Genomic DNA, 60,574 nt, shown 5'->3' with positions numbered 1-60,574 from the left:
TTATTAGCGTTCATTGGCTACAAGTTGATTAATCCGCATGCTCAGTCTTTCCTTTTGGATCCATCAGTGGTCACGGTCTGCCCCTGCCCTAGTTACCTTTAACCCAGTTGGAGCTGATTTTAGAGCAGTTGCTGAATTGGCTTCATTAGTGTCTTCCTTATCTTGAACTTCTGTCAGATGGCCTTGTGACCCATGAATTCTACATTCTTTGTGTCCACTATTACTGGTACGTTCTTCTTACCAAGCTTTAACTTCCCCAAAACTTCAAAGAATATCCTCCCCTCAGAAAATTTTACGTATTCCACATTTTGCAATAAAACCTCGATTTTTACATTTAAAGGGAGAAAGGATTAAAATGTACACTTGTCTGTGTGAAATGCTGCAAAAGATACTCCTTGGGGAAAAATGTAATTTCACTCATATAGATGGGGAATTGGACACAGTTGCACACTTTTCACTCTTGATTTTGTAACTTCAATAAAGCTCAGGCTCCAAAACTCACTTTGATTACAATTGTGCTTATGTTGAAACAGAGAAAACCTACAATGTAATAATTTATTAGAACCGTAGACTATCCTGAGTTGGAAGAGACACACAAAAACCAGAAGTCTTTAAGTCCTGATTCTATTCAGAATATCATGGCCAGCTGCATTTCATCAAGAACCGCAGTGGCCTCACAAATACATGTGAGGCCAATTTTTAGAAACCCAAAGTTAAAAAAAAAAAAAAAAAAAAAATTAGAGAAGTCCAAGGCATAAATAAGATGTGTTAGCTGCAGAGGAAAGTCAGTGCACTGAGCATCCAAAAGGTTTTGTAAGGAAGTGGAAAAAAGTTTTAAGGAGAGTTAGTGCTGAGGGATTTGTAGTTATGTCAGCATAAGCTTCTCTAAGGAGAGACAGGTAAGGTGATTATTAGACTGGTTTGGAAGCTGACTGATGATTATTAATCCCTGCTAGGATTTCCCAGCAGAGTTTTCATTTCAAACCAGTTACAAATTACCAGCATGTTACAAGCGAGAAGGCCTAAAGTGAAACAAAACTCACATTATAAACAAAAAAACTCTTTCTGCTTTGCTGACAGGATGACATGGGTTCAGACCAGTAACTCAGGAGTGCATTTCCCAAATAAAAGGAAGTTAGGCTGTAATAGGAAAAGAATTGGGAAGACAATGAGGCAGGGAAGGAGCCAGGGTGCTGATGACTAAGGTGACATGTTTAGTCAGCAAAGGTAGATCTCTGACTTGGCTTTATCACAAAGATGTAGGGGTTTTGTTGTTGAAAGTGTGTGTTCAGGTGGCATCACTGGGGGTGCAGATTGCATCACCATTACATTAAAGTGGCGTAAGTCTCTTACCTAATGTGTATAAGATGAATTTAATACCTGTTTCACTGCGGGATTCCTTAATGGCAGGCATCCCCCGTTCACTGCTGCTGTGCGATTCCTTGTTTTGCATGTTCCCTCTCTGTTGGTGTGTAATTCCTGGGTTTGAGCACTTCCTAGGTGCAAATTTTTTCCATTAAAAGCATATTACTAAGTTTTCCTAGACCATAAATCACAGTGCAGCTTGATCTACCAAACCCTGAGGTATTTCCCCTCCATATAATTTAATTTATTGCAGCTCTGTAGCTGCAGAACAAAATCTGAGTTCCTGCTTGCCCATAATTGTGGTGTTCTGTAATTTTTCACAATAATCTGGTTTTTTACCTCTTGGTGTTCCTGGGTGAAGTATTAAAACTGCACAGTTTTACAGCTGGAGAAAGAGACTGACTATGCTAATAGCAGGTCTTCCAACATTATCCTGAGCTTTTGCCACCAGAAGTCTCATGAATAGACTCCTAAAAGATGTAATCAAATTACTTGACAGAATCCTGCAATTCGGTAGAATTATTCCTAGGTAGTATTTTTTGTTTGTTTGTTTGTTTTTCCCCTTGTGTTTTCATTTCTTAATCTCAGTAAACACTGTATCTATCTGGAATCCACTGAAACCTGTGTTATCAACCCATGGGGAAAAATGTGCAGGATCAGGGTAATCAAAGAGCCAAACCTTTCACCTCCAGCTGTCTAAAGGCTCTTCAGGTGCCCAGGTCAGGAGTCTCTGAATGGTGTTGGGGGTGTTCTGTACCCCTTGGGATCCCTCAGTGACCGCCAGGTGTGGATATTTCTGGGTGCCAATGTCCCAAAAAGCAACAGAAGGAATTCAGCACCTAAGTGGAGGTTAACTCTTGGTAGCTATTTGTAGCAGCTTGGATCCTGCAGTGGTTTTTGAGTAGCCTTATCATTGAGGAAGGATGTTTCCCGTGGAGGCTCCAGGTGTTGGATGGGCAGATTCAGAGAACATTCCACTCTTAGCACTCAGTAACTTGGAGCCAGAGGAAGGCACTACAGCAGCAATTTGCCGAACAGTGTTAGTAGAACAGAAAAACAAACCCAGTCCCAGTGGAATGCGCACAGGTGGGGAGCACAGCTGCTGTGAGCAGGTGGCTGTGAAGCAGCAGCTTGGCTCCTCTGCCATATTCCTCCAGTGCCCGTCCACCCTCAGGAATCATGGCTAAAGCTGCCGTTCCCGGGATCAGCCCGGGTTTGCGAGCGGAGAAACGGGAGCGAACCTGAGGGAGCCCCGAGGGACACGGGGAGTGAGCGCAGAAGGGGCACAGGCGCCGCGCTGTGTGAGGAGTGGGCGCCATAGCGCTGAGGGAGCCGTGAGGAGGAGCCGCCGTGGCGCTGAGGGCCCCGTGTGAGGAGGAATCGCCATGGCGCTGAGAGCCCCGGGTAAGGGGCGGCTGCCATGGCGCTGAGGGCCCCGTGTGAGGAGGAATCGCCATGGCGCTGAGAGCCCCGGGTAAGGAGCGGCTGCCCTGGCGCCGAGGGGCGGGGCCGCTGCTCTCCCGCCCAGCGCCCGCCGGGTCCTCCGGGAGCCGCGCGCCAAGGGCGGCGCTCTGGCCTCGCCGCCGCCATCTCGGTGTCGATGGTGGGGAGGGGCGGGGCGACCCCGCCCAGCGCCGCCGCGGAGAGAGAAGGAAATGGCGGCGCGGCGCGGCTGAGACCCTCGGCGGCTGCGGCGAGAGCCCCCCTTCCCTGCTCGCGGTGAGTCCGGGAGGCGGGTGGGGGAGCACCGGGGCGGGGGGAGAGTGCGAGCGGGGCCGCCGTTGCGGCAGGGAGGTCGCGGGAAAGGCGGCTCGGCCGCCTTTGGGCTCGTTATAAAATGGAGGCGGGCGGGCGGCTGGAGCGGCTCGGGAGTTGGGGGGGGGGGGTTCCCCGGGGGCAGCGGGGCGCGGGCACGGCCTGGCTCGGCCCGGTCCGGAGAAGGCGGGCGGCGGCTCCGTGCGCTGCCCCGGAGGAAGCCTTTGGCTCACGCTGCGGCGGGGCCGGAGCGGAACGGCCGCTCCCCGGGCGGAGCGGGCTGAAGGCGGCTCCTCCATCTTGTGGGGAAGGCGAGGCGAGGAGAGGCCGGGTGTGCTCGGAGCCCGTCGCCGTCATGGCCAAGCTGACGCCGGGAACTGCTTCGTGACGGCACCACCGACTGCACCCACCGGCCCCGGGCCCGAGCCGGGGGAGGCTGGGGCGGGCGAGCGTCCTTGGGGACCCAGAAACTCAACCGAAATCGTTCCGGGGCTTCGGCGGGTGGGACTGAAACTTCCCTGCCTTGCAGAGACGTTGATTTTCTGTGGGCAGAGGAGGTGGTCTCCTTATTGGTGAGTTAAACACGGGGAGTTGAACTTTATCATGTTTTGCTGACTGCTTTTTAGGGAGGAAAAACACGAATATTTAGACAGTAGGAATTGTTGGCCGGTTTTAAATATTTAATAAATTCCTTGCCAATTCCCTATCCTTGGACGGATGTACTTAAATGGTACTAATGTACTTAAATGCTGTTTCTTGGAGGTAGTGATAATTTAGAGCTGTTTGTTTGGCTTGAAGAAACCATTATTTAGTGAGGACCAAATTTTATTTCATACAGGTAAATAGTTTATACCTCCAAGCAACAGCTTATGTTTTAGTTGTGGTTATGAAAATCTTGCTATCTTGGCTTGTTGTTTTTAACTTGGAAAGAATGTTACAATCTCGCAATGTGTTATAAAATGAATGTGCATTATGCTCTCCCCGCAGTCTTTAGCTCCACTAATTTGAAACAGTGTAACGTGCTCTTTTTCTTGCATGGTCTTCCATGGGTTTTCCTTCCAGGAACTTCGGGGTGAAAAAAAAAATGCTGATTCCTTTTCTTTAACTCAGAACAATATATATAGTATTCCTAAGTTCCCTGGGGTTTTTATTTGGTTGGTTTTTCCCTGGATGGTAGAGTTCAGATTTTTTTTCAGAAATAGCTCTTTTGAATACTTAGTAATCACAGTTGTATTTAACTAAATTCTTTGGCAAGTGATATTAAACTATATTTTGCCATATTTTATGATAGCTTCTTCCACTGTTTGCTCTTTTTTTGTGTATTTTCCTCATTTTTCTTTTAAGGGATAATTTGAATTAGTTAAGCTTTAACATTCTCGATATTACTTCTACAAACAAAATTTGCCAGCTGTTAAGCAATTTAATTGCTGGTCAATGAAAAATGATGTGTAGTTATCGTCTAAGTGTACCATGTACTGTGTTAATTGTAGTAGATATTCTGGGTTGTGCTCCACTTTTATATGTGCCAGCTGCTTATTATCATTCCTTGACATTTAGAACTTTCTATAGGAATAAATATAGAAGTAAACTCAAAATAGCTCTTCAGTTAGGCCTTCAGTTTTTTTCCCTTGACAGTTCCAGAAGCATGTCACACATAAAGGTGTTTTAATGCACTGGGGTGAAAGACTAAAGGCTCATGTTGGCCTTTCAGCCTCCATTGAGACTGCTTGACTCCAGTGATTAGAAAATCAAAATAATCAGTGTTTTCAAGACCACCATTTAAATTTTTTGTGTTGTTTGTTTCTTTAAGGGGTATTTTCTGTTGGTAAGCAAATGAAGGTTTTGCTGTGTTGCATCCGTATGTGCAGTGCAAAAACACGTGCAGTTTTTGAAACTGTTGAAATTATAATATAAACTAATACCTATTAACACAGTGCTTCAGAGGGTGTTTTCATATAATTAAGAGATGGATTTTGAATTAAAAAGCAAATAACACCAAAACCCTGAAACTCCCCAAAGCAATGGAAATAGAGTCAAATCTAGGTTAGTAGATAAAATTGAATAATAATATTTTCAGTGCCTAGTGGACTTCCAGAAGCCAGTGTTTGTTCTGCTTAATCCAGCTTCACTACTAAGATTTTTCTGGGAGTTGATCACATTATTTGTTTCTTGTTTGAGATAGTAATTGTCTTTATAGTTGTAATTTAATGATAGTAGGATTTAAATTCTGTGCAGCCTGAAACTTTAAGCTGGAGGTATTAGCTGGAAGAGGAAGGATTAAACGGGTCGGGCTGAGAGTTACAAAACCTAACTTATAGAAGTAGGAGCAGGGCAGGAGTGACATTAGATGGCTTTAGTTGGCAGAACTGGTGTCTCTGCACCAGTTATATTCTCTGGTGCACTTTCTGCCTAGTGTCTCGTGTGCCACAAGTAGTAGGGCAGTGATAGGAGATAGAAAGAGAGGCTTTAATACGAGTAAGATTTCCCTAGTTAATGCAAGAGCTGGTTCCTGTTTGTGTGTGCAGTTTCAGCTCTCAGTTAATGCTTGGAGGATTCACTGCTGGGAAGTTTTTATCTGAGGCAGCTTCTGAAATGAGCAGATATTTGACGGGTGTTACTGATGTTACAGAGCCCTGATAGACTTTGGGGTTAAAAATACTGAATTTCCAGTTAGGCAGCTCAAACCCACAAATTAACTTTATGCATGTTCTCACAGTAAATTCTAATCAAAACTGGAAACTCAACTGTGTTTACTGCATCCTCAATAAGATAATCAGTGTGCTTCAGTTACTGTGTTTCACCATATTTGGAAGAAGTTCCTTTCTGTTTACTTCATTTAACAAAGCTGTTTTGATGAAATAAGAATAAAAATGATAGTTAGTTCCAGAGGTTATATTTTAGCTCGCTTTTTCTGAACAAAACAACGGAAAAATTGCATTACCACATGTTTTGTTTTCTTCCACAGCTCTACTGTTAGGGTCAAAAATAATAGATTATTTAAAAATAAACACACTGTGGGATTGTGAAAAGTTAAACTTTAAGAGTCTCTGATTTAGCTGTTGGATTTATAGCTGAACGTTCTTAATGGCCCTGATAAAGAACTAATTTCCCTGGTGTCCTGTTGGAGGAATGCCAGAGAGTGTGAATGGCCTTCCCCAAGGAGTGTTTCCTGGGGAGTTGCTAAAGAGATCAAGTTCAGTAATAGAAATGGAATATTATGCAAATAAATAGTATGTATTTGCAAAATATTTTTGTTCAAGATGATGGAAAAGGAGTGCTAAAGATCCTTTGTATTGAGTGATACACCGACAGTGCTTGTAACTGATACTTCTGTTTTCTAAACTTACAGCCATGACTTGACTAAAATTGGCTTTTGCTGCAATCTCCGAAGGTTTCTTGTAAAGAAAGAGATGATCGTGTTTGGGCTTTTAATCTAAACATTTGACCACCTAAAGCTATATTAATTGTTTCTTAAGCTGAATAAAAGGGAAAAAGAAAACAGTAGAGCTCTCTACACTGCTTTGATTCTGCTTACAGCTTTCCTTAATGGGCAAAATCTGTTACCTGATTTTTGCTTATGCTGTTCAGACCCTGAAAGCAGAAGTAAACCTGACCAAAAACCTCAGTTTTTTTTGGGGGCTAAATTTTTGTTGTTAGGGCAAGTATGATTATCTTACTGAGAAGAATGTGAGTAAAGGCTTCAGAAGGTGTTGTAGGAGTAGTGAAATGCCAAATGTCAGTCTGTTACTAAGTCAGTATCTGCCTAGGCTACCCACGGAGCTCTGACTAGAAAATAAAAATTACATGTATGTAATACTTTTTTCCCTTCTTAAAATTAATCTTTTCATAAGTGCAGAAAGCACTACAGTCACTATGAATTTTGTTTCCCAAACACAATTATGGGTTTGCAGCTTGGAGGATGTGCACAGTGTAAATGCCTTGTGTTAGGGGTTACTGACGTTTGTTGGTGCTGTTGTCACGGTTCTGTCCCCAGCTGCTGACACAGAGCTGTGCTGGCAAAGCCTCTCCTGCCTACACACCTGCCTCAAAATCTCTTTGGCAATGTAACTTCTTCTTCCAAGGAATTTGATTGAATTTTCAAAGTCTTTTTCCCCCTGAGATGAAGGTTACAAGTGCAGCTGCGCTGTGAGCCCACTGCACAGGGTGGTGCTCACCTGCCTCACCCTGCAAACTGCACAGACAGGTAAAAGTACAGTTTCGTAGATCTCATTACACCACTGTGAAGCACTTGTGCTAGCATGGCTCTGTTGATTTAGGATTGTAGCCCTTAAAGTTCCTGATTTGTGCAATTGTGACAGGCAACATCTGTAGTACAGATAGGATCTGTTATTAAATTAAATCTTCGTACTTGCCAGATAGCTGATGGGCCTGCTGCTAAAGTGCCTTGAGTATTTCTATGAGAAATTGCTATTTAGTTTAATTTAACTGTGAGAACTTCAATCTGGCTCAAAGAAGCTCTTTTGCTACTTGCCCAGAATAAAATGACTGTAATGCCTGGTGCTGTTCTCATTCTGTGCATGACCTACCCAGCAGTCCATCCCTTCTTCCCCTGACTGCTCGGGTTCTGTGTGCTGCAATCTGAAGTAAGAGGGTTCTAACCTGAAGGACATCAAAATAAACTTCAGTGTGTGTGTTTTGCTTTGCATAATCCAGGGAGCTGCTCTGTGTTTTTGCTTGGTGCAGTTCTGTTGTGCTGTGGAACCCCTCGTTGTCTTTGCTCTCTAGCTGCTGCTGGGCCCAGTCGGTGTGTGCTGCTAATCTGATAATCTGCTGCTGTGCACACACATTAAATTCCTCACTTCAGGAGGTGCCACATTCCCTGCAAACATGCAGGATTGCTGTCCTGTGTGAGCACAGGTTTCCATCCTGTGAGGCACTGGCCCTTATGAGGCTTCTGTAAGGTAAGTGACAGGAGCCATGGAAAGCCTGATGATGTTTTCATTTCCGACACAGCTGAGATGGTATATAATGTGTGACTAAAGACATTTTAATTTGCAAAGGTTAACGTCTTTATTATTGCAAGTACAGAGACCAAGTGTGTGTATCTTGTTATTAAGGGAATCTACTTCTTGGAATTTATCCATTTCCTTGTATTTTAAAAAATAAGCTGTTAAGATGGCTTGCTCTGAAGTTTATTTTAAAGTTAAACTCTTCACTGTTTTCTACTTTTGAAAATTACTGATCTTGTGAAAATTGTAAATGTATTAAATCTCATTTTTAATGAAGGAAAAATCTAGAAGGAAACTGAAAACTTGTTTCTGCATCTTTGAAAATTTCAAAAAGGTAGTTAATGTTTGTTTACATTTTAACTCTCATTAGTTTACTGGTGTCAGCACTGTGTGTTGGTTTGTGGTGTCATGTGAATGTGTACTTAATGGGCTCTCCTGTACCAAGGCAGGACAAGCATTCATACCATGAACATTTGAAAGAATTTTTCAGTGTCGAACATAAAAAGGCAGAAAGTCTGCAGGCCACAAAGCTACACTGAAATGTCCTGAGAGTCCCAGTCTAGGATAGCAATGGGTGCTACTGAATAATTCATGGCACCACATCATTACACCTCAGGGTCCTACAGTACCGTCAAAGATTTCTGGAAAAAACTTCAGGCAGATTGAGGAAGGGGATCTCAACACATTCTTAGAAACGTCTGGATTAATTTTTATCTCACCTGTTCCCTCTGGTAATCTCTGCACTGGTGTGCTCAGGTGTCCTTGGGGAGCTTTGCCCTCCTGTGGTGCGGCTACCATAAACACCCTTTCTTTTCCGCCACCCTCAAGGGATGCAGATTCTTCATCCTCTGGTTCAACCATTTCTGTCTTGGGACAGTCTGATCTCCCAAACCATTACTTTTGGCAGGAACTCGATGGGGTACTACTCCCCAACACTGAAAAGTGAGGCTTTACAAGGAGTAGAACCTCTCTGTAATGGGAGATGGGGAGGTGAGGGCAGAAGCAGCAGGTCTGATTGGACTGAGGTGTGGTTTGAGACTGGACTGTAAGTGTCCCTGATGCCATCCCTGACAGATTAACACCCTGCCATGCTCAGTGTATCAGGGACTGGAATACAGTCCTGATACTAAAAGCTACCTTGAAACTAGATCTTGGTGATAGTTTGTCTTAATTTGGCTCTAAACCACTGTTCCTATTGGCCTAGAATAATTACTGCTTCCTGAGGTGTTGAAGAAGAGCACAGGTTTCTTAAATGAGGCTGGGTTGTTCCTGAGGAGCCTGGCTGTGTTACTGCTCAATCTACATCTCACAAATGTAAAAGCTTGTTAATTTTTTTTTTAAGTCGGAATAATACATTGACTCTAGAATAGGAAAAAATGAACTGCCACTTTTAAGTTGTTCATATTGTGGGTAGAGGAGATGGTGGTTTTGTTTGTAATCTTGGAATTAACTTAGTGTGTTTAATGATAGCCAGCAAAGCACTTAGAGATAAGTGTTACAAGTTTTGTAGTGTTATTTCTCTTTAGTTTTATTCTTTTGGGTCTAACTATAAGCATTGAAATACTGTGATTTTTATGCAAACTTGATTTTTAAAATGATACTTCAAATGTAAATTTCTGGCATAAAATTTTTGTATTTACCAGGAATGTATGGACTTTTGACCTTGAGCTGCAGCTTGGCTGTAGCAGTCAAGCAGTGATAATAGTAACTTATTTGCAGTGCAGGGGAGTTTTCTTGTCTCACAATACCCAGACTTAAGCTTTAGGACTGTGACCTCTCACTCTTCAGCTCTCATTGCCTCTCTTTATCACAAGGTCCATTTCACAACTGTGTGGAAGAAGCTTCCCTTCCTTCATAAGATACTTAAATTAGCAAGCAGTGGATATGTTTTACATGAAAATAAAAGACTGGCTGTGCAATCTGATTTTCAGTTGCATTCCATGGCAGTAAGGTATCTGTCCTTTCATCTTTCATGGTTGAGCAGATGGAGGGAACATCTCCAGAGCCAGGGCAGAACCTGTTCCTGCTGTTCTTGGGGGTCACTGAATTGCACTTTTGTCCCTGGTCTCACTGGAACTGCTTGTTCCTGTACAAAGTAGGTGATGCCCTACTGGCATCCGTAGGTCTGCTTTAGTAGTGCTTGTTTTGATGCAAGGGATTAATTTTACTGCTGCTTAGCAGAAAATGCAGGTTTCCCAGCTGTCATCTTTGCCAGAAAGGGATGCAGAATAATTTTCAATGGGATCAATCTTCTAGGAGTAGGAGTGCATCAGCTAAACCATGCCAGCATTTATTTGCATCAGAGATTAAATCCTTACATGAGTTCTGAGACTATTTTGTTTTTTCTCATGTGACTATATTTGCTGATCAGGAATTTTTAACACTTAAAGAAGGCTATAATAGGCAAGCCCAGTAACTCTTTTACAGAGAATAAAATGAGAAGATAGTGTTCATTTGGACTGAAGATCACTGTTACATAATTCTGGAAAGGATGTTTTCTGCTCTGTAACATCCTGCAGTTTCTTCGATGCTTAAGAAAGCTGACTGGGATATCATTGTTTCAGCCATGTGCTTTGCTTATCAAGCTAATTCTGAAGAAACCCATAGAAAAATACGTCTAAAACCCAGGTACAGGTAATTCTAACTGAAGCCGGTATCTTATATACTGGGACAGACTGGATTTTTATTAGGACATGGACATGAAATTGGTTGCTTATGAATGATACCTGCTTTGAAAACCTAGCTGGTGTAAGATCTTGCTTTGAATTTCTTAGTGCATGCAAGGAGTCTGTCTTCTCACCAGCCCTCATGTTCAGAACCTTGTATTGGCCATTGTAGTTGTTGAGATTTCCATCCTGTCCTTGGAGCATTGCCATTGCATTTCCATAATGTATCTAAACTGGAGTTGCAGTATGGAGACTTTAAAAATCTGAAAGATGTAAATGTCATCTATCACAAGTCCTAAATAGGAGCGAATCTTCCTTCCATGGGTGTTTTTGTAGGGGTGAGTATGTGCGAGATCTTTCAAAATCAGACATTCCTGTAGAGTTCTCAATTGGAGTAGCAGATAAAGAGAATGAATAGGTGTCAGGTAGTAATCATTTGGGCTAAAAAGAGGCTGGTGTAATCCCTAATGAGGTACCAGCTTTGGTGGGATTACAGCAAATTGGCTGGATGTTGAAGAGTGCTGACATCCAAGATCAAGGAATAAAATGCAGCATATTTTGCTATCTAGATGTGAGAATGAGGGAATAAAAATCGCTGGTCTTTCATACATATTCCTCAAACACTAAATAAAGTCCCCAGTAAGCTAAATCTTAAGAATTTATCCTGAATACTGAGATACTTTTTTTGTACACAAGTCCTCAGATAAACAGAAAATGAAGTTACTTTTTTGAGGGGATGGGTTTAGTTCATGTTAAAGGTGAATTTTATTACTAGGCTTCCTTTCAAGATCAGGTTTTAGAGTGAGGTCTTCCCAGTTACCTAAAGCAGGGAATCCTTAATGGATAAAACAATCCACTCCAGTAAAGACAAAACCTTGATGCAGTCAGAGCTTTTATTTCCTCTTCAGAGAAATGAGATAAAAGTGGAAATCCCGATCTGAATGAATATTGTCATAATTTATTGAATCGTCCTTTATCTAGAAATACAAACACAAAAAGGTGGGCAAATGTCGGTGTTCTTGAAAAACTTTGCTCTGTCACCTCAGATAAAGATGTTATGTTGGGCATCCTAAAAAGGACTTAATGAAGTCAGCAACAGCAGATCCAGGTGTCTTCACAGCCCACCCCGCCATGAATATCTCAGCTCCGTTTTACTGGCAGAGATAATCCCTCCTTTTTCACCTGTGATTTCTGAGTGCTTACTCATAATGGAAGGCAGTAGATAAGAGTGTCCTTCGGTGAGGTTTTGATTGAATGTGAAGTGGAGATTAGGAGTGGGTTTTTGTTTGATTAGTGAAGGTGTGTTGGAGATTAGATTTTTTATGTGTTTTGTGAGTTGCAGGATTTGAAATTCGCATCTCTTTTTTCAGTCTCTGATTAAATTGTCTGCTGGGTCTGCTCTGCAATGTTTTCAGTCTGTTTATTGAAAACCGCAAGGGTTTGCAGTAGTTGGAGGATCCCCTGGGCTGCTGAATGTGAGTGCTGGGCTCTCTGCTCTTGCAGCGTGGCAGCCCTGTGATTTCAGGTTTGTTAGTGCTTGGGAATAGTTGGCCAAATTGAAATTAAAACTCGTGACAGTTCTGTGATTTTTCTAGGGTACAGTACCTCTGGGCTTCCACTGCTTCTGGAATTTAAGTCCAGACTGAAATCAAGTGCCTAACTTGTTTCAGAACAATTGAAACATTTTACCTGAAAACTAATGGGAGAGGAAAAAACTAAATAAATGTTTCTTTGATTGGGACTTTTTCTTGAGATACTGTGCACCAGCTTTATGCTCCACTTCCAATTAGCTGACTGTTCTGTTTCACTGGAATGCTCATGCTACATCAGCAACTCCTGATATATATTTCTAAATTCATTTATAGTTGGTCTAAAAACGTTAGACTTTTTTCCCTGGAGACTGCTCACAGAAGCTGAAAACCTCAGCAGGAGCCCAGCCTTTTGGAATGTATGTTAGTTTGCCTTTTTATCCCATCATTTATAGAGATTCTTTCCTTACTTTTTTTTGGAGGAACAAAATTATTCTTTCTAATATTCTGCAGAGTATTATATATTGTTACCCAGCATAGGTAGAAGGACAGGATGATGCTGGTGGGAATTGTCTACTAGGGGAAATACAATAATTTTCAGTTTCCAGCAGGAGCTTCCAACTTCAGAAATGTGATTAATATATTGTGTTAGGAGAAATAAGTAAAATTATCATGGATGTTCAGCTCGTTTAAAACAAGATTGCCAGTTTGCTGCTTCTGTTGATATTTCTGTCAGTATCTCAGCTGCAGTTGAACACTGAATTTGAGAGCAAACAGAACAAAATAAATAAAGAGTCCCACTGGATCTGGAAGAGAAAGGTAATTGAAGATTCCAAAGTTGCCATGTGTTGTAGTAAATATTTTTGCAGGCAGTTTGTAGAACATTTGCTTAGAAGTGCCAAGTATAATTGTGAGTTGAGGCTTCATCCTTTTGTGTTTTGATAATACTTGATTTTTCAGCTTATTTTCAGGCAATTCAGTTTAGCCTCTATTAAAGATGCAATTCTGCAAGAGCAGGTCCATGTACAGTAAGTTTGAAACTTCCTCTATTTTTCATAAAAATTATTTTGAAGCACATGGGAAAGGAAAAAGTAAAGATACTGAATAATAAGAAGAAATAAGCGGCATTTTACAGCAAACATATAGGGTCTGTAACTTAAGTGTTTTAAGTGCACTATATATCTCTCAAATACAGAATTATTTTAGAATTGGAGTTGCATTTTTTTTTCCTGTAGGTAATGGAGATAATATAGGTAATAGCAATAAAAAATATCTGCTAGAGCAAAAAGAATATTTCTGGCATAAAATCTCTATTTTCGGGTATTACAGGTGTTAATGGTGTTCTCTGTTCAGTCGGAGCTGGAGCCTGTGGCCTGTGCAGCTGAACCACTGGGTGGGCAGTTAGTGACTCTGGAAGATGCACTTTGTGTGCAATCAGCTGTGTCTCCTAAGAGATGATGCTGGCTCTGGATTTGGAGTGTTGTGGTGATACTTGGTGACTCAAACATAATTTGAAGAGCAGGTTGCACACAGGGCCTTGAATGCCCAGGTGCAGCACTGTGAACACAGCCCTGCAGAGAGTTCCTTCTTCAGGGTCAGTACCCAAACAGGAGGTACTTTTTGTGTGTGCTAAAGGCTTAGCTTGTTTCATAGTTTAATAGAGTTAAACAAGAAGTAATGAGCTGATTTTTCCTCTGCCTTTAGGCACATTACTTAAAAATTGCATGATGTGTGATCAGTTGCAGATTCTGAACAGGGAGGTTGAAAGGTTCTTACAGAACTACATAATCGAAGGAGGCTCTTTAAACTCAGTGAGATACTCCCAGGATATAATCCCTCATTCAGACCATTGTCTGAAAGAGCAAAATACCTATTAGAGCAGGTATTCAGTGCCATGAGACACAGCACCACGGTCTTTATAATTAGTGTGTTCTGTTCTTTTTTGCTGTTCAGTTTTTCCTCCTGTTGGAATGGTAGTGCTTGGCTGAGGCAAAGCATGTACATAATTCCCTATAGAAAAGGCACAGGGGGAAGAAGAAATACTGATGTGAGTCCAGCTCTACACACCAATTAATACATTTAGTATTGTTTTTACTAATTCTGACTTGCAAATCATGAGATTCATAGTTCATTAAATAGTGATCCACTGATGAAAATTGCCTTGGGGGGGGGGTTGTCTTTTCGCCATTCCTTATTTATTTGGACGGTGACATTGGAGAACACCTGGAGATAATGATTGCTTAGGGAGTAAAAGGTGTTTTTTTGAACAGCACAGATGCTGTAGGAATTGGGCTTCAGAGATTTGTAAAAAATAAAAAAAAAAGGTATTGTTTAAAAATCAAAGTTAGACTATGTAATGGCATGTCTATGAGGGATTATCTAACCCATTTTCAAATATGTATGAAGTATTAGTAAAAAATTTTTGTTCCTCTCAGAGAATTATTATTGTTTCAGTTACATCCTACACTTGCTCCCCTGCATCTTTAATTGCAGAGTACTCACACACACAGGTTCATGTTCAGTTTCGTTCTTTTGTCTTCACTGATTTGTCATAGTCCAGTTTGCCTGGTCCAGCTGGTCCTCCTTTACCTCCCAAATTCTTTTCCAGTGTTGTAGTGTGGTGTAGGCTACTTTGGGTTAATGCTGGCATTGCCTACCGATGATAAAACTCAGATGCTCAAAGCTGTAGTGTCTCCTGGATTGAAATTTTATATGTCAGTAGATCTGCCCTATTGTAAGATGGGCCATTCTAATGGGGTTAAAGCATTTCTGTATTTTCATTGACAGTCTGCACTTAGTAAATTCCACTCTCAGAATGCTTGTATACTGCACATGGACTAAATTCCTCATTACAGTTTTGTGGCTGTTCTGGAAATCTTAATTGAATCTAAATGAATTAATGAGAGTGCAGTCAACTTTTGTATTTATTTCAAAGTCTCAGCTGTTGGTAACTGGGGAGGTGATATTGATTTAATTGTGACCTTTTTTCCCAGGTTCAGTGGTTTTCTGAAAGTGCAAAACTAATGGAATTTGCTTTACAATGTAATAGAAGCAAAGCAATAACAAATATCATTTAAACAACAGTAAGATAAGTTAATAAATATATCGACGCCTTATTTTGTCCCTTTCTTTTTTTCCAGGAGCCAGCAGGAAAAAGGGGATTGATAGCATTTGGACCTTCTGACAGCTCAGAGATTCAGTGTGGCACTTGTGAGTCAGGAAATTCAGCATGTGCTGGCTGGAGGATGCTGAATGACTCTGATCCTGTGCTGCCCTCCGCTGGCTCAGCTCTTCAAACAGAAACCATTCGAGTCTCTGATGCTGTGTCAGGTACAGAGGACATTGGGGGGCCTTCTTAGTTATTTATGTTTTAGATGAAATTTATATCTCAGAATTTGGGTAACCTTTGCTTATAGATTGGAACATTTCTACATGTTCCAGAGTAAACAGGGATGAAACTTTAACTGTTTTGACTAGCTCCCTTAATTATATTGCAAATATAATTCTAGTGCTTTTAAAAAGAAAAAAGAATTAAAAATTTATCATTACTGTTTTTTTAATGAGGGAACTTAAAGGAATTTCATATTGGCTTGAGACAGTTTGAGCTCTTTACCTGTGTACTGCAGGCTTAAATTTCACTTCATTCTGTCTGTAATGTTAAAAGTAATCAGTTACTATTTAATGTTCTGACGTGTGCTGCTTTTCCAGTGACATTTACAGTATTCACGGTTATAACCGAAGTGTTAATTTTTTCAACATATCTGCGTAGATTTTTATGTTTCCATAGCATTGCCCCTTAACATTTCTGTTCCAGCAGTGTTAAATGTAACACTGAAAGCAGAAGATTTGCAGAGGAGGGATTGTGTTAAGGCAGAACAGTAATGGAAGTGATGCAGAATGTGAAATAAGGAGGCATTTATTCCCAGGGAGCACTGGAAAACTGGGCAAAGCTTGCTGAAGGATGTCTTTGAAACTTGTAGCTGTTAAAAATATCTGATTTTTCAGTGCTGTTACTTAGGAAATCTGCTCATGTTCCCTTTTGGCTTACCTTTGCAATTCCTTGGCCAGGGATACGCATATCCAGAAACATCCTTGGGGAGAGTTGGGGTGTGTTCTTTGTTTTCAATTAACTTTCTATTTAGCCTCTTCTTTGAGGTGCAGTTACTTCTTCATGTTCCAGTTTCCTAAGACCAGTGTCTGTGCCCTTAGGAGCAGTTCCAGGGCATGCAACTCATTGGAAATACGTTAACTTAATACTTGTTCAAACCAGGGTATTCCCAAATTTATCAAAATACAGATCTTACATTTATTTCTGTCATTTGCTTCTGCCTTCTCAAATAACAGAGTCTTGTAGTAAGTGAGAAAACAGATCTGGTTGTCAGCATAAATTTCTTTTTTTTTTTTGTGGCTGAGTCTGTGACAGTTGGAGGTTCTTTGCCGAATCAGGGGATTTTGGGTCATTCTGATAGATCACGTAGGCTGAAAACATTTCTGTAAATAAATCATGTCAAGGACCAGCCTTTCTTACATTTAATTCCACACAAAAGCAAGTGGAACTGCTGTAGGGTTTTTTGCCAGACACCCTACAGAGTACGTTCATACCATGAAGGAGTTTTTTGTTTGGTTGGGGGTTTTTTTGAGAAATACCAGAAATCCTAAGGCTGCTCAATAAAATAATGCCAGTACAGTGTCCAAACCCACATCTTTAACTTAGTGCTTTGAAGGAACATTTGTGGCTTGAAATACAAGTTACAATTAATACTGAGATCTGAGTATTTACTAATTACTTTGGCTATGAATATTTTTGAATGAGAGTTTTGGACATTGTTTCTCTTCAGCATTTCAGACTGTGGACAGCGTTGCCTTTACTATGGAACAAGCTGGAAATTCAGTGCCATTAGAGTCTGAACCTAATACTGACAACATGGAAAACAGTTCTCCTGGTAAGAGTTCTTCCTTTGCAATTGAAAATGTGCTTACTTGCCCATCATATATGTATGTGTGTGTGTTACGCGTGTGTAAATTATTTAAAATAACTCGAGTTTGTAACGGGAGCAGCTGGAATATGTTGTCACAGGCATCAGTGATGTATTTAATTGCTACTGCTGTTGTATTACATTCACAAGAAAACATTTTATCTGTTTTGAGGCTTATCATACAAATTAGAGATACATAGATACCACAAAGAAAGTAGCATGTTGAAAAAAGCTTTTAAGAAAGCACATCATCCATTGCCACCATTTATTAACGCTTCCCTTGTTTTTAGCATCAGTGTTGGATGATAAAGGTGAGCAAAGCAATGAGGAGGAGCAGAAGTCTGTCAAGCCGACAAGTAAAGAGTTCAGGAAAACCTGGGGGTTTCGGAGAACCACAATTGCCAAGAGAGAGGGTGCAGGAGATGCTGATGTGGACTCTGGAGAGCAGCAGCCTCAGCAGCAGCAAGGCATAAACCTCAGGAGGAGTGGACGGCAGCCAAAGCGCACAGAGAGAGTGGAAGAGTTCCTGACCACGGTGAGGCGCAGGGGGAGGAGGAGTGTTCCCACGACCCTGGAGGATTCCAGTGAAGCAGCCTCTGGCCCAGCCACAGATGCTGAAACCGCTTCTGAAGACAGCGTTGAAAGCACTCCAGATATAAAACCTGTCACTCGGAGGATTTGCACCAGGAGTTGTAAGGAGCAGAAAAGCCCTAAAAGCAGACCCACAAAAGAGGAGGAAGAAGAAGAGGAGGAGGAAGAGGAAGATGCTACTTCTGATAGTGATAGCGATGGGTTAACACTAAAGGAGCTGCAGAATCGGCTAAGAAAGAAACGTGTTGAGCAGAAACCTCAGCTGGTGTTGAAGGATGTGCAGAACCACCTGAGGAAAAGGAATTCAGAAAAAGTTCCTTCCAAAACAGGTGATGTGACACCTGAAAAACAGGATGAGTCTGAGGTGCCTGTCAAACAGGAGCCTGAAACTGCGGACAGCACTGAGATCGCGAGTCAGGTGGTTGTGTGTGAGGAGGACACTGAAGATCTTGAGGCTCAGAAGGAGGAAAAGCCTGCCCTTGGTGCAAAGGGAGCCTCAGATGAGGAACCTGAAGAACACCCCAAAAGCAAACCCGAGTCTGAGATCTACGACCCTAATGCCCTGTACTGTATTTGTCGTCAGCCTCATAACAACAGGTAGGCAAAGGGCTCAGCTGCAGACGCAGTGTAAAGACAAAATTTCTGCGATGAAAAATTAAGCCAGATGCTAGAGCTTACTTTTTGAATGAGCTTTTGGGTTTGTTGAATTTTGGCAGGGAGTTTATTACAAATACTTAAAAGAGGATAAACAAATACAGAAATAACCAGTGAGGCAGAACTGTGCACTGGTGCTTTATTGAGTTGCTTAAGTTATGTTGCTTGAAATATTCATTGAAGGTAACTTGTCTTTTCATTTCACACTGTTTTACTGTTCCTTGGTGGGTTGTTTTTTTTTTTCAGGTTTATGATTTGTTGTGATAGATGTGAGGAATGGTTTCATGGTGACTGCGTGGGTATTTCTGAGGCTCGAGGGCGATTGTTGGAGAGGAATGGTGAGGACTATATCTGTCCAAACTGCACCATTCTCCAGGGACAGGATGAGCCTGTTTCAGAACTAGACCAGCAGGAAGCTAAAGTGGAGCAAGGAAACGCGGATGGCACAGAATTCACAAGCATAGGAACAATTGAACAAAAATCAGTTGAGGACCAAGGAATCAAGGGTAGGATTGAAAAAGCTGCAAATCCAAGTGGAAAGAAAAAACTAAAGATATTTCAACCTGTAAGTATTTTAATTGTTTCTTATTTTTCATGTTTTACTGAGTACATGGTGACAATGACTTGTATGGCTATAAATCTGACTTGATTTTAAAGCTACACATAAGATGAACAGCCCACTGAACAATGCTGATTAGCAGAAGTTTATCCATAGCTCTGTTAGTACAGGAATTAAAACTTAGTTTCAAGTGAGGGATTTAAAAGTTTTATATAGGTGTAGGAAATAGTTTGTGCTATTCTGCCCTTTCTAAATAATGTTTTGGAAGTCAAACAATGCTTTTAATAAAAATACTGTAATTCTGGACTGGTTTATACTATTTTTGAAATAAACACAAACATTTTGGACATTTTCAATGGTCGTGAAACTTCTATTTAACATTGACAAGTCTCTGTTGGAGTTAATTCCAGCTGTACTTTGGAACTAGTTCAAAATCTTAAAGTTAAGTTTAAATTTTGTGATATAAAGCTCCAAGCACAGTTGGAGAGGCACAGAAGCTTCTTCAGCTTAATGTACATGAATTAAAAACCCAAGTGGTTGTCTTTTTTCTGCCTGAGGTACTGCAGTAGTGCCAGTGTCTTGGACATTTCCCTTTGCATTTCAGAGCTGTCCATGGCAACACAGTGAGATTAATGTACAGATAGAACAGTTTGAGCTGAATATATAAATATTTACTATTTTAAGATAAACGTGGAAAACAGTATTCTCAAAAATATTTCCAAATACGTTTGAACTTCTTTGTACACAGAAAGTTTTTTGAGTCCAGTGCTGTTTAGTTGGCTCTGCTACTGAATATCATCAAGTGCTCTTTATCTTTACTTAAGTGTGTACATGATGGGAAAATTCCCAAATCCAGGTTTTATCAGGCTGCTGCAGATAGAACTGTGTACTGACCTCTGATTGCAGAGAAGTCAGCCACACTATGTAAATAAGATTTATATAATTGGAAATATTCCTGAAAACTTACTTTTGGTAATCACAAATGGCAAGAGGTTGTTTAGAACTATAGTAGTTGTGGGTGGTTTATATTATTTTTAGGAGTAAATCAGAAGAGAGGCTAAAAGCACAATACCCAGAGGTGATACATTGGAGCCTAAAGAGTTTTCAAGTATTTCTAGACTTCAGCTTAATGCATTCTGTTTTCAAGGAATGTGCTATTTTCTGAATCATAACGTTGGAAGAGGAAGTGCTTCATCTGTAACACCTTGATATAAATGGAGAGTGATTTTTAATTAGAGGAAAATTCAGATTGCAGAAGCAAACCTATAAATGTGTAAGGAGTAGGAGGCTATGTGAAAGTTGTGTATAAGAATGGTTTTTTTTAATGTAAGTTGGAGACTTCTAAAATTAAAATAGGTAAAACCTGTAGAGCAAGACTAATCTGTACACCTGAATATCTGAGTGCTTCCTCTTACACATGTGCCTGGCTGAGGACAGCAGCTGATGGGGATGGTTTAGAGACCTTGCTGTTGAGAACCCAGCTGTGCGTTATTGAGGACATTTCTCACATGATGTAGAGGATCAGTAAAAAGCATTTGTGTACTTAGGGGATTTGGAAATTTAGGAAACCAGCCTCCTTTGTCTCAGGACTAGCAGACCAACCACCTGAAAATGCAGCACATCCTGAAAAAAATGTGTTAGAGGAGTAAAATTGTTACCTTTGTATGGGTTGTTTGTGTTGTGTCAGGAGTTGTTGTCATGCTGGCAGTTGTGCAGGTCAGAGCTGCAGGCTGCACATGAGCTGTGTAAGCATTTCTCCCCCTTGCAGAGGCTGTTCCTGCTGTTTCCTCTTTGAAGCCTGCCCTCACTCCATTTCTCTGTATTTGAAGGTAATTGAAGCTCCTGGTGCTTCCAAGTGCATCGGCCCCGGCTGTTTCAACGTGGCCCAGCCCGACTCTGTGTACTGCAGCAACGACTGCATCCTCAAACACGCTGCAGCCACCATGAAGATCTTGAGTTCTGGCAAAGATGCAAAACCAAAACCTAAAGAGAAGATCAGACCAAAATCTGAAAAGCCTGGCATACCAAAACCTCTGCAGCAGGTAAGCTTGTGTTCATGATCCAGAGCAGTTGCCCTGGAGCACCATGTGTTATTTTTGTGCTCTCTTTTTTGACTCAAATAAAACTGCCAAGTCCTGCTTTGAAGAGGAGCTTTCTGATACTTTTTTTTTAGTTGTTATTCTCTTACCTTTTTCTGTGGTAGGGGCAATAAAATGTTTTCCTGTCATTCTTAGAAAATCTTAATAACTGCCTCTAGATGGAGATAGTTCCTTGCAAAAGTCGTCTAGATGGCAACGACTTGAATAAAAGTACTCTTTTAAGTAATTGCATCTTTTGAATTTTACTTTTAAGTCAAATTAATTTTACCTGCTTAAACTAAATCTCAAATTATTGGGTTTTGGAGTAATTAAATAATTTCAAATGATGCACTATAAAAGTAGAGGAGTTAAAACAAACTGGTGTACATGCATGTAACTCTCTCTTCTGGTTTGTAAAATGCAATATATTTGACAATTAGTAATCAAGCTACTTTTAATTATGCAGGTGGGCATCAAACCAGTTTCAAACCAAAAGAGACAGTTCCCTGAGAAAAGAGAGGTGAATGTGAAGAAGACTGTTGTGAGCACAGCCAAGACTGAGACGAACAGCCAAGCTCCTGCTCGAGAGCCAGTGGCAGAACCCGTCACACCGTCCTGGGCCAGTGATCATAATTACAATGCTGTAAAGCCTGAAAGGACTGCTGCCATTTCACCTGCACTGTTGTTCAAATGTATGTATGGCTTAGGGATATTCCTGAATAATCATATTTTCTTTGAATACCCCATTCTTGGCTCTGAAAAACTAGGGAGTTTAGAATTCGGGGGTTTTTTCTTACTATGGCACCAAGGTACTTTTCTCCACCTTCAAAGATTCACACACAGATACACACAAATGAGAGACACTTTTAGGAGTTTCATTTGTATCATATGACAGTGGTATGATTAAGAGCCTGTCGATCTACCCAGCTGATTTCTGGATGAAAACTACATGGTTAAGCTTGAAATCTTTCCCATAAAGACAGTGTCTGTTTCTAACCTAGAGGGTAAGTATTGATACATTTGTGTTAAGTTTTACAAGAAGGTTGTGCAGTGCGCAGCGTGCATCAGCAATTGCCTGTACTAATTTCAGTTGTATTTTTGTAATTTAGATTTGGCACCTGTCTCTCAGGTCTTACATTTTCAGTGCCTGGTGCTGAGAGTAAAATCTTCAACGTGGTATCCAATGATACTTGACACCTCTGCAAACAGCTTTTAACTGTCAAGTATATTCCTGCTGCTTTTCTTCCTTATGTGAAATAACTTAAGGACCATCCTTTACTTTTATATTGGGGGGGAGGGGGTGGGGGAGGCACAACTCTCTTACCTTTATTTTCTTTTTTTCCCCCTTTCTGTGTTCATATTCCACACATCATCCACACACACAAGAGCACATTTCAGCTGAATGTTGGGCAGAGGTACTGCCTTGCCCATTTTTGCAGGTTTTGAGTAGCATCCTTGTAACTCATGTAAAGGTAAGTAAATACTACTTTGAAGCCTGAACAACTCTTTCTGCTTATGACATTTTTTGACTGACTCCATTTAAGTAGTTCTATAATGCAGTTATGGAACTTGAGATGAAATCTGACATTTCAGTTACAAGCCACATGACCTTGTGTTTACTCCTTTGAAGAGTAAAGAATTCAGAAATGCAGTTCTCACAGCTTTTGTAACCACACTTCAGCCAATTTACATTTTAATTTGATAAGTAAGCCTAATTATAGAACCCTTACATGTAAAGTAACTGATAACTTTATAAATAATAGTGAGGATGAGATTTTTCTGGTTAGAATTTTCAAACACTGAGGAATCAACCAGTTACCCTAAATTGTTGTTGATGAATATAGCACATACCAGGTATATTTTAATGGTCTTTACCCACATCAAGTTAAATGGTTGCAGTTCTCAATTTTCTGCATATTGGGCCCTTTACCTTTTGTATAGCAAACTCCCATAAGGTGTATTTTTCAAGTAACTTCCATTAAGCTTCTTTAAAGAAAATTTAGCTTTTTTGTCAGAAGCAGTAGTGTTTTAAACATAACTAAAATATGAAGCTATAAAGGGCTTATTTTACATCAGATTTTTCTGACTGTGACAGTTAAAGGTGTCCATAGAACCATTTCAGTTAAAATGTCCTTATTCCTGTAGGATTTGAATTTTTTCCTAGGAGACAAGAATACAGGTTTTGAGGTAGAAAGTTTGAGGATATTTTTAAGGGAGTTTGCTCTTAAGATTTACCACACTGTAGGTTTTACAGACTTAACCACTTCAGTAGAAAACTGGCTTCCTGCAGCTAAATAGTGAAATTGATTCCAAAAGATTGTAAATACCAGACTTTAGCAACAAATAGAGAACAGCCTAGTTCGTGTGATGAAGAACTCTCATATCAAATGCAAGGAAGAACTTCACTTATTTTTTAAGGTAAGTTGCCCTGATATGTGGGAACACTGCAATTTCTAAATGCCTAGATAAATTGTTTGTGTATTTGTGCAAAAATGTGTCCTACTTTTCAGTGGCTAGGTCTGAACTGTGATCTTCTGGAGAAGCTGCCAATGCACCATCTGCAAAAACACTCTACCAGATTTCTTAAAGGAATCTTTATATGCTGTTAAAAACCTAAAAGTTAGAGCATTAGGGAAATGAGAATCGTCTCACTTCACTTCAGATATCTAAGAGTGAGAAGTCTGTAAGTCTGAGCTAATTTGTCAAGGAAAACATGTTTATTGGACCAAACATAATCTGGTTTAGATGCAAGTCTTAAAACCAGGCAACTCCCAGTTTAAAAACGTGCATTTCTGAACATTGATTGCGAAGGACTTGTAGTCCAGAAGAGGCAAAGGACTTCCAAATGCTATATTTCAGAATGCTGCCTGTGTTCTTCCAGAGCTTCCAGCCATGTTCACCATGTTCCAGCTTCAGCGCAGGAGGCCTTTTAGGGATTAAGAAAACCTGGTTAACAGAATCACTCTCTGATACTCTTTACATCAGACAGTTTATCATTTCAAACATAGATTTATTTTATATATTTACTCTGTACTTGTGAGTTACAAGATTTTGTTGTTACTACATGAGACAGTTGTTTTGTTAAGTAGTACCAAGAAAATCAAGTCACTTTTAACTTTTAAAGATGTACTGATTGGTAGGAACATATAATGTATTTGAATCTAAGCCTACCATCAGGGCCCTTCTCCCCACCTGTTCTGCATTTGTTAAAAAAAAGGGATATTTGGTGCTACTACTGTGCAGTTACACAGAATAGTGATTTTTTTTTTTACTTCTGTTACCCCATTAGTTTGTGTTTCTTCACTTCCTAACTTTCCTGTGTCTTTTGGGGATGTGATTTAGGGCTGTACTCAGAAGTGACTTTGTACACCAGAATCTGGTGTCTGGAAAATGACACTCATCCAGTGAAAATAATCCTTTTGATTCATTTAAAAACTAGAGTGGGAAATACCTTAGATTGATAAATGAATATTAAGTACAAATACTTATAAAGTTTCAGACAGCATTTGAAGAGCACATATAAAAGGAAATTAGGTCTGAGTCACATTCCCTTTCAGAAGAGTTGCTTTTACTTTTGTTAGGAAAATTGCTATTAATTCAATATGCAGTGCTCAGTTTTTATATTGCATTTCAGAAGTCATCCTGGCTTCCAAATTCATGCAATTATGTGGATTGTTGAGATTTATGAACGTTGTTCGGAGATCCATGTTACAACAGCAACACTTGTAAGAGACTTTTTTCTATATTTTTGCTATTAACCATCAAGCAGAAGTCAGCAGCAAATGCAGTTTTAAAATAGAAAATTAATCCCAAATGAGGGGAAGAGGGTAAGCCTTTGCAGTTTCCCAGTTTTTAAACTACCCAGTCCTAAGTATGCCAAATATTAATTAATGCTTCAAAACTTTGAAGTTCACCTGATTTATTAGACTTAAATACACAGAGTGATAATTTACTCAATTCGGGTATTAAAATGGCTTTAATATCTTGCCTGCTTTTACTGAGAAGAGCAACTAAGCATATATAGGAGAGTGAGGAGGGTTTATTAGATGAAAGCTCAAAAGGAAGCATTATTGTTCTTGTGGGATAACTTCAGGGTAAAAAGCACTTGTCACACCAAATCACTGAACTCGTGTTTACATTAACTGCAGGCAGATACAGTGTGGATTTATAGCAGATTGTGGTCATACATTATTTGGTACCAGTATTTTCACTCAAGTTCTTAATGAGTGGGGTTTGGAAGGGGGAGTGTTACCTTCAGAGAAAACTTCAATGTTTGTGGTCCTGCTCCTGCTTCCCAGCAGGGAATTACGAAGAGACAACGCTGCCACCTCCTGGAAGTGGGAGCCCTGGCTCTGGTGATACAACTTTCCTTTTGTTATCCCTTTTCAGTTTTTTTCATCTTTTCTGCAGCTGAACTTTTCCTCACTCAAGAGCAATTCACAAAGGGAATGGATGTGCTTGTCTAGTTAAAGATCTTGGGCTGTTTGTTCCTGTACACCTCTAACAATCAGGAGACTTTGAGAATGGAACACGGTGATAGTGGGATGCCCCACCAGCAGAAACTACTGTGTGTATCAAAATGGCAGGATTATAGCATGCATAATTTATGTGTGCCTTTCCTTGTGTCTTGATAATAATTCTTTTTCTTTATGTAATAACAGCATGAAGATGGGAAGGAAAGAAAATAAACCACTCTACAGAGAGCAGGGGGAATACAGAGTGCACTAGAGGCAGGATTTATGGCTCAGGAAGTAATAGTGGTGTAGGGAGCTGTAAGTACTGATATGAAAAGATAAGTTCTTTTCTACCCACAGGCTGGTGTCAACTTAATGCTGCTTTGCAGGCAAGATTGTACCAGCTGATACTGTTGACTGTTGAGTGCAGTGGATGTGGATGTACTGCTATTGGTTCAGCCTAACTTAAAATACATTTTACTTAAACTTTGCTTCTTAAGCCATAGGTATGTTTGCCTGCAAACATACCTATGCAGGTATTGTTGTAGGTAACCTGGATTCCTTGGGGTGTGGGTGCTCCCCACAGGAAAAGCCAGGCTGTGCCAGGTTCCATACTGTTATAACTGGAACTACTGCTGGCATCTGAATTGACTCCTAGAAAGCCAGGGTGCCTTGCTTAATGCTGTATTTTGCAGTGTAGGCTCATCCTGAGAGGCAGTAAGTATTGAGTAGTACCAGGGAAATGAAAAGAGTTACTGATTTTGGTACTGGCCTCTTTCTGGGACATCTGGCTGCCATGTATGTAGGTCTGCCTAAACATTTGAACTAGAGTAATTTTCAGAAAGGCTGCTGACAGACCAATAATGATCAGCATACCCAAGACGAGTCTGCCAGAACTTCTCAGAAATTCACCTTGGAGACCTGGCTTTGGAAGGGTTGTACAGGAGTATAACCTGGCAGCTCCAGTGCTGAACTCCTGTCATGAGACTGGCAGGGGCTGTGCTGGCCTGGGGCTTGCACAAGACCTGAGCCCTTCCTGTGGAGGGAGGCAGACCATAGTGGTGCTGAAGCCAACGTCCCCAGCCAGTTAAAAGGAGCAGTGCGATCCTTGGGGAGTCATTTTCATCTCCTGCCTGTGAACTACTGGAGCTCCCCTTCTCTGCTCTGCAAGGTATGTCACACGTGCCCTGTGGCTGGCAGCCACGTGAAGATTTTTGCCATCTCTTAAGTTAGGAAGGCTGGTCCCTGCCTCTGGCATGTGCCTCAGACACCCAGCGCGCCCGAGGCACTCGGAGACAGCAGGCCAGCACTCCTGCCCTCAGGGGTGCTTGGATTCAGTGTGAGAACCATTGCTCAGGGGAAGGGTTGGGGGGCAGAAACCTGGTAACAGCTTTGAGACACTGTGCGTATGAGGGTGGTTTATCTCATCAACACTGAAAGTGATGAAAGTTTGATTAAAAACACTCACCACCCTCTTGCTGTTTTGCTTTCTTTTACTAATTTCCAGTTCTTTGAACTTGCTCACTTGACTGCATAGCCAGTGAAAAAGTTCTTTGCTAGTCCCCAAATAAAAGGGATTTTTATGGGGTGGTCACTTGCACTTTGAGTCAAGTTTGCTGCTGATTCACTGTGTCTGATCTGTGCTGAACTTGGAACCCGAAGATGGCCTGTCCCTGCAAGGAGTGATGATGCCAATCCATGGACAGTCTGGAAAATAAGAAGCCTTTTTTTTTTTTTTGCCTCAGATAGTGCCTCTCCCTCAGGAGGGGGGGGGCAGGAGTAAAGATGCAGTTGTCTAATGTTGATCAGATAGATCACTACAGTATCATGTAGATTAAAATAAAGCTTGTGCGTCAAAACTACAGTTGTGCATTAGCACAGAGCTACAGGTTGGCTTGAACACAAACCACGGCAGAAAAGGCAGGCACTTGTCTCTGGTCTCCTGAAGTGACTTCAGAGACAGGTTTACTTTGTGTGCCTGAATGTAGAGCACAGGCAGCTTAACTGCAGTGCAGATCAGAGCTAGTGGAGGCTTTCAAAGAGCAGCAGTGGGGCAGGCAGCACATGCCAGACACTGGTGTTCAATAAAGTTTAATTTGGTCTTGAAAGTGGAAGGAGATGGGGCAGGTAACAGTGAAAACTAACACTGAAACCGACTTAAGAGCAGCTCCAACATATATGAATTAGAGCTAGCACTGAGTTATCTTTGAGGGAAGTGACAAAGAGCGCTGCAGAAGCAGGTGTGAGGAGAGAGCAGTGGAGTGGGCTCAGAGCTGCAGCGGTCGCAGAGCTCCTCATCTGCACAGCCGCGGGCACCGGTGCTCGGTGCCACCAGAGGGGGCTTCGGGCACCCAGCGGCGCTGAGCAGTGCCCGAGGCACAGATGTCAGGCGGCCCCAGCACGCACTGGGCACAGCTGGCTCGGAACTGGTAAGTAGCTCGCCGTGGTGGAGTGCTTTAGGACTGGCAGCTAAAGCACCTGCTCACCTGTGACTTTTATTCAGTTTTTTTCAGTTCCAAAGGTTTAATCTCAGCAGAACTCGTGGATTAGAGTTTGGTAGTGGCTACTGCGTTGGGAGTAGGGGGGTTGGTTAAATTCTGCTCTGTTCAGGGGAGGGGGTCATGGCACAGCTGTGTCAGACAGCTCTTGGGACAGGGGCTGAGCAGCAGTGGGAAACAGCTGAACCACGCCAGTTCTGAGGTGGGGAAATCCTGCCCGTCCTCTGCTTCCACAGTTTACCAGAGGGGAAATGAAGTTGTTGCTTCCTCAGCTGCTGGCAGAGGGGTGAGGTGTTTCCCTCGTAGGCCAGATGCCTGTGCCGCCCTGCGTGCCAGAGCAGGCTGCCCTCGCCTTGCCCTGCTCGGAGTGGAGAAGCTGCAGCGCGCTGGGACGATGGCACAGGAGCAGCCACCGCAGCCACCTGCGGCTGAGCCCGAGGAGTCGTGGGACTTTGAGGCCGAGGTCACTGCCCTAGTCTTGTGTGACTCCCAAAACGCTGGCAGGGCACGTCCTGCACGGGTGACTGGCTCTGCTGAGCTGTGCACACCTGTGTTCCTGTCAGCTGGTCTAAGGGCCAGTGCTGGTGCCTCTGGAGATCAGCTCTCGTTACAGCATGGCACTGCTCAGCTCTGCCCAGCCTTTACACTGGCTGTGTAAATATTTTCTAACAGGTGTTAATGGGTTTATCACAACTGCAGTGCTGCAGCACTGGATATTCTTCCCTCTAAAGGCATAAAAATCTGCTTTAAAGAGCGGTGAAAGTGATCCAGTTTTGAACAGGTGAATCACAAGTGGCTTAGTTTTCTGCTTAGGTTGCATTATTAATTTGTGGGGAATTTTACAGATTTATTGTTAAAGAAAAATGTTAATTACCAGCATCTTACTGTTGGTGCTACAGAAGTTCGTACACTGTGCATAAGACTGAAAGTTACGGTGCTTTGTTTTTTGCCTGAAGCTCTGTGTTGTAGTGAGAGAAGTCTGAAAAGGAGCAGTAAACCCCAGACAGGCTTGTGCTGCCTCTGTGCTGGGTTCCTGACGTCCTGCTCCCTTGGGCCTGCGCTCCCACTGCAGAAAGTTCTGTGCAAGCTGGACACAACACAGCCATCGGCTCCTCTCGCGTTGCCTGGAGGAATTTCATCCTGGGGAAAGAAAGTAGATTAATGTAGATGGAAGGGAACATGAGGGAAACATTAAGATGATACTAGACAGCAGAGACCGTAGTGCTGGTGTATGAACAGCCTTATGCCAAAATCTTAATTCTGTAGAGAAAATTACAGTACTGTACGTGGCTGCAAGATGTATTGCACAAAAGTGTTTTAATGTCATGTAAGAGGAGCTGTGATGCTTTTTTTAATTTAGAAAACCACCAAAAAAAAACGGCTTTACTGAAGTCTGTGAAATGAGCTCTTCAGGTGTAACAGCCTGTGGTTTATCTCCACAGCATTTAAAAGTTTTAACATCAGCTAGAGCCAGAAATTAAAGTTCTTTTGAAGAGCTGTGATTTGAATAATTTTAAAACTACAGAGAAAAGGAGTAGCTCATTTATTCTGTTATTTAAAAATTGAAAAAAGTAGGTAATAGTTTCAGCAAAACGGCTCATCGCAAATAAGATAATTTATATAGAAATGGGGATTAGTTTTTGAAGTAGCTTTCAAAAGCTATTACTGCAAAGGATTGGGTGGAGAGGGAAAGGGGAAAGAAATAGAATAGACTTAAATGCTCTACAGAAATATTCTTTGAAGATTGGAGAAAATCAAAGTTTGCTTTGCATAAAGTACATGCTGATGGTGTAAAACCCAACCTCTGGGTCTCGGTGAGGGACTGGGATACAAGTACAGCCTGCAAATCCTTCATGCAAAGTTAACAGCCCTACACTGTGGAAATCCTTCTTCAGTGGGACCTCCACAATGGCCCGGCAGTGCTGAGACACCACGTGGAGAGAGGTTCACAAGTACCTGGAACTGTCGGGCTCATCTGTCGCAGCAGATGCTGTAGCAGTTTTTCCTGCTCTGCATGCAGAAGCCTCGTTCATGGCTGTGTGTTGTAATGTCAAGTACAACTGCATGGGGAATTTTCCTCAGGGGAGAGCTTCTGTGTCATCGCCTTGTGGGGAGAGATTCTGGTTCTGTCTGTAGTGAGCACACCAAGTAATGCTGTTTGTTAATCCTGGGAGGAATGAATGGTTTTCTGCCAGAGGATTTGTTGGGTTTCACCCTGGGAATGTGTTGGCTCATTAGTTGCAGCTGCACCTCGGTCTCTTTAGCCCACGCCTCCCTCCAGTCAATAAGGATCCTGTTCCTGTCCTAACAAGTGGCCCATGGGACAAAATGGGGCAATTAGGAATTGCTGTTATTTTAAATTGTGTTTTTGACATCGAGCCGGGGAGGCTCACCTGGATGTTTAGAAGTGCTGAATAGAAGAACCAGCAGAAGCCATATTCTAAACTGCCAGTGGTGCAACTCCATGTTAATATCTTGAGTGGGATAGGCTGATGTTCAGTGCTTGTCTCATCCTTTTATTTTAAATTTGGGGCATTTATTATAGGTCCACCGGAGCTACTGATGAAAAGGACCAAACCCACCATAGTAGAAAACACGGTGGCCCCTGTGTGCAGTGGCATTGGCTGTGCCTTCTCCTCATGCTGCCCAGAGACTGCCCAGCCAAGCACTTAGAATTCATGGGCTGGGGGAGTACCTGGTCCGTGATCTGTCTCATCTGTTTAGTGAACAGCTCTGGCATCTGTTCAGAAGTAAAACTCCGTACGTGTTGGCATACTGCTCTCTGAAAAGAGTACGTCATTGCTGTTAGTACTCCCAAACATAACACCTGCCATGTTCCCATACCTGTCAGCAGGTGCTCTCAGCTTTGGGGTGTGCTCACGTTATGGATAGATCAATAGAGTGAGCTGCAACCCCAAGAGACAGCGCTGCTCCTTTCCCACCCTTCACTGGGCACTGCTGAGCACTGGATCTAAGACCCATATAATGCCCAGTGAGGTGCTTCAGCTGAATTATGGGGCTGCACATTGACATTGAAACCCAAAACCTGATAGGACAAAAATCCTGATTTCTCATTGTCAAAACAGAATAAGAGGGTTTTTTTGTTTGTTTGTTTTTTAGGTTAGCTTCATGTACAGCTGACCACAGGTTATTTGTACAGAGGATCTAAGTATTCTGGATTCTTTATCAAAACCTGCACATACTTGATTGCACAGTGTCAGTTTGAACAGGACCTTGTAATTCTGGAGAACTGAGTCATTTATGGCTGAGTTAGTACGTAAGAGAATCTGTACCATTTATGTCTGATCAAGTTCTGCTCAGGAGACACTTGAAATTAATATGGAGTAGCCTTGTAGCTTGAAACTCAGGTGTGCATGATACTTGGAGCTGTTTGTGTGTTTTCAGTTGGCTAAAGAAGCATAAAATTACACACCTTTACAAAAGTCATGGTATCAGCTGGCAGGTTAAAGAATGCCTCTGTGTGTCCTTGGACCTTACTGACTCTGCTGACCTTCAGCCCCAGGAATGTCAATCTAGCTTGGTACTAGTAGCTTTTCTTTATTTATTGATTTATTTTACAAGTCTGCATTCTTACTGTGATACAGCTGTTTGTAACAGAAAGGGGTTTGGTGTGGGTATAGTTCTTACATATACACAACATCTGACGGACACAAAATATTTTGGTGCTGCTATTTTTGGTTCTATCAGTGTAGTTTTGGTTAACTACTTTGAACGAATCATTAAATAGGTAGTGCTTAGAGGATTAAGAATAAATTTACAGTCATACTTCTGCTGTATGGTGATGTCTTAATACTGAGGATTGAATTTTGCTGTCACCACCTTGAATGCCAAGCTGTTCTGTCCCGCCTTGCAGTGGCAGGTCACAGAATGTGCTCCTGTCCTACTGCCTGAAAAAACACCGTTCTGTGCAGAAGGTCAAATAAAACAGGAAAAAGAGAATGGGGAGTAACTCCTGCCGTGTTATCAGTGCACATCTTTTGGATATTTGCCATCTCTCTATTCAAGACTGACCTCAAAATAGGTTGGCTGGTTATCTCTCAGGTTCTGGGAACCCTGCTTGAGCAAATCAGCCATATCAGCAATAGTCCCTTCATCCCTCCTGGAATTGCCGGAGTCCTCTTGACAGCTGGAAGAGTGTTAGGGGAGACATAAGCCCTGTGGGTCACACGGAATGTGTCCCTTTCTCAGTCAGACAGGAGTCACAGCCAGTCTAGGGAAAACTGGGAGTAGTGTGAGTGTAATAACTGCATTTCATTTATAGCAAAATCATCACAACCTATGCAGTGATTTAATGGACTGACAGCAGGTTTTGTTTTACACTTCAGGTAGTTAAATCTGGCTCAGAAAAAATCCTCAGTTGTAAAATACTTCTAGGGAGAAATTTGGGGACAAAGATGCAGTGTCTCTAGGTCTTCTGACTCCTTGTGTTCCAGCAGAAGTTGAGCATACACCCTTGCACTTCCCCTTACAGAAGGTCAGTTCCTGTGGTGTTTCTTGGCTCATCTCCCACCAGTGTCCATGGAAGCTGCCAGCACCGAGGGCCAGTTACAGGGAAGGGGGTGAGGAGGGGCATTGCTGGAAGTGCATGCTGCTTCCAGGGAAGTGCTGATCACTCTGCAAGGCCATTTCTTCACAAAATAAGGGAGTATCATTTGTCCCTTTAGAATTCCGAACCTTCAGCAGTTTGAGGGATGATTACATTGGGAGTTACATGTGGGGTGTTTTGAACCAGACTGCCCCAGGAGGGCTTGGTCCCTCTCAAGTCCATCTCAGGACAGTCTGGACCTTTTTCAGTGATTTCTGCTCTCATCAGAGCAGACCTGGAAGGTGAAGAGGAACCAGCTGGTCCTTGATAGAGTTATTGGAACTCTTACTGGATGTTGCCCAGGAAGTGTCCTGCACATTGCACTTCAGGTGTGTGGGCTGATATATCTTCAAACCTTCATCAGGGTTTGAAATAACTATTTTAGGAGTTGTGTTTTGGTAGTGTCCCTCAGAAGCCATCCTCATTTGAGCTCTCAGGATCCATGTGCTGGTGTTTGCCCACTGTAACTTTGATGTAAATGATGTCCTGTTGGAGAGGGATGTGTGTGGTTGGGGGTTGGCTTTTTTTGCTGGATTGAATTGTTCCTGTCAGTGCCAGAAGCTGGTACAGATGAAATGCAGTTTAAAAACATATTTGCTTTTAAAATCCTGTGCATGTATATCTTTTACAGGTGTGAAAACTGGAGCTTTTACTTAGACTTCATAAATTTTCTTGTATATGATGTGTATCAATTAATGTAAGATTAGAATTTTAAATGGAAAAGGAATAGTTTGAGAATGGTGAGAATTAGATGGCTACAGCCTGAGCAGCTGTGTTAATGTTTAATTATTTAAATCTAGACTTTTTCTAGGAACTGAATAGGTTTATTAAACTTCAGTAATACTCAGCTTAGGGTAATATTAGTACAGTTTCAAATTCATGGACTTTGTCATCAGGTGAACCTCTGTAATTAACTGGTTCTGTAAAGTGCTGTCAGACTTTTTAAATGTAGAGTGTGGATTATATTGCATTATTTTTATTTTTTATATAAGAATTTGTTGATTTAAAGCTTAACCATGAAGTCCCACTCGGGAATCTTTGAAGGTGGTGCCTTTTCCCCCCGCCCCCCCATTTTTCTTATGAACAAAATTTTCAACAAACAAACAAATCAACCATGGCATGATTTTTAAAAATCACTTCTAACAAGGCAAGTGAGAATAGCTTAAACTGCTTGCCTGCTAGTTATTCACTGGAGATGGTATTTCATAGGCTTTTCTGTATAGATTGGTATTTGGTCTTCATGGATTGGAAGTTATGAAGTTGGGCCTTTAATACTGTATTTTCCTCTTTGTTTTAACAGCTCAAAGGGAAGAAAAAAGGAACGAAGATCGAGCAGAGTCCACATCAGCACCGAAGAAGGCTGTGGTATCTATCATGGAGAAACAGTCCTCTTCTCTCACCAAAAATCTGCCTTCAAAGAAGTCCCCATCCTACTCCAACACCTCACTAACTAAACCACCACTGAAACCTGCTGGAAGTTTCAAAGGTGTCATTCCCAAGAAACCTTGGCCTTCACCAGGCAGTGTTCCTTCCAAACAGTCACCTCTCTCTCACGGCTCATCAGTTGCCAAGAAAGCACCTCCATCTTCCAGTTTGAGTGGAGGACTCAAAAAGCCTCCACTGTCTTCCATGTCAGCTGCAGCTGGAAGTAGTCAAGCAAAAGCCTCAGCCAGTCCTGCCCAGCCACAGCCCAACTCTCAGATTCGACAGAATATTCGACGATCCCTGAAAGAAATTTTATGGAAGAGGTGGGAATTCAAAACACTGTATAGGAAGTTGTATCTAGAAGTAGCACGCAGTGTCTAGTTTGTCTTGATAAGGAATTTTGAGGAATTGAATTTATGCAATGAATTACTGCAAATGCAATCAGCATCTCAGGTTCATATTTGAAATAAAAATTCCTGATAGAAAATAAATGTGCATGTGATAAAGCCTTTATAAAAAGAAACCTCTCTATTCCATTTATATTGAGACAGTTACAGTTGAAGGATTAAATCACAGCATAGAAGCTTTTATAATGTAGGTGCTCTGAGTTTTAAAGTCTAGAGATGGCAGTGTTGGAGATGTAGAGTTGTAGGGCACATAGTACAGGAAATACAACAATGAAAGAAAGGTTACAGCTCACTGAAGGAGAGATTCCCTCCTGTCTCTACTTGAAAATCAGCAAGAAGAAATTCCTGTTAACAGGCAGCTATCACTTAGGAAAAAAAATAACAAACACACAAAAAAAGCATATTTTGCCACAATAATTATTAAAGATAATGCCAACCATGAGGATTTGCCATGGAGCACTGCCCTCTGGTATTGTCTCTGAAAAGGAAATTCTTGTCACAATGGGGGAATCAAGGACCGGAACTCAAGGGCTTGGGCTCCCTGTGTCACTCCTGGCAGAGAAGCTCCTGGTGGCAGTGCCACAAGCAGGAGTAATGGCTGACTTGGTCTCCCAAAGCTGTGTCATCCATGGCCATCTGTGGGTAGTAATTAAAGTTTGCCAGAGTTCAATGTCCTGAGATACCTTTGGCATTGAGGTTTCATTTAAAGGAGTCTCGAGCCCTTCCTGGGTGAGGAGCGGCTGAGGTCAGCTCCGAAAAATTTATTTTTTGTGGCTACCTGGCCATTCACCCCTGACATAACCACACATTCCTGTTTTGCTTGCAACAGAGTCAATGACAGCGATGACCTGGTCATGACAGAGAGTGAAGTAGGGAAAGTGGCACTCAACATTGAGAAGGAGATGTTTAACTTGTTCCAAGTGACAGACAACAGATACAAGAGCAAATACCGTAGCATCATGTTCAATCTCAAGGACCCCAAAAACCAGGTTTGGAATTTTTTTAAACAGTAAACTTGTATGGGCTTTTGAGCTTTGAAGGCATGTCAGACTCTACCCTCAACATTAGGAGTTTCAAAATACAGACTTACGACTTAAATGATAAAATGTTATTATAAAGTCGTTCAAGCATTTTAAACAATATTTTTATCTAAGTAGGAGTTCAATGCCTACTTTAGTTGGTGATTGGTATTTATACAGTTCAAGCATTTGGTGTGGTAGATTTATACTTGGGGTTTACTCAATTCCTGATTTCTGGTTGCTGTAGCTTTCCAAGTTTGCTTATAAGTAGATGATATTTTTAATAGAGAATTAGGAAACTGGGGCAGGTTTTGCCTATCCAGCACTGTTAATATTGTCAGTTACCTCAGTATGTTCCCTTCAGTATGGTAAATCTCTTCTGTTTTCAGGGGCTTTTCCATCGTGTCCTTCGTGAGGAAATATCCCTGTCAAAACTGGTGAGAATGAAGCCAGAAGAACTTTTATCTAAAGAACTGTCTGTATGGAAAGAGAAACCAGCTAAGGCAGTAAGTAACGTAATTATTCCGTATGTCCTTAAATACAAATTAAGAGCAAGTTTGCCAAACTTTACCATTCCTTATGTATTAATGCACCATTTTTTTCCTAATGAAATACTAATAACACTCAGTTTCAATACACTTTTTCCTTAACACGTACCAAATGATAGCAAAGTACACAGTAAAATAAATATATGGAGCTTTTACCAACACACTTGTTTCTTTCAGATGGAGTCAAGAAGCAAATCTCACGAGATCAAGAAAGCAGCTGTAAAACGGGAACATGTGCCTGCTGTCAATATGGAGGATTCTCCACCAGTGTCTGACTCTGATGTGAGTACTGGGGCTGTTCCTTCAGCATGAGGATGTGGAGGGCGAGAAATGGCAGTTGGGGCCTCAAATTTCTCATCAGAAGTGCAGATTGTTTCACTGAACTCTGGGCATGCCATTGCCCACTGGGTGTGCTATGAGCATTCCTCAGGTGTGAAGGACTGCAGCAGCCAGTGATAGGTGTATTTTGCAGGCACTTCAAAAATGTTGTGTATTTTCAGCCCTTGATGTCAATTTACAGAAAAATCTTACCTTTTTCTGAACATGAGCTCTACTTAAAAGCACTGTGGCTTGAAATGAGGGCATATAATATGTGATAATTCCATCTAACATGATATGCTTTAAACAAGGACTTTTATGTATTCTTTTATAGAACTGAACTAACAGTTTTCAAAGTATTTTTTTATTGTTGAAGTTACTGATCAGCTGAAGTATTTTTTGTGTTTATTCACTTTTTAGGAACAGCAGGAATCAACTCGAGCTGCACCCAATTTGAACAGTGCTCCTTCTCTAGACGTTTTTAGCAGCATGTTGAAGGATACAACAAGTCAGCATCGAGCCCATCTTTTTGACCTGAACTGTAAAATCTGTACAGGTATTTATTGACCATGCTGACCTTGGGCAAAGTTAAAGAACTGTTACTTAAGAGTGTTGTTTTTTCATTTGTTTGGGTTTTTTTTAAAATAGTTTCTCCAAACTACTGTTAAACACTAATCAAAAGCACTTGATATAAATCTATAGGTCAGATTTCAGCGTCAGAAGATGAGATACCAGCTAAGAAGATGAAGTCAGGGGGTTCTGCTAAGAAGGTGGAGTCGAAATCAAAGCCAGAAGTGCAGGCCAAGTATGAAAGTCCTGCAGCAGCCCCAGCAGCAGAGCCTGACAAAGAGCCCGTCGCTGATGATGCAATGGAAATTGATGTTGAACCGGCAGCAGAAACAGTTTCCCAGCCAACCACAGAAAGATCTTACATTCCTACAAGCCAGAGCGAGAACAGCACAGACTCTGCTGTATCTGAAGAGGTCTCTGCTCTCCCTGCCTCGTGTGCTGGCCCTGTTGTCACAACCGTAACGGTTTCTGGCAGAGACCCCAGGACAGCCATGAGCAGCACCTCTGGGACCGTGACGCCGGCCCCGCGTCCTGGGCCCGCAGCTGACAAAATCTCCACGGGGGAAACCAAACAGGAAACTTCCAAACCAGTTATGACTGTCCCCAAATCAATATTAACCAAACCCTCTTCCTCACCAGATCCCAGATACCTGGCGGTTCATCAGTCACCCAACATCAAGTGCGTATCCTCAGCAGCTGCCACATCCCTCCTGTGGCTCTCTGCAGCTTCCCCTGTGTCGCATATCCTCTTCCCTTTCCCTTAGCCAAAAGGCTTGTTGAGGTTTAAAGTTTGGGGATTCACATTTTTTAAATGTCATCTCTCCTCATTAGCATTCTCTAGCTTGGTAAAGTTTTCAGAGCATTCAGTGTGTGTTGATTCCGCAGTGTTCTAGTGAAGAAATAAAACTTGAAGGTGTCAAGCAGACTTAGAACTCTGAATATACATTAATATCTAGAAAGACAGTGCATGGGAGAGATTGCTTAGAGGCATTTCCAGATTTTCATCCTGTATTAAAATACTGTTGCATCTAAGGATGAATTAAATTTAGCCAATTGGTCAGCTTGAAAGGAAGTGGATTTCTTTCACATTCTGAGTATACACAATAGTAAAAATAAATACTGCTGAGTATATCCTTTTGTAATTGCAGTTAAAATAATTTTATTCATAGCAAGTTCTTTTACTTCAGAATCTCTTTCAGAAGGCTATTGTTTACTTAATTAGTGAGAAGTCTGTAATTGTTTTTATAAAAGTCATACCTTTTGGCATCTCTTTGCCAGTCTGCAGCTACAAGTTTATTTTCTGCTACTCCTTGCTTTTTTCACTAATACCAAGTTAATGGAAAATGTTTAGAAAGCATCTAGTAAAAATTTTGTTACTTATTCAAAAGAAAGTATCATATCAATAGGAGGAGGGAAGAAAATTTAAAATAAAGGTCCCATCCTCATTGGCACTCTGTAACCTTTCTGTTTGGATTTGTTTTGCAGTGCTTCAGAGCCTCGCTCACCTCAGGACAGCGACACTTCCCTCTTTCTCTCTCGTCTCAACACCATTTGGAAAGGATTTATTAACATGCAAAGTGTGGCCAAATTTGTCACTAAAGCGTATCCAGTCTCCGGGTGCTTTGATTATCTTAGTGAGGTGTGTGTGTGTTTGGAATGGGTCTGTGCTGCCGTTCCTGGTGCTGGAAAGGGACCTGCTGAGGGCACTCTGTGTTTATAGGGTGATATTAGAACTGTAGCAGTGGTGAATGACATCTTTGTAGTAAAAGGAAAAGTAGTTCCAGGAAAAAACCTCAGCCTTTTAAAAATTCCTCACAAATCTGTGAAGAATTCTAATGTCTTTCAATGTGTTATACATATGTTAGGATCTAACATGGAATAATGGCTTTACATCAGCTTCCTTGTTTAGGAGCCAGTGTTTTAAAGTGTGTGCCTTGTTCTGTTCTCAGACTAGATCGGTCATGTTAGAAAATTTTGTTCAGCTGTTTATGAAAAGTATCATCCTTGTTACTAATTTTCAAGTAAAACAAGTTGGATGAGACTGTTCTGAGAAGGGTGTACATTCAAATAATGAGACAGTAGAAGGGTTTTTCTTTCTCTTTTTTTCTCTCAAGGGCATTTTAGGTGACTTAGGAATTTTCAAACACAAGTGCATGGTTTAGGGCTTAGTAGGGTTGCTTGTTCTTCTGAGTATTGCTTTTGCTGAAATGAGTTTCACTGTCCTCATGACAGGAAATTCACTAGGATTCAGGTGACTTGGGGTCACTGAAAATGTGGAGAGAAGCTGTATTTCAGATAGCAGCTTTGCTATAAAAGCCAATATATATGTATATTATATTTTCCCTAGAAATGCCAGTAATGGGCATACAAAACTATTTGATGTGTTGCTGCTCTCCATGTTTGGGGTGTGTATCTGTTCCATGTATCCTCTTGGCCTTTGGGTCACATGCCATAATTAAACACCTGCAAATTTAGGAATAGCCTGGCTGAATTTAAAAACGTATATACAAAAGTCTACTAAAATTTAACTATCCACTGGGTTACTGGGATGGGGCAACCTGCACTGCCTTTTTTGGTTTTCATTTTTGGTTTTTCTCACACCACCATGTAATACTTCTTGTTTAGGATTTACCTGACACAATTCATATTGGTGGGAGGATCTCACCGAAGACAGTCTGGGATTATGTTGGCAAACTCAAATCTTCGCTTTCTAAGGTATTCACTTAAAATCCTTTGCAAAACCCAGGAGAAATAGACAGCAATGTAAAATGGCAACTTTTTATAATATAGAGTCATAAACAGCAAATACTGACGTAGATCTCACATGGAAAACTACCTAAACCACTTCTTTGAAATTTAAAATTTATTTTAGTAATGTGTTTATTGAGCTGTAAGTCTTGATTGCTCTTTCCTGCACAGTAGTTAAATCTTCATTCTATTTACTAACTGAAATATTGAAGATTGAAATTCAAATTTTAAAGAAAAGGAACTTAAAATTAAATGTATTTAGTATTAAAACCACTTCAGAGGTGAAAAAAATGATAGACATTATAGAGAAAAACATGAAACTAAGCATTTTCCATTTCTTTGTCATTGGAGCCTCAAGCTGTTCAATTTGATGTAAGATACACAGGTAATTAGTGTTTCTGAAAATGACAAACCTAATTTGATTTTAACGTTGCAAATTGAACAGCAGTAGTCTCTTAAATCTGGAGTGTTGCTCTGAAGGCATAGTTGGAGTGATAGATGTGCAGTTTATTTTTACCTCTGGAGTTTGCCCTTTGCCATTTCATTTGCTGGTATGTTGCAGGTTGAATTTTTCCACTTTGCTTTTGTATTCCAGGAACTGTGTTTGATTCGTTTCCATCCTGCAACAGAAGAAGAAGAAGTTGCCTATATCTCTCTCTACTCCTATTTTAGCAGTCGTGGTCGTTTTGGTGTTGTAGCTAATAACAACAGACATGTCAAGGATCTCTACTTGATCCCCCTGAGTTCTAAGGACCCAATTCCTTCCAAACTCTTGCCCTTTGAGGGACCAGGTAAGCACAAAACAGGGGAGGTTCAATGCTAGGAAAAATCACAAGACAAAAGGCAATCTGAGTCAAGTTGTTGAATATTTACTGTAATCATTAGTTATTTTTTTTAACATAAAAGAACAGTTTAAAAGAACGTAATTAAGGAAAAACAGGAAATTGAACTCCACTAAGATAAAATTGTCCAAACTTTAGTCTTTCCAGCAAGATGCTCATATGTCTCTAGGAGAATGAGTTTACGTGTAAAAATCAAGGATGTGGAACAGCCACTATATTTAAAAAAACCAAACAAAACCACAAAAAACTCCTGCTCTATTATCAACAATTCCTAAATTCACAAACCCTAGACCCTTACAAGCCATTCACCATCGCTTAATTCAGGCAGGAAACTTATCCCACACAGGAGTCAAGAAGTTAGAGTGAAGACAAAGGTAACATTTCTGGTGCTTCCACTGCATTGTCACTGTCGTGCTGAATTAATCTGTATGTGCAGTTTGGCACGAGGTGTTTGAAATGTTCTGTTCTACTTGGATCAAACTCTAGTCAAATCACTGACTTCAGAAAATCAGTCCTTTGGGGAGAAAGGGACCCATTCCTTAGGGTTAGAATCTTCTAACTTTAGATAAAATTACCTGTAGTAGTGTTTGGTGAGTTTGCCCCGTGTTGAACATGGTGACAGAAGAACTGAGAATGGATTCGACTGTGAAACACCCTTCTACAAAATTTGGAGTCATCTTCATCTAAGGATAAGGAGATGCATGTGCTTAGTTTCCAAAGAAGGATTTAGGTTTTATAGCAAATACCAGGGTGAGAAGCTGAAGAGCAATGAAGGCAGAACTCCGTTGTCGTGGCCGTAGCTGGCACTGCACGGTAGGTATGGAACAACCAACAAGGAGCTCACCTTTCTGGGAGGCTGACTGAGCTCTGCCCCTCAGATACATGTGTAGCACAAAACTCAATAAAGCATTCTCAGAGCTTTAATGCAGGAGCAACAGTTGGCTGGGACAGGTTTCCAACAAATGGAACATCATGAGTGAAGTGCTCTCCTTTCCACCATGAGATAGCCAAGGGCACTTGCTCTGCATCCCCAGACAAGATTTTTCTCATACACTTCAAATCTCTTTTATCTGTCCTTGAACAGTGCATAGACCAGGTGATTGTTTCTAGGCAATAGCTAATAAGGTAGGTTTATTGCTGTCTAAATTACCCTATAACTAGAATTGTTGAATCTCAGCACTCCATAGTCTGTAATTTAGTGAGTTTTTGAAAGCTAGGCAGAAACCTAATCTCATTTCATAGCCAAGAGGTAAAAACATGAAATACAGAACACCTTGGCACAGGGATGTAGGCAACGCATCTTAGCTCATGGGCTGGCTTTTCCAGGCAGAAGTTCAGAAATACCATCCGTTTGGGGCACTATCACAAGGATGGGATTGGTCATTGAATCTGCTGTAAATGTCTGCTGATCTGATAAATAACTCAGTTTTACCTAATTGTTGCCTCTTGCATTCCTGTGGAAATACCAGCTTTCTGTTTTACACTTCTTTTACTTCTCCATTATGGGTTTCATTTCAAATGAAACTCTTTTCCTTGGATTGATGTTGGCAAATGTAGCCAAACTTTACGGTTAGTAAGAGATATTTATAATGTCAGACTGATTTTTCTGAGTTTCAAGTGCAAAAGTGTTTCAAAATTGGAAGGAGTTGCTCAGAACAGACTCAGGTCTCATCTGCAGGTGTTCACAGGGGCAGATTTTATAAGTCAGGTTTTCAAATTGACATAAATGGTTGTAGGCCAAGTAGATTAAAGGTTAGCAGAAACAAGGTTCCAAGGGCAGGCAGGCCATGAGATGGAACAGTTTCACTGGAAGATTCACTTAAGGGTTCTGCCATCAATTAACACTTGTTGGAAACTCCTGTGGCAGCCTTTATATCAGCTGTGCTAGGTTGCGTTGTGTTTCAAAAGCGGGTGAAAAGAATCAGGTAAGCAGTTCCTCTTGTTCTGTGTATGTCTGAAAACCACAGCATGTAATCCACAGCTTTTTAATGACATCTGATGGAATTCACTGTGTTTTCTTTCTTTCACGATCAATAAAAATATTTTGTGGAACGTGGTCATTGTCTCCTTAAATTTAATCGTGTGCCTTCCAGTAGAGTCTAGCAAGGCCTGGAAAAGATAAATGTGAGCTGAGGGGGGAGGAGGGAGAGGACAATCAAACCCTGCCACTCCAGAAATCCTAGGTAGAAGATATTCCCGCTGTATCAGCCACTTCCATCAGGCACATATGGATTAGGAATTTCTCCTGTTTTCTGATGGATTGAATTTGGAACACAACTGAGGACTGCACTAGTACCTAGAAGATCTACAGAAAACTTTGATGTGGGCGGCTTAAAAACAAAGGAAAATGGAAGATTATCCTGATTTATATTTAATTAACTCAGACATTCGTTACCAGATTTGATGTGTCATGGGCTCTTCTGCACTGTCCTTTTGCGGTGGTTTATGGTATGTGAATTCATTTCTGTGTTTCACATACACACCACTTCCAGTTGTAAAAAGTAGTATAATCAGCCTTAATTACTACTAGAAGGTGATTTATTGCGGGATTTAGTGGTGATGGGAATGTAACAGCTATTTTACATAGCTGAATTTAAATAAAACAGACATATATCAGCAAAGAGTCTACAAACGCTGGTACATCTTTCGGTAGTTTTTGATAGGGACTGTGAGATTTCATAAAATACGAAGGCATGAAATTTCATGGAATGCTCTTAAAAAAACAAATGCACCAAAATTTTAGCTGAACTGTGAATGGAGTTTGATGTGTTCAGCTGAGCAGATTTCATTAGGAAAAGCAGAAGCAGTAGAGGAACGTGGCACTACAAACCCAAGTTTCTGTGCCAGTCAGTTCCACTGAGCAAAGGAGCCTGAATGTGGAGCAGTGTCACAGTGCTGGCAGCAATCTGTAACCCTGAATTAAGGGGACACAAATCTGATGACAATTGTCAATTGCTGTCATGATTAATTGGGGCAAATATTTAAATGGCAGTGGTAAGATACAGATAAAATCTTGTGTTGGTCTCTGCAGTTTAAAGTTCACCACAGGTGTGCTTAGTCTAATCCCATGGGTCTGTCAGGGATGGGCAGAAGTTGTGTCTTGAACAGTGCAGGTCAGCTTTTACCAGCTGCTGCTGACAGGGAAAGATGGGACTGATATACACATAAATACGGTAAGCTTGATCTAATGAAAAAATGTATTTGAGGCTAAGGAAAACAAGTATTAATTCAATACCAGTATTTAGTATATCCTGTTTTAATGGCTTTAGTTACAGGAAATAACTCAATAAAACCAGACTGGGGATTTCAAATGCATAATAGGATAATAACTGTTATAAATAATTTAGCACTGAAAACTACTGACTCTGCCAGCACAGCTTGCAGCACTTTTAAAACGTGTGTTTGTGAAAGGTAGTCATTGAGCAGTAGTGGCAGACTGCAGTCAACATTTTGTTGTTCCTAAAATTAGGCACTTAACCTATTTACGGATATTGAGATAGAACGGGGCTGTGGCCTTTGAAAGCTGCTGTGGCCATGTGTCTTCATTGAAGGAATCGGGTAGTAATTGATCTCTCTGGATTGAGTGTAGAAATCAGCTTAGGCGAAATTTCTAGTGTTTGTGTAAAATTCCAGTATCAAAATGTAACATTTTAATGGGTTTATTCTATGATGACTAAATTCTAAACACAATAATTTACAACTAATGCTATTAACTTGCTGCTGGAATTTTTTGCCTTGAAAGTGTATTAAATTTTTACCCTATTTTAATTAGTGACTTGATCTCTGTTTCTTACAGGGATTCAAACCTGATTTCTCAGTAATTGCTGTTTATTAGATATCCTGTCTGATGAATTTTTGACATCTGTTTATTTCAGTTACTCAGTGTTTGAAATTCATTGTGACTAATTGCATAAATCATAAGTCTGCATGAAATTTGGTAACCAAAACATTTAGCAACAGCAGAACAGCAAATGTCTACTGGCAGTTTCTGGGTGAACTCCTGTTTGTGAGATGCTCTGCACTCACTGGTTAACACCCATCAACTGGGAAGTTGTTATTCATTAACATAAATTTGGGAAAACAGCTGATGTGTTTTCCTCTCTAGATGGTAAATTGAGGAGTCCCCGTAAAACTTTGGAGTTGTTTCACCAGATTAATGTATGTGTGACGTGATTTGCTAATGGAATGTATTTGCTGCTGTGGGGTTTGGGGGTTGTGTTGGTATCAGGGTTTTTGGTGCTAACAATTAGATACTTAAAATTGCTGCTTAGTGAGAAGTTGGTTTAATAAGAACAAGGAACATAGATATAAAAATCTCCTACTTAAGGGATTTTGAATAGAAGGGTCAACATAGGTCAGGGATCTCACGTTGCCATTTATCCACAATGAATATTATCTTTTATTTTGCAATATTATCTTTTATTTCACAGGCTATTTTATGTTTCTATGTTACTGCTTCCTTGCTGAATGGTAATCATAACTAACGGCACATATGGGGAAGGACAGTGTCCTTTAAAGGAGGGCCTTTTAAAGGCCATTTAGTCAAGAAGTTAAAAGATTTTGTACATTTGCCACCACTGTATGTTAGAGGATTTAGTCTCTGCTCTTCATTCTAGGTGTGTTTATGTGCCAGTGGAAAAAATGCAATAGCAGGAGACATGCCTAGAGACCTTTGTGTGTTTCCTCTTTATCTGAAACTTTATCATTTCTGGATATACTTCTCCTTCAAGACTGCAGCTGTTCACAAAGGAGCAGTTCTGTTCATTGTGGTTTTTACTGACTTATCAGGGCCTGATACCCACCCTGCATGCGGCAGCTCCAAGGCCATCTCGCCCCCACACCAGGTGCTGGCCCAGCCAAACACCTCTCCTGGGCTTGTTTGGGACATCTGCAGTTTCCCTGCTTCTCTTGCCTCTTAAAATAATGTCTGTCTGGAAAACAAACACAACAAACTGGGAGTAATTGCCAGCTTTAACGCTGTTTCCAAACGCTGTTTGATGTGCTCTTTTTTGCCATTATTGATTTTTGTTTAACTTGGAAACAGACAAAATATTTATAGATTGGTGTCAGTGTGGACTTTTAACACAGATTATATGACACGTGGCAATGTTTAGCTCGGGTTTTCCCACTTTTCAGTGTCTCTGTACATATTTGCAAGCTAAATGTAAATATTTGATTTTTCAGGAGGAGAGGTGGGGGTAGTTGAACAGTAGGAACAATGTAAAGCTACAAAACTAACACCTTGCTTGGGTTTGAACTTTTGCAGAAACACTTTAACAAAGATGCCTGGTGCTGCAATCTTTTATTGAAAATATTGAGGAAGGAATTTAAACTTTTAAACTTAGGTAAAAATATACATAAAAAGTAAGAAATACAGATGCATATGCTTATGGACTAATGAAAAATGAACAGATCTGATGGAATTTAGAAAATATTACCTTTATGATTTTTGTACCTGCCGTTTTGTAAAATAATAAGTTTCTACTGAAAGCATCATTAAAAATCAGATTTTTACATATACAGTCTTTGTGTTCTCTTTCAGGTCTTGAGTCATCTCGGCCAAATTTAATCCTTGGGTTGGTAATCTGTCAGAAGGGGAAACGTCCTGCCACTGAGACAGAAAAAATGGAGGAGAAGCGAAGCAGAATTCAAGCACATGAGGAAGCCGAACCGTCGCTGTTCTCTAAAGGGCCTCCAGCTTCACAAGAGAAGAAAACTCCAAAATACACACTTTATTCAGGAGACTCCACCGTGAGTACGACACCACCTGGATCTCCTCCTCCACCTCCACCCCCACTTCCCGTTCCAGATGCCTCAGCTGTGACACCTTCAGTATTAAAAATACTGTCGTCCATTAAAAGTGGCCCCGCAACTACTGTGACCCCACCAATTTCAACAGCCGCTCCTGCAAGCAGCACTGCCACGCACTCGGCGTCCTCAAAAACCGCCACTCCTCTTGAGCACATCCTGCAGACCCTCTTTGGGAAAAAGAAAACTTTTGAGCCTCTTGCCAAGGATTCTGGAACTGTTCAGTCTTCCAGTCAGGAAAGTCAAGCTGCAGCAGATAGCGGGATGTCAGCAGTTCCTCTGTTAGACCCCATTGTGCAGCAGTTCGGGCAGATGTCCAAGGACAAAGCCATAGAAGAGGAGGAGGATGACAGACCTTATGATCCTGAGGAAGAATATGGTCCAGAGAAAGCCTTTGAAATGCAGACTGGTGAAAGTGACAAACTGTACAGTGTGGAAAAGCCATCTACTACAGCAGAACTAGAGGATGAGGCCTATGACCCAGAGGATGAAACTATCTTGGAAGAAGCAAAAGTTACTGTTGATGATTTACCCAACAAAATGTATACAGACAGTAAAAGCAATTCTTCAGAAATACCTGCTTCATTTGTGTCTGATTTATCTTCATCCTCCTCCTTGGTAGAACAGCAAAAAATGTTGGAAGAATTAAACAAACAAATAGAAGAACAGAAAAGGCAGCTCGAGGAACAAGAAGAAGCCCTCAGACAACAAAGAGCAGCTGTTGGTGTTTCAATGGCTCACTTTTCAGTGTCTGATGCTTTAATGTCACCTCCACCAGCAAAAGCTTCCCTAATGAAGCCTGAATTATTCCACCAGGACCAGCAAGCTACACAAAAAGTAGATTTGCCTTCATCTTTAAATCACCAAGCACAAGTTTTAAACCAGGGCTGTGACCCAAGGCAGAACAGAGATCCTCGACAGGCTCGAAGGATGGCGACAGAGAATGACAGTGCTGATTCTCGAATAAAGCCGCAGGTAGTACAGAATGAGATATCCTCTAGAGAAGTCGCTCCGGCAAGTTTTCCAAATGCTTTGCAGACTTCACTTGGTAAGGAAGATAATGCTTTAATTTCCACTACTCAGCCTGGTTTTACTGCTGATAACTGGGTTTCAAGTGAGCAAACACCTACGGTGCCCCAGAAAGAGACGTCTAACAGCAAATTTGAACACACAATTCAAGTTACTTTGGAAAACTTGAATCAAACATCTTCTGGAGATCCTTCTGCTTCCAAACCTGTACGTAAAGTGCTGCTTCCAACACCTCCAAGTACATCTTTTCAGCCTAATTTATCCACATCAAATGACAGCCCATCTTTGCAAGATATGCATCAAGTGTCATGGTCAAATGAGTCGAAGGAAGCAATGGGAAGGGATTCCTTTTCAAATACAATGTTTCCCCAGCAGGAAAAGGCAGCTGGACACTTTGAACCAGAGATGGGTCTTTCATCAGTGCAATATGATGAACAAAGAAATCCTCAGTCTCATCAGTTTGTAGAACAAAATGAATCCGCACCAGTTCAGGGTGAGGGTGGACCTCCCCCACAGCACTTTGAGGAAAACCGGGCATTTTCTATGTCTGGGCAGAAAGGGGGACCTCCAATGATGCTCAATGCACCTGGAGCACCTCATGGACCTAATTTTAGAGGGCCAGCACCACAGTTCTCTGAAGAGCATGGTTTTCCAAATAATGATGGGCAAAGAGGACCTCAGTCTGGAAGATTTGGAGGGCAAAAGGGTCCCATTCCTTCCTTATTTTCTGCACAGCACGGACCACCTCTTTTTGGTGATAATAGGGGCCCTGGCCCTTCTTATCATGGTGGTCCAAGAGGAATGTCACCATCTCATTTTGAAGATCATAGGGAACCTCACATGGAACAAATGGAATTCTCAGATTCCCAATATGATGAAATGATGGGGCCTCCAGGACAGTTCGAAGGACCAGATTCCCCTCAGTTTATGGGAAACAGAGGACCTTCAGCTTTTCCTTTTGGAGGTCAAAGACGACCTCCACCAGGTCAGTTTAAAGGACAGAGAGGAGGCCCTCAGTTTGGAGGGCCAAGAGGTCCAGCCCCAGGTCATTTTGGGGGACCAAGAGGGCCTCACCCAAATCAATTTGAAGGGCAGAGAGGTCCAGCTCCAAATCATATGCCTGGTCCAAGGGGACTTTTGCCACAGCCATATGAAGAAAGGAGAGGGAGCCCACCACCCAGATTTTCCAACCAGAGAGGTCCAGGACCACATCAGTTTGGAGGACCAAGAGGAGGCACACCTCCAATGTTTCCAGAAGAAGATGAACCTCCTTCTAGATTTCATTACCAGGGTCAGTCACCACAAGGTATGAAACCACCCCCAAGACCACTCCTGGACCTTCCAAGCCATCCACCAACTCACAGAAAAGATATGTGGGAGGAAGGTGGACCATCTGCGTCTCTTTCCAATATGTCTGGACAAGGACCCGAGTCTGAAGGACAGTGGCCCACATCTGATTTCCGAGAAGGCAAAAATCCTGACTATAGAGGCCAGACATTTGAAGGGAGACAGAGAGACAGATATGAGGGAGGAAATAAAGATAAGGGTTTGGATCAGCCAGATCCTCAACAAGCAGATAATCGCCAAGGTAGAGGCTTTGAGGAAAGGCGAAGGGATCGAGAACATGGCAGACCTTGGGAAAGAGACCGTGGCAGAAACTGGAACAGAGACAGGGACTGGGAGAGACACAGAGACAAGGAATGGGATAAAAATAGAGATAGGAGCCAAAACAAAGATAGAGACAAGGATTCAGAGCGGGGTAAGGACTGGGAAAGAAGCAGAGACCGAGATAGGCCAAGAAATAGAGAGAGGGACTCTTACAGAAGACGTGATAGGGGGCGATCGAGAAGCAGAGACAGGGATCGCGACAGAGAGAAAGACAGGGACCGGGATCGAAGCCGGGAAAAGGAAAGGGATCGGGACAGAGATCGAGATCGTGACAGGGAAAGAGGGAAAGATCGCAAAGACAGGAGTAAGAGTAAGGAAATTGGTAAAGAGACAAAGTCAGAAACACCGAAGGAAACTCAGAAACCAGTGGAAACTGAAGCTTCATCTTCCAGCAATCAGTCATAGAACTCTGACTGATACTTCCCACACTTTTGCAACACAGCAAGGACTGCACACCTGTAAATACTGTACATATTCTCACCTTTTAAAAAATTCTGTTGTAAAACTAGCCTTACCCAGTGTACTGACAAAATAGCAATTTTTGAACAACTGTGAATGAAAATAATCAGATAGGTGAAAAGCAAGAACATATTGGACTTTCACTTGCTGCATTTTGTGCATAATGTTTTTCTTATAAAGATTCACTATGTTACCTGTACTGAAATTTTGTTTTTTTTCTACTTGCCTCTTTATCTTAAAGTTTCCATTTACAGTACAGAAATGGAAAAAGTCTAAGAAGAGCATATTGCTTTTTGAGATTATAAAGTTATGTTTTCCAGTAACTTGAATTGTAATTTTATAGGAGAATTTAATCCAGACCTGAGGAGCCATACCTTTACATCTCACTTACGTGATATTTTGGTGTCAAAATTGTTCGTACGGCACACACTAAAAATGTTGATGTCATGTTTCTTTTACAATGGAAGGGTCATGTGTTTAAGAAGAAGCTGCAAAAGAACAGTGTTAATAATTACTTGTGACTGCTGGAGGACTTGAAAATGGAATGTTATAAGCCTAAAGTGCACTATCTTCCTTTTATATACACACAATTTGAGTTTGGAATCCATCTGTTAAGTGTACAGCAAAGAAACATGTCATACTTAGTTATTTTTCATGAGTTTTTAAATATTCCATGTGTACAAACCTGTCATTAAAGAAAACACAAGAGTAGCACCTTTATAACCAGCAAAACTTATAAAAGCATCAGACATTTATTTCAAAAAGTGGTAAACCAAAGGAAGGAAGAGCATTTGGTTAAATAGGCCACTAAACCTGTTACTTCAATTGAACTGATTTAGTGGAGCATTTTTTGGTTTTGTTTAGGTTTTGCAGAATTTTTCCCCAGATTTAAGAAATGTCCCAATTTGATTGAACTTTTCATTATAGAAGTGCTCTTTCATTCTAAAAAGGGCTCTTGAAAAATAAATGATACTGTTCTTTAGTTAGGCCCTACTTAGGCTGGCAGTGTATATAAAACTCTCCACTGAAAAAGATACAGCTGCATTAAAGTTTAAATTACAGTGGTACATCATGTTGTGATTGAAGAGGGACATTTTTCACAGTGAAATACATCACATCACTACTTCCCATGTAGTCCTCAAGCTTGTCATTTCTAAAATGTGAAATAAAACCCCATTAGTTTATTTCAATGTGTAAATTAACCGCTGGGTAAATATTTTGCTATTCTGCTAAAATAGATTTGGAAATGTAAAATTAGATTCCTGTAAACATTTTGCATCTTGAGGACTATATTACAGGTAGGGTGTGTGTCACCTCAGTCACATTTGTGCATCCTTGAAGTCCTTGTACATCCAGGATTTGCTGGCTGAAAGGATCATCTGTGTCCTGAACCCGAGGGAAAACGGTAACATGCAAAGAAATGGTATTAAATGCAAACATCGAATACAGTGTAAATTTTTTTTTCTTAATGAGATGTTTCTAATTTAAAGACATACATAAAAGTATGCAAAATGTGTGTTTGTTTAGGTTTACTTGATAGAAATTTCTGTAAATTGTATTTTATATGGCAAAATATATCACTGTACATTAAAATATGGGACTTCACAGGTTTTTGTTACTGTAAGTAGAATAAACACCTACAGAGAGCTGTTGTCCATTTCTTAAATGTGTATGTGTATATTATTGTTGACATTTTGTTATTTCTCGACAAACCGTGAGAAACTAATGGCACACGGGTTTTGTTCTCTCATAGTTTAATGACAGACATTTTGCAGGATGTTACAGCCAGCCAATATTTCATCGCGAGCCCTCTAAAGAATACCAAAAATCTGTGCTAAAGATTCTTTTCTCAGTTCTAAGGCATCCCCTAATTTATTTTGAAGGTTTTTTGGTGGTTTTTTTGTTTGTTTGTTTTGTAGTTTTGGTTTGGTTTTTTTGGTTTTGGTTTTTTTTTTCCCATTTGAATCAGAGTGCTTGGAATTTGAAGATTTTTGCATCAAAAAATCTGAAGAAAAGAAAAAGTATTAATTTAGGTCACACCATTTATGAATTTCTTTGCTTTACATTTTAATGAAATAAGTGTGTGGCTTTTCATCTTCTAGGAAATTCTTCTTTAGTAGTTTGGGGAATCTGTTTATGGTTTAGGATTGCTAAATCCATCCTCCCAGAGATCAAGTGGCAAAAAAGATACAGTGACTTTATCAAACCACAGCTTTATGTAGTTAACAATCAGCTGGAGCTGGAATTTGCAGCGGGGTTCCTGTATCCTCCACAGCAGCAGGCGGTGAAAGCCAGGCTGAAACCAACATAACAATTTAACTCAATTTACAGAGACTAAAAATGGTAATGAATGATTGCCCTGCATTGCAAGAAAGAGAAAAACAATTCTCTGGCTTTGTCCAAACTTCTGATTAACATGAAAGAACACACTATTTTGAGCTTTTGTCTATGTTTGTGCTAAGCTACCATTCCAAAGAGTATTTTGATAAATCTTTTTTTTTCTGTAAAAACCCTTGCAAAGTCTAGAACAACAGAAGCAGAAATATTATTATATCTATAAAAGGCTGTAGTATTCCAACTGTGAGCATTTGAAAGGGAAGCGTGGAGGAGGAATAAAGAAGTAGGAAATTGTATTGAGTTCAATGTGCACAAAACTGCGTTTAAAATTTCTGGGTACGTGTCTAGAGGGAAGACACGAGTGAGACTGTCGGACTGTGGCTGCATTTCATGGAAACGGCAGCGCACACCGCCTTGGGACCTTTTTTCCTCTCAGTTTTCCCATCCGAACCCCGGGGCGGGATGTGCCGGGGACCCATCGCTGCCCTGGTCGGGCTCTCCCCGCGGGGGTCGGGGCTGAGGCGGCCCCAGGGCCCCTCGCTGGAATGACAGGCGATCCCCGTTAATCCGGTTGGTTTTTCCCGTTAATCCAGCTGGTTTTGTTGCCTTTTCCCTCTTGCACGAGTGGCCCTGGTTCTCCTCCCCCGCGCCGCTGGTGATGCTGTTGGTGCAGGTGGGGCAGTCCCCTCAGCGCAGCTGAGCCCTGGCCGTTGCTCTCTATGAGCTTTCCGTTAGCGACAAAGCCAAGTAACAGAATTTACCCGTAGCCTAGGCAGCCAATAGGTTTAATTAGTTAAAATTTGGCATAACGGCCTGTACCCAACCAAGCACGGCAAATCAGCTAAAACAGTAAACCGTGCGTCCAGAACCTAAAAAAGTACGTCTGTAAATACACACTGCAGCCACACGTTCTCTTCCCCGGTGGTCTCACGACACCGGTACCCGCCGATCACCGCCGTTTGTTGCCGGCCCCGGTTCCGCTCCGGGTCAATTTCACCCCTGAGGGGGCGGGGCTGGGGCGGGGCGCGCGGCCCCGCGCGCGGGCGGCGGTTACGCGCAGCCGTTGGCGGCGGCGCGCGGCGCGCTCGGGCAGCGCTCGGCCGGGCTGAGGGGCCGCGCGTCCCCTCCCGCCCCCGCCCCGCCCGGCCCTGCCCTGCCCGGCCCCGCCCGGCCCTGCCCGGCCCTGCCCGCCCCGGCTCCCCACGGCTCCCCCCCGGCCGCGGGGGCCCCGCTCCCGTCCGCCCGGGCTGCCCCGCCGCCGTCCGGGCGCTGTCTCAGGGGGTGCCAGGCCGCAGAGTGCCCGCAGCCTCCCCGCCGAGGCCGGGGCGGGGACAGGTGAAGGCCGTTTGTCGTGAGCAGCCGTGCTGGAGGGGGAGGGAGGGTCTCACCCGGGGGGGGAGACATGGTCAGGGTGTCAGGTACCCAGCCAGCGGCAGCTTGGTCCCCGCTCTCTTACCTCGCCAATCAGTGTTAAGTGCAATTTTTTCTGCCTTTTTTGGGTGGTTTTGTTGTTGTTGTTGTTGTTTTTGTTTTTTTCCCTTTTTTTTTTTTTTTTTTTTTTTTTTAAATGGCTAGTACTGACAATTGTTGAAGGTTTTATGGGTTTCTGTTGAAAGGGACATTGGTGACTGATTAGGTTTGCTGTAGCCATGTCAGGATCAGCCCCCGAGGAGCCTCAGACCATTCCTCAGAGCCCAGCTAGTGTTGCTGACCCCGCTCCCGTTGCTGTCGGACCTGGAGGCTCAAGTGACAGTTCCTTTGGTGAGCAAAACCTTGGCTTCTCCACCCCCGAGGCCAGCCTGGTGGAGATGATGGACATTGAGTACACCCAGCTGCAGCACATACTTTGCTCGCACACGGAGGCGCAGAGTAGCGAAGGTGAAGTGGAAGCCAGGCTCAGCGCTTTCTCCTCGCCTGGCCCCTCTGCAGACCCCCCTCTGCAGCAGCCCTCTCCCAGCACCAGTCAGGACGGGGGCTCATCCAGCAGCTCTGGGAACCAGTCGGTCTGTCCAGTTACCTGTCAGTCAGGGTTGCCTTGTGACAGCTACTGGCCGAGTTCTAACCCTCACCTGGGCTATGCTGACTTGCAGGAGCTCAGGATGATGTTACTTAGCGAGTCCAACCTCCCTGTGAACCAAAGAGAGAAAGCGCCCAGCAGTAGTAGCTCTGTAGAAGTCTCGGGATGCAGTGTAGCAAAAGCTAAACAGGGTGAAAATTTCTTGGGGGAGAATAAGGAAAACATATTTGTTGAAAATTCGGCACTGGCACCAGAGGTTAGATCTAAACCTGCAGTCAGAGCTCGGTTGGAAGACAGATTCAACAGCAGCCCGACAGAAAACCCCAGATGTCAAGAACCCCAAGAATCTGGAGTAACTCTTAACAAGTGTGTTGCAATTACTTTTAGTTTATGTTGTTAAACTATGTATCGTGTAATTCAAAAGTGATTTGCTAAGTGAAGCCTAAGAATAGTGCTTGTTTTAATATATGAGAAGGATGGGTTGGGCTTTGTTAAACTGTGCCATCAAACGTGGCTGCGACTCCAGTGAGCTCAGCTTAGACCCCTCTGTTTATTGCATAAATGGTACAGCATGGAGTTCCAAAATTAATTACTTTACAACTTTATTCTTGATAACATGTATTGTAAATAAAGGTGAGATAACATTACCTAGTTTTAATATGCAGCTTGCTAAAAGCAAAGTAGATTTTTGATCATCATCATAATAGATTTGGGTTGTAATGTGGAGGCCTGACTACGGGGAAAACTTTGAGCAAAAATTGTATTGTTTTACAGCCTAACCCTGTACCTATCTTAATATGCTGACAAAATGTTTTATTGAGGTGTGAAGCACCTTGTTACTGCACAGAATAAAATACCTCCTTGAGAGATTTTTCTTTTCTTTTATTTGGCCCCTGAAGTGGGCAGTAAACTGTGATTTCTGTTTACAGTAAATGAAAGTGGTTTCTTGGTGATAGTTTCTAGAATATTTGTAGCTGTACTTTTATTTCTGCGCTCATTTCCAAGCAGTCAGCCTGGTATGTTTTCTGTGTTTGTTTTTGTTTGAAGTTTAGTGACATTGATCCGCCAGCCCTCAGAAGTGGTGGGTGTTCCTCTTCACCAGCAAGGGAACAGGTGTGCTGCACTAGGGAAAAATAAGGCTGCACCTGCCACACATTCCTTACCATTTACTTACCCGTTCTTTACCATGAATGCATGTTCTGCTGCTGGAAGTGCTAATCCTTCCCAAGCACAGGTAACTCTCCTCTGCCAAGGTCCAATGCTGATAGTGGTAACTTCCCTGGGTGTGGTGGAATTCTGAAGGTTTGTGGTAGAGCGGCTGGGTTTGAATAGGAATGATCAGAATGATCTGTAATGCAATTTGTTTACTAATCTTTAAGACAATCAGGTCACTTCTGTGGCACTTTTAATTACGTGTGGCCCAGTAATGAGCAGTAGGCCATCAGATTTCTTTTTTTCCCTAGAGTTTATCAGTTTATCATCAGTTTCATCTGTGCAAGACAAGGAGACCATTTTCCGTAGTTCCTTTCTTTCTTATTTATTTTGATGATAAACATATTTCCCCTGCCACAACTTGCAGTAACCTCTGAAGCAAAAGTGATAGCATGGCCCTGAGAAATGTCAGAGGTATCCCCAAAATTCATCACTGTCAAAACCCCATGGCTGTGCATATTTGGGATTTATTCTGCCTGAAGTAGTTCATGAAGCTAACAGAAAGATATCAAAATAGTCTCTTGTTTTAATGTATATAGTCCTGTAAGTGTTTCCTTTTTGTTTTCACAGACCTGTGGAACATCTTGTACTATTTTGGAAACTGCCAAACATCAAGACCTTGGGATACCCAAGACATTCCCTTTTCTCTATCAGGAAGTTGAATCCACAAAACAGACAGTAGGTGCTATAAATAAAGCTTTGCCTGAGGAAGTTTGGATTAAAGTTGGAGGTAAACCATTTATCTTCCTTTCACTTAGTTTTCTCTTGGTCTTCAAATCTAATTTTTTTTTTTCTGAATATGAATATTTTTTTCTGGAATTAATATGATTTTAATGAATGTGGGAGGTGATGTTTTTATGGCAGAGATGCTCAATGGGCAACATGGGGCTAGATTTCTCCACGAAAGTTCAACACCTATGGGTTTAGTTATGCTTTCAAAATTGTTTAGCACTTCTGCTTTGAAATGAGGAGACTTGAGGCTACAAAGTGCCTTTGAAAATCTGGGCCTTGGGTCAGCAGCTGGGTTCTTTAGAATCATAGAGTCATTAAGGTTGGGAAAGTCCTCCAAGACCATTGAGTCCAGGCTTTGGCCAAACACCACCAAACCCCATGGCAGAGGGGGTTGATCCAGCAGACCCAGTCAGTATCAAACTGAAGAACATTTTAAGAGCTGCCTCAAGTGCTCACCCAGGGCAGACAGGATCTCAGTGAGATCTCTGAGAAAATGGAAGCTGTGTGGATTTTGGAATAGCAACCAGTGCCTTAGATCTACTGCAGTGTCTTCCTGTAAGAACCAATGTAGGCTGGCAGTAAAGCTTCAAAGAATATTCCACATAAATAAAGCACCAAAAAAAATTTCCATGATCACTATTTTCAAGTTAGTTGAGAGAGTAATTAAACAGGTGATTCTTTTCATCTTTATTTTTCCAACAAGACACCTTATGCAAGCAAGCCATAAACAGAAGTTGCAGCCGAATAAATCTGTTGGATCCAAACATGGATCGCAAACCTCTCGGTGAGATTCGGAACGCCCGGGACAACAACCAGAGCACTGCAGCTGCTCAGGGCCCCTGGCAGTCAGCACAGCCCAGCTCCAGTGTGCAGGTACAAAGTGGTTCCCAGGATGGAAGCGCCCAGAGAAGGGAAAGGCACAACCGCCTGGAGAGAGACAGGAGGTAATTCTGGGAGCAGGGGCCATGAAGCACCTCTTGAAGCCTAAAATATTGGTAATGCAATACTCTGATTATCTGGAGTAAATGTAAACTTGACATATTTTGTGTTAGCTTCAAGAGAAAAACAGTGCAGGAGATGAGGGTTTGGTGTTTGTTAGAGGAAAAAAAAAATCTCTTTCATTGTGGTTGTCTTTGTGTTTTTACTCTGTAAACAAACAAAAATATTTCAAAACATTTCACCTGTTCTGTAAAGATAAGGTGACTTGTGTGTCACAAAACTAACACACAAAGCTTATAGCAAACAAAAGGAGTCCCCAAAGTCCATGGGTAGTAGCACATGTGAGTAGTCTTCTTGTTTTCTGTGTTTTTCCCTTCCCTCTGGCCCGTGGTTGATAATTTTGGGTGTTTGCCTGCAGGCGCAGGATCCGGGTTTGTTGTGACGAGCTCAATCTCCTCGTTCCCTTCTGCACAATTGACACTGACAAGGCAACAACTTTGCAATGGACAACTGCATTCCTCAAGTACATTCAGGAAAGGCACGGCGACTCCCTGAAGCAGGTTTGAAATCTCATTTCATTTTTGGTCGTGATAGAAATGGAAAATGTTTTGAAGCTGTCATAACGTATAACTGAGATGCAAAGCTTCTGCTTGGTGCTGTTTGTGAAGGACCCACCATATCCATGAGTCTTATTTTTCATTTCTTTCAGCTGTTTGAGTTCACTAGTGAGAAATGACAGGCTGTCCTCTGTCATTGTTTCCAAATCAGATTTTAAAATTAATTTTTTTTAGTTACCCAATTCCTGAGCATAATCCTGTTTGGACAACAATATAAAATTGAGGTTGTCTTCAGTCATTCCTCTCCTTCATTTTCTCTGTTTTATACCTTTCACAGGTTTCTGTTAGTTCAGGGGGATCACAGCCACATGCCCACACTGTATTGAGTGGGTGGGCAGAGGTAAAGGGTTGCATGCCTTAAAAGTAGCTCCCATTCTCCTCAGCAGTAGTTGCGGCTCCAGAGTAATTCTGGCTCTGCCAAGAATTTTAGGAGGGTGTGTATTGGAAAACCTGCTGCTCTAGATATGGGTATGGCCATTCTTCCTTCCTCTTGAAGGCACTCATGAAACAAAAGCATCCATCTCAGGTAAATATCTACATTAAAGATAACATTTATCTTTCATATTTTGATTTTTTTAGGAATTTGAGACTGTGTTCTGTGGTAAAACAGGCAGGAGATTAAAAATTGGGAGACCAGACTCTTGTGTAATGTGTCCAGCGCAGGAGAACCGCACAGCCATGGAGACCAAATAGCCTGATCTGCCCACCCTAGTGGGCAATAGTCCAAACTGTGTTTTATTCTTTCCATTTACATGCTGAATAGGAATTTGGAAGTGTAACTTGTAAATATATATATAAATAGAAGTTTAAAGAAAACATTCTTTATTGCAAATGGAAATGGAAGTTAACTACCAGCAATGGAAATCAGTGCCCTGTTCAAGGGGCTTTGGGAGCAGAAGCGGCAAGAAAATGTCATGACTAAGTATTTTAACCCTTTAGTTATACAAAATCCAGTTGTCTTCCTGCTTTGGGGTCTATTTAATTGTTTGCTTTTACTTTCTTTTTAAAAGATGATGCAGTACAGATTGGAAGAGTTGTAGAACATCCATCTGCCTTTTATTTTAATGGCTAGGTGCAAAGTCATTCTTCCAGTGTGAAAAGAAACTTAAGTTACCATATAATGCCCATTCTTCCATTTCAAATGTAAATATTGCATTGGTTATTTGGACAAGTGCATAGTTGCTAAACTGTATTATGAATTTTGCATTTGCATACGTATTTAACATAATTAGTACTCCAAAGAGTACTGTAATGGTGTTGGCATTTTTGAATTCAGTATTATTTTTAATATCTGCCACACAACTGTCCAACAGGTTCTTGTGTTGTTACTTTAGACCAAAAGTGGCATATTTTAAACAGTAGATATTTAAATGCACAAACTATTTTTATATTTAAAGAGAAATATGATGCTTTGTTCATAGGCTTTGGCATAGAGGACAGAAATAGAGCTGTGTGTGAGCTGAGAGTGGTTTTATTAATTTTTTAAAATATGATAAAAAGTTCTACCAAAATTTAATACTGGTTTAAATCACGGATAAGAACAATTGTGCAGCAATTTATGTCCAAACAATCCTAGTAAAACCAGTTCTGGAAAATGGAGTTTAGCCAAAGTAATTCGACTTGTATAATGACACTTAAAACATCAAAAAGAAAAGGTTAAAAAAAATCTCCTTTTATTTTTACAACAGTTCATACAGGTGGTTTTGGCTGCACTTTAAAAAGCATCCTTTCTTAGGTGGGGTTCCATCATAATTACTGTGCAAATAGCTGAAGTAGAGGTCGTGAAAATGCTGTTACTTCATTTCCTTCGTTATCATATGGAAATATGCAAAAATTCTTCCCTGGAAATTAAAATATTTACATTACTCCTTTTGCAGAATTTGCTTGCAAGAGGATTACTGTTTACTAGTCTTGGCAAATATTTTGAGGTGCAATCTGAAAATTTCTAACTGGCAGCACAGACTTAAGCAATGGTCATTCCTTAGGCCAGAAGGTTCAGATGTTAAAATACAGGAAACTGAAATGCCTGATTTCCGCTGATGGAAGAGGCAGCTCGGTGCCTGAGTGCCTTAACAACGTGTCTGAGTGCACAAACCTGCAGGACTGAAGTCAGTGGGAGCAGCACCAAGGAATTCAATGGAAAAGGCTCAAACTTTCTTAGCAAAAAGTCGTGATCTTTAGTACACGGGGGGGTGATGGTAAAAAGGAGCAATGCTTCCTCTTGCAGGTCTCTTGAGCAAAGGGAGGAAGGAAAGGTGAGGTTGTTTAGCAGTAAAAATTCTGGAAAATAATTGGGGGGAGGAAAAGATATTCATAAAGCATCTTTTAATTAAAGTTTTCATCTGATGCTTTCTTTTTCATTGAACTGTGTCAAAGTCTCCACTTAATAGAATAGAAGGAGCATCTGTCCTTTTAGCACTAGAAGGATTCTGTTTTCTTACAATGCACTGTTTATTTAAATATTCAGTCACTTCTTCACTTCTTGTACTGTTGGTTTATGATTTTTTGGAAGTTGATGCTGCAACAGCTCCCATGCAAGCCGACGTGTCACATATTCCTGGAGTTCCCTGAGCCCCAGTAGTGCCAGGAGTCCCAGGATCCCCTGGCAGCCCGGGTTCACCCTGAGCACCATCACGGCCGTTTTTAGTAATTCCAGGCACACCAGGTGGTCCTAAACAAGAGAGGGGAAAAGATACATGAAATATTTCCATCTCTCCTTTTTTTTAATATCTGTATATATGTGTTGCTTTTAGAGATCTTAATCTGCTTTGAGTGTCTGTACATCACACTTGTTATGGCCTGTTGAGTACAAGGTGTTTTCAATAAATTTACCCTGAATCTGGAGTATGTGCTTTGGATTTTTTTATCCCTAACTTTATTAGTTAAATTATTAATTACTAATTATTTATTATTATTATTAAATTATTAATGTATTTGTTTAATTAATTATCCCTAATTAACCCAAAGACAATGGGGTATAAATATGATAAAATTTTGTGGAAGAATTTAAGATAACACAGTTGTAAGTATTTTGGCTTTATGAAATTCTCTGACTGGAGAGCCTGCTTTTGGTGCCTGCAGTTTATTCATTGTACAGGTGTAATCCCAATTAGAAAAGCTGCTTTAACAGGTGAGCAAAATAAAGAATATTCCTCCAAGTTTTTAATAGACATTAATT

General features: G+C 41.4%; 2 protein-coding genes across 4 annotated transcripts; both read left to right on the top strand.

Annotated features, from left to right (window-relative positions):
* Nucleotides 1-2,983: 2,983 nt before the first annotated feature.
* Nucleotides 2,984-51,205, top strand: DIDO1 (death inducer-obliterator 1). 3 transcript variants are annotated; one of them, XM_040080218.2, is made up of 17 exons: nt 2,984-3,084; nt 15,426-15,615; nt 17,124-17,228; nt 17,552-18,449; nt 18,753-19,071; nt 20,895-21,107; nt 21,610-21,835; nt 34,002-34,449; nt 35,363-35,522; nt 35,942-36,058; nt 36,278-36,382; nt 36,839-36,974; nt 37,121-37,667; nt 38,474-38,627; nt 39,614-39,703; nt 40,332-40,527; nt 46,121-51,205. In XM_040080218.2, the coding sequence occupies exons 2-17, from the start codon at nt 15,531-15,533 to the stop codon at nt 49,486-49,488; spliced, it is 7,167 nt and encodes a 2,388-aa protein (XP_039936152.1). In that variant the 5' UTR covers nt 2,984-3,084; nt 15,426-15,530; the 3' UTR covers nt 49,489-51,205. The 3 variants fall into 3 exon arrangements, with proteins under 3 accessions (XP_039936152.1, XP_039936154.1, XP_039936153.1); XM_040080219.2 differs by lacking the exon at nt 2,984-3,084 and adding an exon at nt 3,568-3,692 and having other exon boundaries at nt 46,121-51,196; XM_040080220.1 differs by lacking the exon at nt 46,121-51,205 and having other exon boundaries at nt 40,332-42,630.
* A 1,925-nt stretch (nt 51,206-53,130) lies between these two features.
* On the top strand, nt 53,131-60,175 carry TCFL5 (transcription factor like 5). The gene is made up of 7 exons (XM_040080370.2): nt 53,131-53,214; nt 53,496-54,262; nt 54,944-55,130; nt 55,679-55,838; nt 56,544-56,784; nt 57,198-57,339; nt 57,976-60,175. The coding sequence occupies exons 2-7, from the start codon at nt 53,529-53,531 to the stop codon at nt 58,087-58,089; spliced, it is 1,578 nt and encodes a 525-aa protein (XP_039936304.1). The 5' UTR covers nt 53,131-53,214; nt 53,496-53,528; the 3' UTR covers nt 58,090-60,175.
* The last annotated feature ends 399 nt before the right edge of the window (nt 60,176-60,574 follow it).

Source organism: Hirundo rustica, chromosome 16 (genome assembly GCF_015227805.2).
Source record: "Hirundo rustica isolate bHirRus1 chromosome 16, bHirRus1.pri.v3, whole genome shotgun sequence".
In the NCBI taxonomy this organism is placed as follows: Eukaryota; Metazoa; Chordata; class Aves; order Passeriformes; family Hirundinidae; genus Hirundo; species Hirundo rustica.
Note: the sequence above shows the minus strand (reverse complement) of the source record. Positions and strands in the feature narration are given on the sequence as shown.

Bases quoted from the DNA above. Each gene is read 5' to 3' on its own strand.
- DIDO1 (XM_040080218.2), top strand. From the start codon at position 15,531: ATGCTGAATGACTCTGATCCTGTGCTGCCCTCCGCTGGCTCAGCTCTT. The intron at 34,450-35,362 runs GTGGGAATTCAA...TGCTTGCAACAG, and splicing joins AAAGAAATTTTATGGAAGAG to AGTCAATGACAGCGATGACC. The intron at 38,628-39,613 runs GTGTGTGTGTGT...CTTCTTGTTTAG, and splicing joins GCTTTGATTATCTTAGTGAG to GATTTACCTGACACAATTCA.
- TCFL5 (XM_040080370.2), top strand. From the start codon at position 53,529: ATGTCAGGATCAGCCCCCGAGGAGCCTCAGACCATTCCTCAGAGCCCA. The intron at 56,785-57,197 runs GTAATTCTGGGA...GTTTGCCTGCAG, and splicing joins CGCCTGGAGAGAGACAGGAG to GCGCAGGATCCGGGTTTGTT. The intron at 57,340-57,975 runs GTTTGAAATCTC...TGATTTTTTTAG, and splicing joins ACGGCGACTCCCTGAAGCAG to GAATTTGAGACTGTGTTCTG.